Source organism: Schistocerca nitens, chromosome 2 (assembly GCF_023898315.1).
Source record: "Schistocerca nitens isolate TAMUIC-IGC-003100 chromosome 2, iqSchNite1.1, whole genome shotgun sequence".
NCBI lineage: Eukaryota > Metazoa > Arthropoda > Insecta > Orthoptera > Acrididae > Schistocerca > Schistocerca nitens.
In genome coordinates, this window is record NC_064615.1 from 711,467,675 (window position 1) to 711,539,763 (window position 72,089).

A 72,089-nucleotide genomic window follows, 5' to 3' on the forward strand; every position below is an offset into this window, starting at 1 on the left:
CGGATATAGATAGATAGATAGATAGACAACGCTATGCTCCAAACGTAAAACCTCAGAAATTTCTTTCTCAAAGTAAGGTTTATGTTTGATATTGGTAGACTTCTCTTGGTCAGGTATGTCCTTTTTGCTATTGATAGTCTGATTTTTATGTCCTCCTTGCTCTGTCCGTCATGGGTTATTTTGCTGCCTAGGTAGTAGAATTGCTTAACTTCATCTACTGCGTGATCAACAATCAGGATGTTCAGTTTTTCGCTGTTTTCATGTCTGCTACTTCCTATTATTTCATCTTTCTTCGATTTATTATCATTTCGTTTCTGTGTTATTAGACTGTTCATTCCATTGAACAAATCCTCTAATTATTCTTCACTTTCAGTAAGGATAGCAATGTCGTCAGCGAATCTTATCACTGGTATCCTTTCACCTCGAATTTTAATTCCACTCTTGAACATTTCTTATGTCCGTCATTGCTTCTTGGATCAATAGCTTGAATAGTAGGAACGAAAGACTACGTTCCTATCTTACAACCCTTTATAATCTGAGCACTTCGAACTTGGTCGTCCACCCTTATTGTTTCCTCTTGGCTGCTGCATATACTATATGTTACCCGCCTTTCTGTATAGCTTACTCCTACTTATCTAAGAGTTTCGAACATATTGCACCACTTGACGTTATCGAACATTTTTTCCAAGTCGACAAATCGTATGAGCTTGTCTTGATTTTTCTTTATTTTTGCTTCCATGATCAACGGCGTCAGAACTGCCTCTCTAGTGCCTTTACTTTTCCTAAAGTCAAACTGATTCTCATCTAACATATCCTGAATTTTCTTTTCCATTCTTCTGTATATTATTCTTGTCAGTAGCTTAGATCCATGGGCAGTTAAGCTGATGGTGCGATAATTCTCATTTTCCGAAAGTCAGATGGTATATCGCCAGACTCATATATTCTGCACGCCAACGTGAATAGTCGTTTAGTTGCTACCTCCACCAGTGATTTTAGAACTTCATAGAATGTTATTTACCCCTTCTGCCTTATTCGATCTTAAGTTTTCCAAAGCTCTTTTAAACTGTTATTCTACTACTGGGTCCCCTATGTCTTCTTTATCACCTTCTGTTTCTTCTTGCGTCACGTCAACAGACAAGTCTTCCTCTACAGAGAGGTCTTCAACGTACTCTTTCCACCTATCCGCTCTCTCCTCTGCAGTTAACAGAGGAACTCCCATTGCAGTCTTAATGTTACCACTCTCACTTTAAATTTCACCGAAGGTTGTTTTGTCTTTCCTATATGGTGAGTCAGTCCTTCCGACAATAATTTCTTTTTCGATTTCTTCGCATATCATCATGCAGCAGTTTCGCCATAGCTTACCTGCGCTTCTGATTTGTTTCATTTCTAAGTATTTCTGAATTCCTACATTTCTCTAAACATTTTTGTACTCCTTTCTTTCACAGATCATCTGAAATATTTCATCTGTTACCCATGGTTTCTTCGCAGTTACCTTCTTTGTATCTATGTTTTTCTTTCCAACTTCTGTCGACATCTACGTCTACATCAACATCTACGAGGATATCCTGTTAATCACATTTAAGTGCCTGGCAGATGTTTCATCGAACCACCTTCACAATTCTCTATTATTCCAATTTCATACAGCGCGCGGGAAGAATGAACACCTACATCTTTCCATACGAGCTCTGATTTCCCTTATCATCGTGATCGTTTCTCCCTATGTAGGTCGGTTTCAAAAAAATATTTTCGCATTCGAAGGAGAAAGTTGGTGATTGGAATTTCGCGAGAAGATTCCGCCGCAGCCAAAGATGCCTTTGTTTTAATAATTTCCACCCCAAATCCTGTATCATTTCAGTGACACTCTCTCCCCTATTTCATGATAATACAAAACCTGCTACCATTCTTTGAACTTTTTCGATGTACTCCGTCAATCCTATCTGGTAAGGATCCCACACCGCGCAGCAGTATTCTAAAAGAGGACAGACAAGCGTTGTGTAGGCAGTCTCCTTAGTAAATCTGTTACATTTTCTAAGTGCTCTTCCAATAGAACGCATTCTTTGGCTAGCCTTCCCTACAACATTTTCTCTGTGTTCCTTCCATTTTAAATTGTTCGCAGTTTTAATTCCTAGGTATTTAGTTGAATTTACGTCCTTAAGATTTGACTGATTTATCGTGTAACCGAAGATTAACAGATTCCTTTTATCACTCATGTGGATGACCTCTCACTTTTCGTTATTTAGGGTCATTTGCCAATTTTCGCACCATACAGGTGTCTTTACTAAATCGTTTTACAATTTGTTTTGATCTTCTCATGACTACTAGTCGATAAACGTCAGCGTCGTCTGCAAACAACCACAGACGGCTGCTCAGATTGTATCCCAAATCGTTTATATAGATAATGAACGGCAAATGGCCTATAACACCGCCTTGGGAGACACAAGAAATCACTTCCGCTTTACTCGATGACTTTCCGTCAGTTACTACGAACTGTGACCTCTCTGACAGGACATTATGAATCCAGCCACATAACTGAGACGATATTACAGAAGCACGCAATTTCATTACAAGCCACTCGTGTGGTACAGTGTCAAAAGCCTTCCGGAAATCCAGAAATATGGAATCAATTTCAAATCCCTTGTCAATAGCACTCAACACTTCATGCGAGTAAAGAGCTAATTGTGTTTCACAAGAACTATATTTTCTATATCCATGTTGACTGTGTGTCAAAAGACGGTTTTCTTCGACGTAATTGATAATGTTCGAACACAATATATGTCCCAAAATCCTGCTGCATATCGACGTTCATGATATGGGCCTGTAGTTTAGTGGATTTCTCCTACTACCGTTCTTGAACATCGGTGCGATAGGTGCAACTTTCCATTCTTCAGGTACGGATCTTTCGTCGAGCAAACGGTTGTATATGATTGTTAAGTATGGAGCTGTTTCATCAGCATACTCTGGAAGGAACCTGACTGGGATACAGTCTGGACCAGGAGACTTGCTTTTATTAAGTGATTTGAGTTGCTTCACTACTCCCAGGAAGTCTGTGATTGGCCTTTTTAAAGAAATCTGTTCCTCCTCAATTGAACTGGCTACTGAGCTATTCCTTATTGTAGAATCTATAGCCTATGAGAACATCAAGCATATATCTTCATTCCTTAGTACTTCTTTGCGCCATGATTCGTACTGAATAGCCTCCCAAACATCAGCCTACTCTTCATCACTAGTAAACCCTGATCTGAGTCTATATCTGTTCCTCGGTACGCCTTACAATCCAGTATCTGATTTCGGGTTCTCTGCCTGACCATGTCTCCTCTTCTTGTGATTTCTTGAACAGAGTATTCGCTTTTACTAGCTTTCATAACTCAATTAGTATTTCTCCTCACTCATTCCTAGTACCAATCCCGCACTCCCCAGTAATCATTTCTTCTATTCCTTCCATTACAACCGCATTCCAGTTCCCCATGACAAACAGATTTTCGTCTCCCAATGCATACTGAATTGCCCAAAAATAACCTCGTATACCTACTTTATCTCTTCATCTTCAGCTTGCGACGTTGCCGAGAATAACTGAACTATCGTTTTCTCCTATAGAGCCGACTATCTCAGTTCTGAAGAAATTTTAACTAAAACTCATCTGTTTACATCCGTATTTACACACAGTGTTGGCGTTTTCTTTGTTCGGGTATTAAACAACCTAAATATCTTTTTGCTCTCCAATATTCAGTTTCTTGGGTGAGAATACAAGTAGGAAAAGTATTAAGTCCTCAAGTAACCTTTGCAGTGTGTGAGAAAACTAATATACAACAAAATAAATATTAAGAAAACAGAAAAGCCACTAAGTGTAAATCAGCCACACACCGCATGGCGGCTGGATGAATGACGTCAATGACCAATCGACTGTGCCCTGTGTGTAGTTCTAAAATGTTGAGTGTCCTGAAGACTGTGAAGACTATACTCGCGCAGAAACATGGTCCTGTAGCGTCGTCTGCTAAAGCGGGAGGTTAATCTACGCTCGCCCCAATTACAGTGATGAATTTAGCCCTTTTGTGTCTGCTCAGTCCTTATTTTTTTGCTTCCTTCGTTTTCGTGATGTATTAGAAACATTGCGTGTCCCCAAGAAAAGAAACGAAATATCTGAAAGTAAAAGGGTATATATACGAGGATGTGTTGAAAAGTAATACCTCCGGCTTTTTTATGTGAAAACTCTTAAAGATTTTTAAATAAAACAACTTAATTAACATTCTAGCTCTTTATTCACCATTTTTACATATTTATTTTTCAACATTGTGACCCTGGCGACAAACATATTTCTTCCAATAGGAGACCTATTTATTGATAACATCACTGTTGAATGCTTGACTTCGTTGACGAAGCTACAACTTCATCTCTGTTTGCACGACTTCATCACTATCAAAGTGAAGTCCTCGAAGGTGTTCTTTAAGGTTTTGTAATAGATGAAAGTTGGCTGGGGCCAGTTTCGGGACTATAGGAGGATGATCGATGACAGTGAACCCAAGACATCGGATTGCTGCAGATGCAGCGCTCGTGAGTGTAGACTGTCGTTATCATGGTGAAGCAGAGAGTGCTTCATGTGTGGACGAACACTTTGAAGTCGTGCTTTTAGTTTTCTGACAGCCTCGCAGCTATTTCTCACGCACCGACATAGTTACATTACAGACCACCATGTTGCAGGCTACAATTCGGAGCCCTATAGCGGCAAAGGGTTGTAACCTGTGTCAGCGAAGCGTGAGAATCGACAGAGTAATGTGCATGACATGTAATAACTCAACTGACAATGAAAACTGAAAAAAAATTCATAGGTATTACTTTTCAACACTCCATCGTACATTGCACAGTACCTGTATAAAGAAAAAAAACCTACACTATGCATTAGTAAGATCGGAAATAGTTATAAGTTCTTAGTGAAAAGTGTATCAATACTGAAAAAGTCAGATCTATTTCAAAAGAAAAACAAATTTCTATGTTATCTGGCATTTATGTAGAATACAAGATTGAAGATGGCCAAAATAAACTGGTCGGAAAATACCGTATTTGTGAGGCTGACGCGAAATTGACCCAAGTTAATGGACAGGGGAACTGCTGACCACAGAAAACACTTGTAGCCAGGATTTCGATGCATCAGTCGGTTGCTGTGACATGTCTGCGTATGTACATCGTCCGCCTGTTCTGCCTCGAGTACTTCGCTGGGTCATTGTGCTTGAGTAACACAGGAGTGTCGTTTGTAGTGACCAGCTGAAAACAACGCAAAATGGTGCTCACAATAAGAGAGTGAGTTCATTGTCGAGTGTTGCGCGAAGCACAGTACCTGGAAAACGTATGCGGGAATACGTGCACAAGAGTTTTAAGACTGGAAGCGTTTTGGAAAACATGCACGCATGTCTGGAGGACATTGTAAAGTACATTAGAACAACACAGATACTGCAGTTTAGTATGTCGTGCCTAACACAGGGTGACAATTATTGAACTATATGAAATAAAATCGTCCTAATTTCTGAACGGTTTGCGTTAGGACGTTTAGACTGTATGGTTGGCCGCGGGGCATGATGGGAATTAGTATGGTTTGGTTTAGCGACGAAGCCCACTTTCATTCGGATGGGTTCCTCAATAACCAAAACTGGCGTTTTTGGGGGACTGAGAATCCGCATTTCGCGGTGGAAAAGTCTCTTCACCTTCGACGGGTGATTGTGTGGTGTGCAGTGTCCAGTCACGGAAGAATCGGTGCGATATTCCTTGATGGCATGGTGACCAGCGAACAGAGTGTGAAGGTTTTGAAAGATGATCTCATCACAATTATCCAAAGTGACCTGATTTCGACAAGTGGTTCATGCAAATCGGCGCTCGACATTATCGAAGCAGGAGAGTGTTTGATATCCTGGAGGAGCACTTTCGGGATAGCCTCTGGGGTATCCAGAGGCCATTGAGAGGGCCTCGATTGGCCACCATATTCTCCGCATCTGAACACATGACACTCCTTTATGTGGGGCTGTATCAAAGACAAGGTATACAGCAATAACCACAAAATCAATGCTGAACCGCCGGCCGCGGTGGTCTAGCGGTTCTAGGCGCTCAGTCCGGAACCGCGCGACTGCTACGGTCGCAGGTTCGAATCCTGCCTCGGGCATGGATGTGTGTGATGTCCTTAGGTTAGTTAGGTTTAAGTAGTTCTAAGTTCTAGGGGACTGATGACCACAGATGTTAAGTCCCATAGTGCTCAGAGCCATTTGAACCATTTTTTTCAGTAGGTCATCGACAGCATCGATGTTCCGACACTTCAGCGGGCCAAGCAGAACTTCGCTATTCGTCTGCCCCACATCATCGCCAATGATGGAAGGCATATCGAACATGTCATAACATAAATCCGAATATCTGTAGTGACGTTTGCATGTTGAATAAAGTGAGTGTACGCCGTAGTTCGTAACTAATTTACGTCATATGGTTCAAATAATCGTCACCCTATAACTGGGCTTCAACTTTAATCATGCGTCTCTTCCTGTACGGAACTCGCACATCTGTACGAGTATATGATGTAAAAGGAAGCGGAGACATTTGGTAGTGCGGGTCTGTCCAGGGAGTGTGCACGGCTGGCCGAGGCGGTCGAGGCGAACGCTAGCGTCAAGCGGAGGAGCCGAGTCTGAGACGCAGTTTACAAGGAAACAGGAAGGAAGAAGGAAGAAAGATTGGGTTTAACGTCCCGTCCACATCGTAATCATTGAGGACGCAGCATACCTCGGATGTTGTGAAGGATGGGGAAGGAAATCGGTTGTGCCCTTTCAAAGGAACCGCCATGGCATTTGCCTGGAGCAATGTAGGGAAATCACGGAAAACGTAAATCTGGATGAGGGGTCATCCTCCCGAATGCAAGATGGATGTGTTAACCACTGTGCCCCCTCGCTCGGTACCAAGCCCGGCACAAATTTTCATTGTCACTCCGCGGAATGCAGCCAAAGTTTAACCCTATTCGTAAATGCGAATATGGTTCCCATGTTTTGGAAAAACCTCCAGCAAAATCTGCAATGCAAAATTTAATGTCAAAATGGTGCGAATAAACACCGTAACTATTCGAAAAGAGTCTGAATACCAGAACAAATAGTTCAAGCGAAGAAAAGCCTGGAACAACGTCCGACTAAATCTTTTCGCCACTTAAATGCACATGAGAATTAAGAGATCGTTGTGCCGAAATATTATCAAAAAAAGAAAATCTGTATCCTTATACATTGAAGCGTCTAAGAAACTGGTATAGGAAAGTGTATTCAAATGATAGACATATAAACACGCAGAATACAAGTGGCTGGCGCAGTTGTTAGATTGGTTACTACTGCTACAATGACAGGTAATAAAGATTTAAGTGAGTTTTAACGTGGTGTTATAGTCGGCAAAGGACCGATGGAACACAGCGTCTCCGAGGTAGCGATAAAGTGGGGATTTTCCGGTACGACAATTTCACGAGTGTACTGTGAATATCAGGAATCCAGTAAAACATCAAATCTCCGACATCGCTGCGGCCGGAAAAATATCCTGCAAGAACACGGCCAACGACTACTGAAGACAATCGTTACACGTGACAGAAGTACAACGCTTCCGCAAATTGCTGCAGATTTCAATGCTGGGCCATCAACAAGTCAGCGTGCGAGACATTCAACGAAACATCATTGATATGGGCTTTCGGAGCCGAAGACCCACTCGTGTACCCTTGATGACTGTACGACACAAAGCTTTACGCCTCACCTGGGCCCGTCAACAACGACATTGGACTGTTGCTGAGTAGAAACTTGTCGCCTGGTCGGACGACTCTCGTTTCAAATTGTATCGACCGGATGGACGTGTACGGGCACTGTTCAAGCTGGTGGAGGCTTTGTAATGGTGTGGGGCGTGTGCAGTTGGAGTGATATGGGACCCCTGATACGTCTAGATGCGTCTCTGACGGGTGACACGTACGTAAGCATCCTGTCTGATCACCTGCATCCGTTCATGTTCGTTGTGCATTCCGACGGACTTTGGCAATTGTAGCAGGACAATGCGACACCCCACACGTCCAGAATTGCTACAAACTGGCTCCAGGAACGCTCTTCTGAGTTTAAACATTTCCGCTCGCCACCAAACCCCAGACATGAACATTATTGAGCATATATGAGATGCCTTGCAACAAGCTGTTCAGAAGAGATTTCCACCCCCTCGTACTCTTACTAATTTATGGACAGCCCTGCAGGATTCATGGTGTCAATTCCCCCCAGCAGTACTTGGACATTAGTCGAGTCCATCCCACGTCGTGTTGTGGCACTTCTGCGTGTTCACGGGGCCCCTACACGATATTAGGCAGGTGTACCAATCTCTTTGGCTCTTCAGAGTAAAAATACTATCGCGCATAGCTTAAGGATCCAGTCCAAATTTCTTGTGTTGCGTTCTGCTGGTGTTTCTGTCAGCACTTTTGGATACATACTTTGTTCGTTTCTTCAGATGATGCCTGGTTCAGACTGTCAGGGTAGCCTATGTGAACTCATAGGATATGCGTCATTATGCATCAGAAAATCCTTATCTCTATTCTGAATTACCGTTGTATAATCTCAAGATTGATGTTTGGTGTCATGGCCAACAATGCCGCACGATCACTCCATTTTTACTGCTTGGCTTGAGACAGTTAACTGCACTGATCCGATTAAATTCTGACCAAGGACTGACCTAAGGTTCCGGTGCTGCTAATAACAGTCACCATAAATGATCAGCGTGAAGGATAGCACTGCTGTTAAAACTGTCTCTCTGAAGTACAGGGTGAGGGGCGTGCTCCCACTGATGCAAACTCTGGGCGTCCAGTCGGCTGAACGAGTGAAGACGGCAGCTCACAGCGATCTGGTGTCGCCTCTGCCCCACACGAAGATTGAGGTGGTGCATTGGTTAGTACGCTGGACTCACATTCGGGAGGGCGACGATTCAAAGCCGCGTCCGGCCGCCATGATTCAGGTTTCTTGTGATTTCCCTAAATCGCTTCAGGCAAATGGTGGGATGGTTCCTTTGAAAGGGCACGGCCGGCTTCCTTCTCCATTCTTTCCTAATTCCACTTGTACAAAATCATATTTGGAACATAACTTTTCATAAATAATATACAAATAATTGTTTATCTTTTCAGGAAGTCCTTAATCATCATGATAATTATACTACTGGCCATTAAAATTGCTACACCAAGAAGAAATGCAGATGATAAACGGGTATTCATTGGAAAAATATATTATACTAGAACTGACATGTGATTACATTTTCACGCAATTTGGGTGCATATATCCTGAGAAATTAGTACCCAGAACAACCACCTCTGGCCGTAATAACGGCCTTGATATAGCTGGGCATTGAGCCAAATAGAGCTTGGATGGAGTGTGCAGGTACAGCTGCCCATGCAGCTTCAACACGATACCACAGTTCATCAAGAGTAGTGACTGGCGTATTGTGACGAGCCAGTTGCTCGGCCACCATTGACTAGACGTTTTCAATTGGTGAGAGATCTGGAGAATGTGCTGGCCATGGCAGCAATCGGAACATTTTCTGTCTCCAGAAAGGCCCGTACAGGACATGCAACATGCGGTCGTGCATTATCCTGCTGAAATGTAGGGTTTCGCAGGGATCGAATGAAGGGTAGAGCCACGCGTCGTAACACATCTCAAATGCAACGTCCACTGTTCAAGGTGCCGTCAATGCGAAGAAGCGGTGACCGAGGCGTGTAACCAATGGCACCCCATACCATAACGCCGGTTGATACGCCAGTACGGCGATGACGAATACACGCTTCCAATGTGCGTTCACCGCGATGTCGTCAAATACGGATGCGACCATCATGATGCTGTAAACAGAACCTGGATTCATCAGAAAAAATGACGTTTTCCATTCGTGCATCCAGGTTCGTCGTTGAGTACAGCATCAAAGGCGCTCCTGTCTGTGATGCAGCGTCAAGGGTAACCGCAGCCATGGTCTCCGAGCTGATAGACCATCCTGCTGCAAACGTCGTCGAACTGCTCGTGCAGATGGTTGTTGTCTTGCAAACGTCCTCGCCTGTTGACTCAGGGATCAAGACGTGGCTGAACGATCCGTTACAGCCATACGGATAAGATGCCTGTCATCTCGACTGCTAGTGATACGAGGCCATTGGGATCCAGCACGGCGTTCTGTATTACCCTCCTGAACCCACCGATTCCATATTCTGCTAACAGTCATTGGATCTCGACCAACGCGAGCAGCAATGTCACGATGTGATAAACAGGAAACGCGATAGGCTACAATCCGACCTTTATGAAAGTCGGAAACTTGATGGTACGCATTTCTCCTCCTTACACGAGGCATCACAACAACGTTTCACCAGGCAACGCCGTCAACTGCTGTTTGTGTATGAGAAATCGGTTGGAAACTTTCCTCATGTCAGCACGTTGTAGGTGTCGCCACCGGCGCCAACCTTGTGTGAATGCTCTGAGAAGCTAATCAATCATTTGCATATCACAGCATCATCTTCCTGTCGGTTAAATTTCGCGTCTGTAGCACGTCATCTTCGTGGTGTAGCAATTTTAATGGCCAGTAGTGTGCATTAAGTGTTTATAAAAGTGGACCTTCAAACATTTTCGTATAGCTATGTGGTATTGGTTTTGAGTCTTCATTTGGTTAGTAAATCTATCTCATCATAACTAGTTTTATTACAATACCAAGTGCCGTGCCACTTTCTACATACATACTCTGAAACCCATCGCACGGTTCGCGGCGGTGGGTACCGTGTACCACCACTACTCATTTCCCATTTCCTGTCCAGTTCCACTCACAGACAGAGAGAGGGAAGAATGATTTTCTACACGCCTAATTTCTTGTGTCTTGTCTTTGTGGCCCTTACGTGAGACGTATGTTGGTGGCAGTAGCATCATTCTGCAGTCAGCTTGAAATGTCGGTTCTCTAAATTTTGACAATACTGGAAAAGAACGTCGTATTCTCTCTACAAATTTCGATTTGATTACATCTCCATAACACATGAATGTTGCCTGAACTTGCCGGTAATAAATTTAGCAGGCCGCCTCTGATTTGCTTCGATGCCTACTTTAATCTGACCTGGTGGGGATCCCTAACAGTGCGGGAACAGAGACTAGGAAGTCGCTCGTTTGAACGGGTGTTTGCGTTTTGGCACGTGCCGCGCACCCTGGACAAGTCGCGTTTACCAGAACGTCGCTCGTGCAAAGCGGCCATTGGACTCGGCCGAGGTTCCCGCCGCGCAGTCCCGGCGGAAGACGCGGCCAGTCGATGCGCGGCGGCTGTACCTCGCCAGCCCCACGCACCACGCAGCGCGGCTCCACAGCGGCAGCGAAACGCTGAGTCGGTGTTTGCGTAATGTGTGCCTCGCCGTGCTGTGCTGACATTCCAGAGCCGGAGCGGCGCAGTTCGGGGCGGCCCACCTGCCCGCGCGCCAGATGGCCGCGCGTTACATCAGCGGGCGGGAAATGAAACGCTAAAAAAGCTGTGGACGTCCCGGCCGCTGGGCGGCATGGAGGCTCTCGGGCGGCCACTGCACTCGCCGGCAGCCGGCGTCAGCCTGGGGTCACACGGGCGGCCTGTTTGCGGAACGGCAGCTGCGCGGCAAATGGACGCAGCAGTCCACACGCCCGCGACTGCGGAATTCCGCCGCTTGCCAGCCGCACCGGCCGTAGCGGGGCGGAAATCGTGCGGCGGCAGCCGCACTGATATCCGCCACGAGAAAGAATTGCACTATTCATGCAGACTGCGCTGCAGGAGTGCGAGGAGGGGCCAGATGACAACAGGAGCTGGGAGCAGAATGGCCAGTTGATGCACTGCTGGCCATTAAAATTGCTACACCACGAAGATGACGTGCTACAGACGCGAAATTTAGCCGACAGGAAGAAGATGCTTTGATATGCAAATGATTAACCTTTCAGAGCATTCACACAAGGTTGGCGCCGGTGGCGACACCTACAACGTGCTGACATGAGGAAACATTCCAACCGATTTCTTGTACACTAACAGCAGTTGACCGGAGTTGCCTGGTGAAACGTTGTTGTGATGCCTCGTGTAAGGAGGAGAAATGCGTACCAACACGTTTCCCACTTTGATAAAGGTCGGATTGTAAACCTATCGCGAGTGCGGTTTATCGTATCGTCACATTGCTGCTCGCGTTGGTCGAGTTCCAGTGGCTGTTAGCCGAATATGCAATCGGAGGGTTCAGGAGGGTAATACGGAACGCCGTGCTGGATCCCAAGGGCCTCGTATCACTAGCATGGTTGTAACGGATGGTGCAGCCTCGTCTCGATGCCTGAGTCAACAGATGGGGACGTTTGCAAGACAACAACCATCTGCACGAACAGTTCGACGACGTTTGCAGCAGCATGGAATATCAGCTCGAAGACCATGTCTGCGGTTATCATTGACGCTGCATCACAGACACGAGCGCCTGCGATGGTGTACTCAACGACGAATCTGGTTGCACGAATGGAAAAACGTCATTTTTTTGGACGAATCCAGGTTCTGTTTACAGCATCATGATGTTCGCATCCGTGTTTGGCGACATCGCGGTGAACGAACATTGGAAACGTGTATTCGTCATCGCCATACTCACGTATCACCCGGCGTGATGGTATAGGATGCCATTGGTTACACTTCTCGGTCACCTCTTGTTCGCATTGACGGCACTTTGAACAGTGGACGTTACATATCACATGTGTTACGACCCGTGACTCTACCGTTCATTCGAGCCCTGCGAAACACTACATTTCAGCAGGATAATGCACGACCGTATGTTGCAAGTCCTGTACGGGCCTTTGTGCTGAATACAGAAAATGTTCGACTGCTGCCCTGGCCAGCACATTCTCCAGATCTCTTACAAAATGAAAACGTGTGGAGAATGGTAGAAGAGCAACTGGCTCGTCACAATACGGCAGTCACTACTCTTGATGAACTTTGGTATCGTGTTGAAGCTGCATGGGCAGCTGTACCTGTACACGCCATCCAAGCTCTGTTTGACTCAATGCCCAGGCGTATCAAGGCAGAGGTGGTTGTTCTGGGTACCGATTTCTCAGGATCTATGCACCCAAGCTGCGTGAAAATGTAATCACATGTCAGTTCTAGTATAATATATTTGTCCAATGAATACCTGTTTATCATCCTCATTTCTTCTTGGTGTAGCAATTTTAATGGCCAGTAGTGTAGTAGGCAGTGTTGCATTCTCCGTTGTGTTTCTGGCTTCAAAGTGCATTCTTCTGTGTCTCCTCTACTTATACAGAAATTTGGCACAGAGAGTCGGCCTCGGTGGCCGAGCGGTTCTAGGCGCTTCAATCCGGAACCGCTCGACTGCTACGGTCGCAGGTTCGAATCCTGCCTCGGGCATGGATGTGTGCGATGTCCTTAAATTAGTTAGGTTTAAGTACTTCTAGGGCCCTGATGACCCCAGATGTTAAGTGCCATAGTGCTCTCAGTCATTTGAACCATTTTGTTGACACAGAGATTCTAATAACAAATGTAGAGAAGAGGCCTTACAAAAGGTTGGTGCTTAACTTCATAGCGTTTTTGTTTTGCATGTTGGTATTCCGGTTGCTATGGATTTATTTATCCACTATCATTTTTTATTTGTAGCTCACTGATGCTATTTGAGTTTAAGTTTGTCATTTTATCATTTGTAGATAGTGAGAGGAACTGTGGACGCTAGAAAATGGAGTGCCAAGTGCAGAACATTTCCGACTAATTCTCCTGCTTGAGTTCAATAGAAGTGTGACAGCAGCGGAGACAGACAGAAACATTTGCGTCGTGTGTGGGGATAGTGGCACTGGGCGGAGGACGGCAAGAAAATGTTTTTTTCGTTTTGGCATTGGTGACTCTCCACATTCAGGAAGTCCGTTTGCAGATCGTTTGAACGCATTCATCCACAATGATCCACATCAGTGTACTTCAAAACTGGCAAATGTGATGAAGTGTAATCATTCCAACACCGTAAGACATTTGCATGGATTGGGGAAGGTCAAAATTCGGGTGTATGCGTGCCGTGTGCTCTAAGCCAAAATCACAAAAATTAGCGGGTGTCCAAATGTGCATCTCTGCTTCCTCGTCATCAACTGTCTCGTGAACAATACCGACCATTCCAAACCTGTATCGTGAATTGTGACGAGAAATGGTGTCTTTACGCTAACATAAGGAAAAGAATGGAATGGCTGAATCCAAACAAAGCAGCAACTTACCGTACAAAGACCTGTGCGCACCCACAAAAGATAATGTTATGCATTTGGTGGAAGAGCGACGGTGTAGTGTACCACGAATTGCTTCCCCGAGGTGTAACCATCACTGTTACATTCACTGTCAACAACAGAGACGTCTCGCAGACGTAAACTAAGAACAACGAGAGGAAGACTGCGTGGAATGATTCTACTCCATGACGGCGCCCGCCCGCATTCTGCTAGATTGACAACAAACGCTATACACGGAAGCTTCCATTCTTGGGCGTTGTGGTTTACAAAAAGCCGTAAGGTACGCTGGGACAGTGTTCATCAAAAGCCACGCACACTCATCAGTACCTGCATGCTGAGAGTTATCATCCACTGTATCAACGCAGTGGCGTCCTTAGGATCCTGGTACGCAGAGCATATGCCATTTACGAAGGGGACAGTTTCACTCAAGAACTTGTGCATTTGACGGCTGTTTTTAAGGAAAATGGATACTCTGAGAAGCAGGTTGGTCGGCCTATGGTGTTCAGACCATCACCGGAGGTGAATGGAGCATAGATCGCTGGCCTTGACTCCTTATGCTGGGGTATATCGTTTAAGACTGGAAGAATTTTAAGGAGTTTTAACATTAAAGAGAGTGTTCCGTCCACCTTCCAAGATTAGGGCACTACTCGGCTCTGTGGAAGATGATTTGGAGCTTAGGAAGCCTGGTATATACAAAATTCCGTGTCAATGTGAGAAGGCTTACATCTGTAGTGCGATTCGCACAGTTCATGACAGATGCTTGGGACATCATACGAGGCTACAACAGCCGGAAAAATCAGCGGTAGCAGAACACTGCTTAAACGAAAGATACGGTAAGAAATTTGGCGGAACTGTGATAGTTACCAACAGTTGCGGTTTTTAGAACAGTGTTTATAAAGAGGCAATGAAATTATGTTGGTGAATAAGACAGAACGTTCTTTGGTGCGGCCAGTCCAAGTGTTCGAAAATCGTCTCTGAGTGCATATCGTTCAAGGGCGGCGCCACCTGCCAGTCCTGGAGGGCAGCAACTGTGATGGGCGGCGCATGTGCCGTGTACCGCACGGAGGCCTATATAGGACGTCGATTTGCAGCCTTGGCACTGTTGACACGTAATGTAGTTCGTATTTAGTTAATATTTGCCTGCGACCTGAACTTACACCGTCGGAGGATGGTATGAGTCTTCAATTCCCACCGCCACACCTTCAACGTTCACTCCAGTGATGTCTTTGAAATGGCATCGTTGTCGAATGGAACAGTTTTACTATCCACCAAGACAGTAAGACCATGAGTCACCAGTGAAGCGGTATTTCAACCTCCCACAACAAAAAAATTTAAAAAAAGCTCAAAATCGACCATAAATTATGAAAAATATTCGTTGCCCACCAAATGCCAGATGTAAAATCATCATCTAGTAAAAAGATCAGTAAATAATAGTAGGAGCACGTCATATTTAGTAAAAACAGGTTTACTTTGGCATATGTATGTCTTCAAGAATCAACCGGTCGTTTTCGACGACGTGTCAAAAGAACAATTTTCTACGTACACAATCTTGTGGTAGGCACAGCGAAGTCGGAAAGAAATGGGAAATGAAAACTTTACAGTTTTCATGCTTTTCTTCCGTTCTATGGGAACAAATCTCTTCTCCTTCTGGATTCGTGGTCTGGTCATAAAAGTTGTGATTCATTAAAAGCTGTATTTAGAGCTCACCCTGAGAAAGAAGTAGAGACGCTTCAGATTCCACCCGACACGACGAACGTAATTCAACCGTTAGACATAGAACTTTTCCGTCAGTTCAAATTCAAATGGCTCTGAGTACTACGGGACTCAACTGCTGAGGTCATAAGCCCCCTAGAACTTACAACTACTTAAACCTAGCTAACCTAAGGACATCACACACAACCATGCCCGAGGCAGGATTCGAACCTGCGACCGTAGCGGTCGCGCGGTTCCAGACTGTAGCGTCAGAACCGTTCGCCCACCAGCGGCCGGCTTTCCGTCAGTGGAAGGTATTTTACAGAAAACTGAGAAAATTGTTGTATGCAGATCACTACAGTTTCCAGTCTGCTACCGTGACAATAGTCTCAAGTTTCTATCAGTAGTACATTATTAGTTTTCCTCTTCACGGTTTCAGAATTGATTAAATACGGGTGGCTTTCTTTGAAACGACTGATTTTAGGCCTGATTCATTTCTAACACCGGCCCAATTTTGTTCGAGGACAGTAAAGTATGTGACACGCAGGGCTGTCGTATGTCGTCTCTACTTGTACGTTTTTGGTGCATACAAAAATGTATGTTTTCAACATTGCAGAAGTATTTCTCATTTTTGCGGTAGTTACAAAAAATAAAACTAAATTCGCCTTGTTCTAAACCGTTTTTTGATTTGTGTCTGTTCCATAGCAATTTGGAAAGAATGTTGTAGATAACATATCAGTTGTATTTGACAACGAATTTTAAATATTATCTTACGACCGCTTTCACTGGGGGAATCTGCTCTGTCATTGGTGTGGCAAGAGAGAGGTGCGTAGCTAACGCCGCCTAGCCCCTAGATGGCGTCGGCATAAGGTAGCGAGGCAGGTCAGCGCTGTACAATAGGCAGTTACAAACACGGAAACCATGTGAAAAAAATGTCTTACTTCATAAAGTTTTATTACACACTTCCAGCTCACGTCAGCAGCTAAAATACTGCGAACGGACTTTTTTCAACGGTAACTCACATTGGCAGTGTTGTGTTGGCAGAAGAGCCAAATGCATGCGTTTTAGCTCACGATGGCTGGCGTGAGCAGGGAAGAACTATACTGACGTGAGGTCTGGAACATGATAAGGAATTAGAATTCAGAAAGCGGACGTAACTAGTTTCATACTTAACTTAATCCATTAATGATGAACGTCGCTCTTGACGGTACATGATTCACAATATTATCTGTTAGTAACTGTATATGGCGGCTTGCTAGGTCGTAGCAAATGACGTAGCTGAAGGCTTAGCTAAACTGTCGTCTCTGCAAATGAGAGCGTATGTAGACAGTGAACCATCGCCAGCAAAGTCGGCTGTACAACTGGGGCGAGTGCCAGGGAGTCACTCTAGACTAGACCTGCCGTGTGGCGGCGCTCGGTCTGCAATCACTGAGCCGGCTGCGGTGGCCGTGCGGTTCTAGGCACTGCAGTCCGGAATCGCGTGACTGCTACGGTCGCAGGTTAGAATCCTGCCTCGGGCATGGATGTGTGTGATGTCATTAGGTTAGTTAGGTTTAAGTAGTTCTAAGTTCTAGGGGACTGATGACCTCAGATGTTGAGTCCCATAGTGCTCAGAGCCATTTTTTTGCAATCACTGATAGTGGCGATACGCGGGTCCGACGTATATTAACGGACCGCGGCCGATTTAAAGGCTACCACCTAGCAAGTGTGGTGTCTGGCGGTGACGCCACAGGTAGAAAAAGCAGGTCTGTTTTCGACATAATATATCTGACCATTCCCTTGCCAGATGATCCGCTGTCGAAGTCTTACCGTGTTCACACCAACTTTGGGGTTAACGACGTCTCTACTTCCTTAGCTGTAGTGACGAGCAATTGCCTAACCTGGTGCTGACTGAATCCTTCCTAGCGGTCCAGGAGGCGGCGTTCGGGTTTCCTCCTCGCGACACAATGCCACGTAACTTGAGCTGTCGGCATCTTCCGTGTTGACGGCGGTGACTAAGGCACGGCGCTGGCGCCACGGCATCTCCGCCACGGAGCCTTCCGTGACTCACGGCCGGGCGCAGCTGGGCGCCGAGCGGCGCGGCGTGACGTGACGTGTGGGCCCGCCTGCACGTGCTCTGCAGGAAGTTCTGCTTCTCATTTCCGCTAACACCGCGTATCGCAGTCTGCAGCGGGATGTGCGCTGAGCGCAACTTTCGTGGAAGACTAAAACTGCACGGTGCGTGCAGTAGCGGGTTTGCAACGCGACCTTTTGTATTTCACCGCATGCGGTCAACCGTCATCCGTCAACCAAACAAGTCGTGGTCCGATATGGAATTCTTCTACTCTACGTAATCGAGAGTGAAAAAGTACAAAAATCACACATGTTGTTGTACCTGTAATAGGCCGGCCGCTGTGGCCGAGCGGTTCTAGGCGCTTCACTCTGGAACCGCGCGACCGCTACGGTCGCAGGTTCGAATCCTGCCTCGGGCATGGATGTGTGTGATGTCCTTAGGTTAGTTAGGTTTAAGTAATTCTAGGGGACTGATGACCTCAGATGATAAGTCCCGTAGTGCTCAGAGCCATTTGAACCATTTTTTTTTCGACGTGTTCAACAAACAAATTTTCAAAAATAATACAAGTAATTCTTTCCAGTCATTGGCTCTTCTAAAATGACTGGAGCTACCAACGTGTTACTGATCACTCCGCAGTGAACATTGATCAAAAAACGATCTTGCAAATTGGTTTTCGCTATAGCGCGTGGATATTTCTGCCACCGTCGATAAATATTACGTGGTACTGACTCCAGTCCGTGTAAACGTGGCTTCATTAGTGAATGGTATTAATGGAAGCAAATGATGATTATCATTTCACCAGTGACAAAAGTCGAGTCTTATGGAATTGTGACCATTGTCAAGATCGTGGGTGCAAGTTTTGGGGATGTAATGTTAGCCACACACGTGTTTGTGAGATAGTGAGACGTGAGAAACTCGCCTTGTGCTGGCAGTAGGACTAAGCTCTACCTTTCCAACAACGAAATGTGTTCCCAACTGCTGCATAACGGAGTGACGACAATGGACATTTGTGCCGCACCGGGGCTCACACCCAGATTGCCGGCTTATGGCGAGTAGTCGTCTTGCCGCCTGGCTATCCGACCGGAGTACGACTCCACGGCAAGTGCCAAACTTTCATAGGTCGGCAACCACTTGCCTATGAATGTCCGTGCATGTCCGAAGGATCTTTGCATCGTAATTCGGAATGACGCGGGTACTGCAGTATCGTATTTCAACAATGTGTCGCTGCACCTGCACAGCTTGTTGCACTACACATTCAGAAGAAAAGAAGGGATTGGAACAATACCTATTGTTCTGAAAACTCTGGTAAACAGTCGAAAAGAGGCGGCAGTATTCTTCGACAGCAGCAAGAGCACTATTATTGCAGAACCCATGAATATACACAATTTAGGCTTATACTTCGTTATACAGATGTACGGCATTTCAACCAGCGCGTGTACAAACCGATGCTTCTCTCTGATACACAGTCAATCCCTTGCACTGGCTGGCTCTGGGCACTATGGGACTTAACATCTGTCATCAGTCGCCTAGAACTTAGAACTAATTAAACCTAACTAACCTAAGGACATCACACACATCCATGCCCGAGGGAGGATTCGAACTTGCGACCGTAGCGGTCGCTCGGCTCCAGATTGTAGCGCCTAGAACCGCACGAATCCCTTGCACTACTTCACGCACAACACACCATGGACAACTGCGCGTTCATCGAGCTACTTTAATTGCAGAAAGACATCCCGAGCAAAGAAGGTGAAAGCTACGAGGTGTGGTGGGCTAACGTAAAACGTTAGGCAGGGGGAGGGGGTGGGGGGCAAGGTACGTCTCAGATGTGCGCTTCACTAGCCCAAAAACAAATGCACGTTGAATGTGTCCTACTTTATCTTGGAAACCCTTCGGAGCAGTGCGTTTTTGCTTGGAATGAACGTTCCTATCACATCCCTGAATACCGAACACTCCTCCTGGGACACCCTGCACTTACCACAACCGAATATATTGTTGACAGTATTGACTCGTTCAGTAGGAATTGCAACATTCATACGGTAAACAGTAGAAGGAATAAAAAAGTGTGCACTGTTTAGCAGGTTTCAGTTTCAATTGGCTTCCATCAGAACTACAAACTGAACGACAAAATCACACGTTTTCAAATTTAAGTTAAAAAATTCCCCTGTGGCACACTCCTTCTATTACGTACAAAAGTGCATCAGTCTAGTTGAGAACGTCTCTCTGTAGTGTGTTATTTATTTGTATACTCTCTCACAATTTTCTTTCGTCTTTTATTACTTACTTAACACTTTGTATGTAGATCTGCCAATCAGCATTCTGTAAACTATGTAGTTTGGCTCGCATGGTCATAAGGTCATAAATAAATAAATTACAAAAATTTATTAGACACTTGTTGCCTATGAATACACTTGTTGTAGCTAGGATTCACAGTCATAGAAAAACAATTTGAGGGACATCGTCTTTACGCCACTGACTGTTATAAGTTTTTATTACACACTATTGCAATTTCGGCCTTAGGCCATTATCAAGTGCTGATATTACGCCTTTAAGCCACGTCAATGTAATGTAAGCTGACACATTTGTATGTCGTTGACAATCCTGTTAAATACATTCGTAACAACGACACAAATGTATTTAACAGGATTGACAACGATATACAAATGTGTCAGCTTACATTACATTGACATGGCTTAAAGGCGTAATATCAGCACTTGATAATGGCCTAAGGCCGAAATTGCAATAGTGTGTAATAAAAACTTATAACAGTCAGTGGCGTAAAGATGATGTCCCTCAAAATGTTGCCTATGAATTCGACTCTATGGCTCACTCCAAATTCTGTGAATTTAAGGTGGAAGCTTTCTGCAGGCACCTCTGCCAGACTTCTCTGTCACACCCTATCTACTTTCTCTGCACCATAACACAGTTGTCTGTTACTATTGAGCCGGCCGAAGTGGCCGTGCGGTTAAAGGCGCTGCAGTCTGGAACCGCAAGACCGCTACGGTCGCAGGTTCGAATCCTGCCTCGGGCATGGATGTTTGTGATGTCCTTAGGTTAGTTAGGTTTAACTAGTTCTAAGTTCTAGGGGACTAATGACCTCAGCAGTTGAGTCCCATAGTGCTCAGAGCCATTTGAACCATTTTTTTTGTTACTATTGAAGGGGAGCATTAGCTTACTCATAAAGAAAAGGTCCGATTCCAAACGTTTGTCACAATGCGGGATGCATGTTCCTGAATAAAATGATTGGCCATGGACCAAAAGACAATACAGCCAAAGTGGAAAAAACAAGCGCAGACCATAAGAAGAATTCGACCGAATTTCACTGCCAGTTCTCCACTAGCAGTGAGCATCCGCTAGACGCGCACAGTACCAGCTACGTATTTTGTAATGTACTATTACTCACCGCTCCATGAAAGTCCTTCCTCTGCCCACAGACAGAGGATGGAATTTTTTGGATAACTGTAAGAAAATACTTCTGTGATCGTTGGTTTCTGGGCAGCAGTACTTCCATGGAAATTGTATATCCCCTCGACATGTCTTTCTGTCACTGACGTCTTTTCCTGACCACGTACAGCAGAATATTATTCTGGATATGCTGAAGTAATGGGCTCACGTGTTACGAGGAAATGTCAGACCTATGTTCACCGATCTCGATGAGCTTCGGCATACTAGTCGGGCATCACTGGGAAGTAACCTCCTGTGAACCGATTTATTTCCGCTTTCCAAAGAGTCGAGATAAGATGTTATGACACAGGATCTGTTAGGGGCAGGCTACACGAAAATAAGGAAATTTTCTAACATTTATCAGCTTGAAAGGAGTCTACTGGCGTACACTTGTATGTGGCACTCGAATATAATAATAATATTGATGTGAACTAAAATGAAACTATGATACTATAAACGATGTGTGTCTCTGATAGGCTTTATAAAGCGGATCGCTGACATTGCACGACCGCAGAATCAAAGATACTGCTTCTGGTCTGAGATTGTAGTGTTGGAGTAAGAGAGCTCTTGGTGCACAGTGGTGGGTAGCTGTCGGTGAGCGAAAGAGGATGGAGTAGGCAGCTTTTATGATGTGCTCTGGGAAGCCATCAAGTGTTAGATTAATGTACGAATTACGAGAACGTGTAAGCAGGTCTTCTGGCAAGTAAGGTAAAGATGTTAAATATTTATAATTCCAATTTTGCCTGTGCGTCAGTGCAGATGAGTCGACTGGTAATTTGTAATTATTGAGTAATCCCAGAATGTACGTAAACTGATTGGGTGAGAAGGCTAGTTAGATGGTTCAAATGGCTCTGGGCACTATGGGACTTAACTGCTGTGGCCATCAGTCCACTAGAACTTAGAACTACTTAAACCTAACTAACCTAAGGACATCACACACGTCCATGCCCGAGGCAGGATTCGAACCTGCGACCGTAGCGGTCACGCGGTTCCAGACTGTAGCGCCTAGAACCACACGGCCACTCCGGCCGGCGCTAGTTAGATATTTCCCTTTTTGTAATGTTTTTAAGATTTGTTAACACAGGTTTATGTAATCTGATGATTTGTATTTATGCCTTTTTAGTGAAATTAGATAATACTTGCTGTAAAAATCTCATTGTTTATCAGTCAATCAGCAAAAAAGATGTAATTTTTCTACAGTGTAATTTCAATTGTCAGATGTTTTTGAAAAGCCAAACTTAACTTGGAATATAATTTCACAAAAAAATCAATATTAATAATTCACCACAATCAGTACTGTCTCCCTCTCCAGGTCATACGTTTTTCAAAGACGTTGGATTTTTCTTCAAGCTTTTCATTTATCAGCCAAAAGAATTCCATGTACATTCCAAAGTATTACGGTCAGCATTGCACACCGCTGAGCCTATAGCTAGCATATTTTTATTTTTGTATGAGAGACCAGAATATATCGTGTTCCACCGTTGCTGATTTAGAGATAAGACAATGTAATGTAATTGATATGTCGGTAACTCTATTTCTTTATTAGTATCGGGAGTTGCATTGCCCAATTAGTTCGTATTAAGTTTTTGCTAACAGCAACACTGAGTAAGTACACCTCTTGCAGTTACAACACGCTAACGATAACTCCAGTTTTGTATCCATTCCTCAGAACCACACTTCTTCCAAAGTAATACAAAGATTAATTTTTTTAAAAAAAACGTTACAAGGTCTTCAAGTTCAGTTTCAGAAAAATCGAAGAATTGGTGATTTCGATCCGCTACGACAATAATTAAGGAGTAAAGACGTTTCCAGCTAAGATGGTGTCCAAGTGCTTTCATCCTTCGTTCAGTTTACTGCCAACTTCTGTATTTCCTTGGACTTTTTTTTTTAAATTCTTTTGGAAGAGAACGAAAGCTTTCTCGAAATTCACATATTGTTATTGGTTCAAATGGCTCTGAGCACAATGGGACTTAACTGCTGTGGTCATCAGTCCCCAAAACTTAGAACTACTTAAACCTAACAAACCTAAGGACATCACACACATCCATGCCCGAGGCAGGATTCGAAACTGCGACCCTAGTGGTCGCGCGGTTCCAGACTGTAGCGCCTAAAATCGCTCGGCCACTCGGGCCGGCTATTGTTATTGTGATGAAATGAAGTTTATTGTGTAAAAGGGAAACAGAAGTGATAAATTCGTAGTCTTCCGCCGTCGGTGTCAATTTCTTTGATAACCTTTGGGATTTAATGTAGCGTTATCTTGCACAATACTTAAAATACTAAAATAACCAACGTTTCGGGCGTAGTGTAGGGTGTAAACTGAAGCGATAGTGTTCACAATTCATTGAGAACTAATTATTCATGTGACTACCAACTTTACGTTCTCAGAAATTTCTTTCTCAAATTAAGACCGATGTTTGATACCAGTAGACTTCTCTTTGGACGAAATTCCATTTTTTCCAGTACTAGTCTGCTTTTTAGGCCCTAGCTCCGATCGTCATGGGTTATTTTGCTGCTTAGGTAGCAGAAATCCTTCAGTTCATCTCCTTCTTAGTCCTCGTTTCTGATGTTAGGTTTCAATTGATATTCTGCACTTATTAGACTGTTCATTCCGTGCAATAGATCTTGTAATTCTTCTTCACTTTCACTGAGGATAGCAATGTCATCAGCGAATCTTAACACTGATATTCTTTCACCTTGAATTTTTTATTAATATTCTTTCACCTAGAATTTTAATTCCACTCTCGAATCTTCCTTTTATTTCCTCATTGCATATTCGACGCATAGACCGAACAGTAATGGCGAAAGACAACATCCCTGTCTTACACCGTTTTTAATCCGTGCACTTTGTTCTTGGTGTTCCACTCTTATTGTTCCGTCTTGTTTATTGTAAATACTGTATATTACCCGTCTCTCTACATAGCTTAACCTTACTTTTCTCATGTGAGTCCAAGGCGCACAAAGGACTGTCGTGATACTGATGATGATGATGATGATGATGATGATATTACATTGTCAAAAAAAATGGTTCAAATGGCTCTGAGCACTATGGGACTCAACTGCTGTGGTCATAAGTCCCCTAGAACTTAGAACTACTTAAACCTAACTAACCTAAGGACAGCACACAACACCCAGCCATCACGAGGCAGAGAAAATCCCTGACCCCGCCGGGAATCGAACCCGGGAACCCGGGCGTGGGAAGCGAGAACGCTACCGCACGATTTACATTGTCAAACGCTTTCTCCAGGTCGACAAATCCTATGAATGTGTATTGATTTGTCTTCAGTCTAGCTTTCATTACCAATCGCAATGTCAGAATTGCCTCTCTAGTGCCTTTACCTTTACTAAACCCAAACTGATCGTCATTCAACACAACCTCAATTTCTTTTGGATTCTTTTATATACATTATTCTTGTGAGCAACTTGGATTCATGAGCTGCTAAGCTGATTGTGCACTTGTCGGCTCTTGCAGCCTGGGAAATTGTGTGGATGATGTTTTTCCGAATGTCTAGTGGTATGTCGCCAGTCTCATGCATTCTGCACACCAACGTGAATAATCATTTTGTTGCCACTTCCCCCAGTGATTTTAGAAATTCCGATGGAAGGTTATCTATCCCTTCTGCCTTGCCGGCCGCGGTGGTCTAGCGGTTCTAGGCGCTCAGTCCGGAACCGCGCGACTGCTACGGTCGCAGGTTCGAATCCTGCTTCGGGCATGGATGTGTGTGATGTCCTTAGGTTAGTTAGGTTTAAGTAGTTCTAAGTTCTAGGGGACTAATGACCACAAATGTTAGGTCCCATAGTGCTCAGAGCCATTTCCTTTCCTTCTGCCTTATATTAAGTCTTCTAAAGCTCTTTTATATCCTGACTCTAACTCTGGTTCCCTTATCTTTTACCTATTGACTCCTGTTTCTTCTTCTATCTCGTTATCACAAACGTAAGCCCTCTCCCTCGCAGAGGACCTCAACTTACTATATCTACTTATGCGCTCTCTCCTCTGCATTTAGTATTGGAATTTCCATTGCTTTCTTAATGTTACCGCTCTAGATTTTACTTTCACCGAAGAAGTATCGTCCATGGTTGATTTTATGTAAATGCAGAATAACTTATAATTTCCACTTTGTGCACTGAATGGCCGAATTAACACAGAAACTGTTGTAAGTTTTAGCAACAGATCACATCGTTGAAATACACTACTGGACATTAAAATTGCTACACCACGAAGATGACGTGCTACAGACGCGAAATTTAACCGACAGGAAGAAGATGCTGCGATATGCAAACGATAAGTTTTCAGAGCATTCACACAAGGTAGGCGCCGGTGGCGACACTTACAACGTGCTGACATGAGGAAAGTTTCCAGACGATTTCTCATACACAAACAGCAGTTGACCGGCGTTTCCTGGTGAAACGTTGTTGTGATGCCTCGTGTAAGAAGGAGAAATGCGTACCATCACCTTTCCGACTTCGGAAAGGTCGGATTGTAGCTCATCGCGATTGCGATTTATCGTTATGACTGTTAGCAGAATATGGAATCGGTGGGTTCAGGAGGGTAATACGGAACGCCGTGCTGGATCCCAACGGCCTCGTATCACTAACAGTCAAGATGACAGGCATCTTATCCGCAAGGCTGTAACGGATCGTGTAGCCACGTCTCGATCCCTGAGTCAACAGATGGGGACGTTTACAAGACAACAACCATCTGCGCGAACAGTTCGACGACGTTTGCAGCAGCATGGACTATCAGCTCGAAGACCATGGCTGCGGTTACCCTTGACGCTGCATCACAGACAGGGGCGCATGTGATGGTGTACTCAACGACGAACCTGGGTGCACGAATGGCTAAACGTCATTTTTTCGCATGAATCCAGGTTCTGTTTACAGCATCATTATAATCATATCCGTGTTTGGTGACACCGCGGTGAACTCACATTGGAAGCGTGTATTCGTCATCACCATACTGGCGTATCACCCGGCGTGATGGTAGGGGGTGCCATTCGTTACACGTCTCGGTCACCTCTTGTTCGCATGGACGGCACTTTGAACAGTGGACGTTACATTTCAGATGTGTTACGACCCGTGGCTCTACCCTTCATTCGATCCCTGCGAAACCCTACATTTCAGCAGGATAATGCACGACCGCATGTTGCAGGTCCTGTACGGGCCTTTGTGCTGAATACAGAAAATGTTCGACTGCTGCCCTGGCCAGCACATTCTCCAGATCTCTCATCAATTGAAAACGTCTGGTCGATGGTGGCCGAGCAACTGGCTCGTCACAATACGCCAGTCACTACTCTTGATGAACTGTGGTATCGTGTTGAAGCTGCATGGGCAGCTGTACCTGTACACGCCATCCAAGCTCTGTTTGACTCAATGCCCAGGCGTATCAAGGACGTTATTACGGCCAGAGGTGGTTGTTCTGGGTACTGATTTCTCAGGATCTATGCACCTAAATTGCGTGAAAATGTAATCCCATGTCAGTTCTCGTATAATATATTTTTCCAATGAATACCCGTTTATCATCTGCATTTCTTCTTTGTGTAGCAATTTTAATGGTCACTAGTGTTCATACCTCAAGGTTATTATTACGAATCGATAGGGAATGAAACTAACATAACATATCAGTAGTTGATAGGAAAAAGGAAAACTTAAATTTGACTGGAGGATTTCGATAAATTATAGAGCAGTTGTTAAAAGAACCGCATACGTCATTCTAGTCCACCGTATTCTAGACTGCTGCTCATTGTTTGAAGGCCTTATCAAGGAGACTTGACAAGAGACGCGTTGCTGGAATTGTAGTGGGTCTGCGTAGTGCGTGGGCCGGTAGAGCCCATACGAAACTGAAACGAGGTTTTTCAGGGAATTTAAATTGAAACCATTGGACGAATGGTGACGTAATGGACGAATGGTAACTACGTTGGGTGTATTTAGAGAGCCGGTATTCAACGTCACGTTAGGTGAGCGCTGCTGGAGAGTTTATATTAAGAGACACCGTCACGAATGGCGAGGCGTCGCTAGTGGTTAGCGGCGAACCACTGGCATTGCTCACGGCCCGTTCCCTCTCAGCTTAGTCGCGTCTGCTTCTAATACAGCGCGGAAGCCTTGTTTCCTGTCATCGCGAGGTCTCACTTCGAAAGTGGGGCTGAAAAAGGAGATGAGTGGAAGCTGCTTGAAATGTAGGGTTTCGCAGGGATCGAATGAAGGGTAGAGCCACGGGTCGTAACACATCTGAAATGTAACGTCCACTGTTCAAAGTGCCGTCCATGCTAACAAGAGGTGACCGAGACGTGTAACGAATGGCACCCCCTACCATCACGCCGGGTGATACGCTAGTATGGTGATGACGAATACACGCTTCCAATGTGAGTTCACCGCGGTGTCACCAAACACGGATATGATTATAATGATGCTGTAAACAGAACCTGGATTCATGCGAAAAAATGACGTTTAGCCATTCGTGCACCCAGGTTCGTCGTTGAGTACACCATCACATGCGCCCCTGTCTGTGATGCAGCGTCAAGGGTAACCGCAGCCATGGTCTTCGAGCTGATAGTCCATGCTGCTGCAAACGTCGTCGAACTGTTCGCGCAGATGGTTGTTGTCTTGTAAACGTCCCCATCTGTTGACTCAGGGATCGAGACGTGGCTACACGATCCGTTACAGCCTTGCGGATAAGATGCCTGTCATCTTGACTGCTAGTGATACGAGGCCGTTGGGATCCAGCACGGCGTTCCGTATTACCCTCCTGAACCCACCGATTCCATATTCTGCTAACAGTCATAACGATAAATCGCAATCGCGATGAGCTACAATCCGACCTTTTCGAAGTCGGAAAGGTGATGGTACGCATTTCTCCTTCTTACACGAGGCATCACAACAACGTTTCACTAGGCAACGCCGGTCAACTGCTGTTTGTGTATGAGAAATCGGTTGGAAACTTTCCTCATGTCAGCACGTTGTAGGTGTCGCCACCGGTGCCAACCTTGTGTGAATTCTCTTACAAGCTAATCATTTGCATATCGCAGCATCTTCTTCCTGTCGGTTAAATTTCGCGACTGTAGCACGTCATCTTCGCGGTGTAGCAATTTTAATGGCCACTAGTGTATAATCAAGTGTCAACAATCCGACAATCTGCTCTCGAATTGGAACCGTTTGTTGTTAGCGAGTTTTGAAGTGGCAGCGGATTCACGTCTGTGGTTTGATACAGTACCGGCGCTGGTACAGTTTGTCAGTAGTTGACACGACCAGGGCGCAACGCATGGAGCGCTATAAGCTGTACAAAATTGACTGACTGTGTGGGAACTTGACTTTTCTCCACCAATTGGTTTTCTAGCAGTCTGTAGCGCCCGTTCCTAACTGTACTCAGCGGCTACTCCGAAAAGTATCAAGCGAACGGGAGATTCGGCAACAGGCTGATACATGGAGCAGTCATATTATCATCATCAACATCATCATCATCAGTGGTACGACAGTCCTTTGTGAGCCTTGGGCTTCTGTATAAGATTATTTCATTCTTTGTTTGCAGAACTCCTCCTATTCTGAATTCCAGTTTTCCTTACGTCTTCTCTAACACATTCCTCCGACTTTAACTTCGGTCTTCATACTCTCCTGGTTCCTTCGGGCACAGCGTTGAATCGTTCTGTCATTCTCATTAAATACTCCGTCCACTTCAGTCTTTTAATCTTAAAGCATCTTAAAGCAACAGGAAAGGCTGGTTCATTATACAGTTGAATCTCCTCCAGCAGGAGTGAATGAGGAGGTGCTGGTCTGCATCCATTTGTTTCCCTTTCGCCAGCAGAGTTTATATTTTCGTATGGCGCAACGAACTGATGCAGGTGTTTCAACTCAACGCCACATCGGCGACTTGCGTCTCACTGAATAAATGGAGTATACTGCCGGTCACCCATCCTAGTTGTAACCAGGCGCGACGTTGCTTAACTTCGGTGACCGTGAGAGAATCGGTTTATCTTTTCTTTTTTTTCCGATTTGTCTTTTCGTCGTTTGTTGTCAGTGGTTATACGCGAAGCATGTTAACTTTGAAATTCCATCGATGAGAACTTCATTCCGGTTTTTCTCTTTTTTTCTTCTTCTTCTTCTTCTTCTTCTTCTTCTTCTTCTGAGGGTGACCAGTCCCAGACCTAAAACGCTTAAACTCCTGCGACCGCGTGCATTCAGCGCAGCAAGGCCGTTGGTGGCACATTAAGTACAGGGACTTGTAACGATCGTGACTTATTGACTTATAGTATTCAGCTGAAATGAAAAAGAGAAAGCAACACATCTGCACGAATCGCGGAAAAAGTAACTTACGGAAAAATAACAACGCTCTACAACAAATATGACGCCTGATTAACTTATTCAGTTCGCTTAATTTATTACCCACTTTCGTCAGTGACTGACCCAAGTGTCCTACCAGTTATGCTATGTCTCAAAAAAAAGTTTTTTTGACCTAAACATGTTTTCAGTGTATGAAACATTTCTCTGTCACGTCAAACCCATACTCAGGAAGTGAGCGATAAATGGAGTTGCGGGAAACCCGTACTGCCGTCATGGGGAAGGTTTCAATGCCGGTGGTGGCCTTCCTCGAGCCCATTGCGAAATAAGTGTGTATCTGTGTCGTGTGGATGACTGCGATGAGTAATTGTATGGTGTATTGTTGTGGTGAGGGAAGGGATAGGGAGAAAGCCGGTGTCGGGACATGGCCTGCTCCTCTCGAATAACACCAAGGGGGCCTCCGGGCTTGACGTTCCCAACACACGGATTGCTGTGAACAGTGTCACTTGCCCTCGTACCACGAGACACAGCGGACAGCTGGTGCAAAGTTTATGACGAGGAACAATACGCTACCACCTCTACTCCCCTGCGGCTCTAAGGACTAGCGATGAAAATTTTTCAACCATCGGCTATATCCGAATCGTGCAAGGTGTGTTGACGACCTCGGCTGTTGAGGTGGATCCTCTATCATTATCCAAACTTATTAATGTACCTACTCGAGTGAAATATAATTTTTTACCTACTTCTAGCATGCTCTTTTAATTTCGTCTCGGTGTTACATCTTTTGAAAGCGATAATTTCTTTTTTGCGTATGTTGAATGCTGCTTCACCTCGTTGCTGGAGTTTTTTACTATTTCTGTCAGAATCTTTGGATTCACTTTTGTCGGGCCTTGAGAAATTAATACTGGCGTTAGCTGCTTCTTGGGAAATGTTATGCTCTTATGTCTGAACTGCACTTCCTCCATCATCTCTTCCATTTACCTTGTTACTTTTACACCTTCAGCCTCATGTCTGTCTCCCTCCTGTTCGTGTTATATGACGTGGTTCTTCTGCTACGAACTGTCATTTCCTGCCTGACAACTGTTTGATATATTCAAGCTGCGTTTCTTCCCGTTTGTCTTTAGTTTTGGTTCAAATGGCTCTGAGCACTATGGGACTTAACATCTGAGGTCATCAGTCCCCTAGAACTTAGAACTACTTAAACCTAACTAACTTAAGGACATCACAGACATCCATGCCCGAGGCAGGATTCGAACCTGAGACCGTAGCAGTCAAGTGGTTCCGGACTGAAGCGCCTAGAACCGCTCGGCCACCGCGGCCGGCCCTCTTTAGTTTTGTTTGTTCTTGTTTGGCTGTAATATTCTTTATTGTATCTTGTACTTCCGCTATGCTTTCCTTCTCCTTGCTTCATCACACATCCTCTGCTTGGGGTTTCCCTTACTCTGCACTGCTGTTCTTTTCTCGTTGCTCCTCAGCCGTTCAAACTTTTTCTTCTTCTGTCTTCATTCCATTATCTTTATTCACTTCTATTTTTTCTTCTCCTGAAACAGTCATCTTCTCTCCTTCCTCAAGATTTGGTCTTCAGGTAAATTTTGAAATTTATTGTAACCCAGCGTATGGCCTGCAGCCAACAATGCTTTAAATGAATTGTACATGGTCCACAGAAACTAGCCACAAACTGATTTCAGGTTACTTAATTCAAAAAGTACAGTTACTGTTTCGAATTTACACAATTCATCACCCGACGGTTTCCAAAATAGGCCATATCCTTTTATCATTGTATCGCAGCATCTTTGGCACTCATGTAATTTATAAACTTTATAAATGTTTTAAAGTGTTGTGAATCAAAACATGTGGTGCACACTAGAAATACGTTTTGTGACCAAACTAAAGTGTTTTATTATGCACACCAACCTATGTGATGGTGAAAATACGAACATATTTGCGAATATATTTCGTTGGAACAAAACTGTAAAAAGAAGTGCGCCAGATTTCACATAAGTTGCATTAAACACAAATCTGTAGTACAAACATTTTGACCACACGTTCGTAATTGTGAAATACTGTTTGTCGCAGGGCATCTCACCAGTAAACCAATATATCATTTATTTTGGCGAAAGCGTGAAAGCCGTCTGATGATGAATTGTATCAATTCGAAACCGGTAACGGTATTTTCTAAATAAAATAACCTAAAACCAGTTTGTGGATGACTGCTGTACTCAATCAACAGTTTATTTCGTATAACAGCCAAGGACTCCAGCGACGTCTCTATTTCACTAAACTGCGCAACCACGCTTTACAAGGATCTCCAACTATCTCAAAACAGGCAACACATCGAGCACGGGGCACTCGAGAAAGAACTAAGATTGGCTTGCAGGTGGTCACGACCACTCGCTGAAAGATCAATAGCAAAGCTATTTTTCTTGAAGTAAGGGAATAAAAAAACGCTTGACGGTTGCTTTTGGGCTGTCTGCTCAAGTAAACACTTGTGATATATAGGTAAGTCTACGAAACTGTACTTGTTTACCTGTTGGGGTAAAAGTTAGTCCCGCGACTGGCGAAACGCTGCACACAGAAAGTGTGCAACTTTCGTTTATTCTCTGCGTCATCAGAATAATTTCCTGCCCGGTTACTCGTCACGTGACTCTGACAGTGGTCATAAGTTATACATAAACCAGATGCGACTCTCACAGAATTTAAAAGCTCAGCGTGAAACATTAATTAATACGATATTTTTGTTAAAATGGAAGTGTTGCTCTGTGATGCTTTATTCAGGAGAATTACTTGATTTCATATGTTCCCAGCACTCTTCGCACACATCAAAGTGAAGTTATTTTTTCTTCTTTTATTCACATATGCCATATTGTTGGTTTTCACTCTTCTATAAAAGAAACAGAGTATTGTCCCATGCATAATGAAATACTGCAGATGATTATAATTACAAAAGTGATTTATGTCAATCCATAGTACTTAATAAAGCAATTAAGTGGAGTTCGGCTTTATTGCGAATATATTGTGAGTTCTGGGGTGCTTTAGGATCTGGACAGCAGAAAGTTAACACTTAATGTATGGTTTCACGACCTGAAGAAATGTTGAGTATGTAGCGTCTGTTATGATACACGGGAACAAGGCCATACAAGAATGTTTTGTGTCTAACTGAACTAACATTAGACAGGAAAGCATTTTCTGCAAAATTGATACGGGAAACCGACAGAGAAGAGAGGATCAGAACTAAAAGATTTCAGCAGATACAAATGGGACTGAAAGATACGATAGTTGACATGCGTGATTGACTTGAACGGTTTATACTAGTCACATATCATTTACTAGTGTTTCAAGAAATTTTCTACCTACGTTGGAAATTCAACAGTCAGAGTCAACATTCGAAATTAAAAACAAAAGCAATAAAACAGGAATAATAAATCAACGTTTGTTACAAAGATACCACAATGCTTATCACGTAACACAAACCCTGCGAAACTCAGCTCGCTCTGTTCCTCCATGAGATCCACAGCGCACTGGACAACGGCGCTCAGGTTGATGCTGTGTTCCTTGATTTCAGTAAGGCACTTGACACCGTCCCGCACTGCCGTTTAATGAAAAAAAATACAAACTTACGGAGTATCGGAGCAGACTTGCGATTGGATTCAAGACTTTCTTGCAGACAGAACTCAACGTGTTGCTCTTAACAGAACAAAATCGACAGATGTAAAGAAATATACGGAGTACCACAGGAAAATGTGATAGGATAGTTGCTGTTTACAGAATTTATAAATGATCTAGCAGAAAGCGTCGGATGCTCTTTAAGGCTATTCGCAGATGATGCAGTAGTCTATACCAAAGTAGCAACGCCAGAAGATAGTACGAATTTGCAGAACGACCTGCAGAGAATTGATGATTGGTGCGGTCTCTGTCAGTTGACCCAGAACGTAAATAAATGTAACATATTGCGCATACATAGGAAAATAAATTCACTATTGTACAGCTACACTCTTGATGACAAACAGCTGGAGACAGCGTCTGCCCGAAAATATCTAGGCGTAACTATCCAGAGCGACCTTAAATGGAATGACCATATAAAACTATAGTGGGAAAAGCAGACACTAGACTCAGGAGAAGAACTCGGAAGAATCTTAAGGAAATGTAACTCATCCAAGAAAGAAGTGGCTTATAAGGCGCTTATTCACCCGATTCCTGAGTATTGTTCGTCTATCTGGGATCCCCTCCCCATGAACCATGGACCTTGCCGTTGGTGGGGAGGCTTGCGTGCCTCAGCGATACAGATGGCCGCACCGTAGGTGCAACCACAACGGAGGGGTATCTGTTGAGAGGCCAGACAAACATGTGGTTCCTGAAGAGGGGCAGCAGCCTTTTCAGTAGTTGCAGGGGCAACAGTCTGGATGATTGACTGATCTGGCCTTGTAACATTAACTAAAACGGCCTTGCTGTGCTGGTACTGCGAACGGCTAAAAGCAAGGGGAAACTACAGCCGTAATTTTTTCCCGAGGGCAAGCAGCTTTACTGTATGGATAAATGATGATGACGTCCTCTTGGGTAAAATATTCCGGAGGTAAAATAGTCCCCCATTCGGATCTCCGGGTGGGGACTACTCAAAAGGACGTCGTTATCAGGAAAAAGAAAACTGGCGTTCTACGGACCGGAGCGTGGAATATTGGATCCCTTAATCTTGTACGTAGGTTAGAAAATTTAAAAAGGGAAATGGATAGGTTAAAGTTAGATATAGTGGGAATTAGTGCAGTTCGGTGGCAGGAGGAGCAAGACTTTTGGTCGGGTGAATATAGGGTTATAAACACAAAATCAAATAGGGGTAATGCAGGAGTAGATTTAATAATGAATAAAAATATACGAGTGTGGGTAAGCTACTACAAACAGCATAGTGAACGCATTATTGTGGCCAAGATAGACACGAAGCCCATGCCTACTACAGTAGTACAAGTTTATATACCAACTAGCTCTGCAGATGATGAAGAAATTGAAGAAATGTATGATGAGATAAATGAAATTATTCAGGTAGTGAATGGAGACGAAAATTTAATAGTCATGGGTGACTGGAATTCTAAAGTAGGAAAAGGGAGAGAAGGAAACGTAGTAGGTGAATATGGATTGAGGGAAAGAAATGAAACAGGAAGCCGCCTGGTAGAGTTTTGCACAGAGCATAACTTAATCATAGCTAACACTTGGTTCAAGAATCATAAAAGAAGGTTGTATACCTGGAAGAATCCTGGAGATACTAATAGGTATCAGATATATTATATAATGGTAAGACAGAGATTTATGAACCAGGTTTTAAACTGTAAGACATTTCCAGGGGCAGATGTGGACTCTGACCACAATCTACTGCTCATGATCTGTAGATTAAAACTGAAGAAACTGCAAAAAGGTGGGAATTTAAGGAGATGGGACCTGGATAAACTGACTAAACCAGAGGTTGTACAGAGTTTCAGGGAGAGCATAAGGGAACAATTGAGAGGAATGGGGGAAAGAAACAGTAGAAGAAGACTGGGTAGCTCTGAGGGATGAAGTAGTGAAGGCAGCAGAAAATCAAGTAGGTACAAAGACGAGGGCTAGTAGAAACCCTTGGGTAACAGAAGAAATATTGAATTTAACTGATGAAAGGAGAAAAAATAAAAACGCAGTAAATGAAGCAGGCAAAAAGGAATACAAACGTCTCAAAAATGTAATCGACAGGAAGTGCAAAATGGCTAAGCAGGGATGGCTAGAGGACAAATGTAAGGATGTAGAGGCTTATCTCACTAGGGGTAAGACAGATACTGCCTACAGGAAAATTAAAGAGACCTTTGGAGAAAAGAGAGCCACTTGTATGAATATCAAGAGCGTTGATGGAAACCCAGTTCTAAGCAAAGAAGGGAAAGCAGAAAGGTGGAAGGAGTATATAGAGGTTCTATACAAGGGCGATGTACTTGAGGACAATATTATGGAAATGGAAGAGGATGTAGATGAAGATCAAATGGGAGATACGATACTGCGTGAAGAGTTTGACAGAGCACTGAAAGACCTGAGTCGAAACAAGGCCCCGGGAGTAGACAACATTCCATTGGAAATACTGACGGCCTTGGGAGAGCCAGTCCTGACAAAACTCTACCATCTGGTGAGCAAGATGTATGAGACAGGCGAAATACCCTCACACTTCAAGAAGAATATAATAATTCCAATCCCAAAGAAAGCAGGTGTTGACAGATGTGAAGATTACCGAACTATCAGTTTAAGTCACAGCTGCAAAATACTAACGCGAATTCTTTACAGACGAATGGAAAAACTGGTAGATGCCGACCTCGGGAAAGATCAGTTTGGATTCCGTAGAAGTATTGGAACACGTGAGGCAATACTGACCTTACGACTTATCTTAGAAGAAAGATTAAGGAAAGGCAAACCTACGTTTCTAGCGTTTGTAGACTTAGAGAAAGCTTTTGACAATGTTGACTGGAAAACTCTCTTTCAAATTCTAATGGTGGCAGGGGTAAAATACAGGGAGCGAAAGGCTATTTACAATTTGTACAGAAAGCAGATGACAGTTATAAGAGTCGAGGGGCCTGAAAGGGAAGCGGTGGTTGGGAAGGGAGTGAGACGGGATTGTAGCCTCTCCCCGATGTTATTCAATCTGTATATTGAGCAAGCAGTAAAGGAAACAAAAGAAAAATTCGGAGTAGGTATTAAAATCCATGGAGAAGAAATAAAAACTTTGAGGTTCGCCGATGACATTGTAATTCTATCAGAGACAGCAAAGGACTTGGAAGAGCAGTTGAACGGAATGAACAGTGTCTTGAAAGGAGGATATGAGATGAACATCAACAAAAGCAAAACGAGGATGATGGAATGTAGTCGATTTAAGTCGGGTGATGCTGAGGGAATTAGATTAGGAAATGAGACACTTAAAGTAGTAAAGGAGTTTTGCTATTTGTGGAGCAAAATAACTGATGATGGTCGAAGTAGAGAAGATATAAAATGTAGACTGGCAATGGCAAGGAAATCGTTTCTGAAGAAGAGAAATTTGTTAACATCGAGTATAGATTTAAGTGTCAGGAAGTCGTTTCTGAAAGTATTTGTATGGAGTGTAGCCATGTATGGAAATGAAACATGGACGATAAATAGTTTGGACAAGAAGAGAATAGAAACTTTCGAAATGTGGTGCTACAGAAGAATGCTAAAGATTAGATGGGTAGATCACATAACTAATGATGAAGTATTGAATAGAATTGGGGAGAAGAGGAGTATGTGGCACAACTTGACAAAAAGAAGGAACCGGTTAGTAGGACATGTTCTGAGGCATCAAGGGATCACAAATTTAGCATTGGATGGCAGCGTGGAGGGTAAAAATCGTAGAGGGAGACCAAGAGATGAATACACTAAGCAGATTCAGAAGGATGTGGGTTGCAGTAAGTACTGGGAGATTAAGAAGCTTGCACAAGATAGAGTAGCATGGAGAGCTGCATCAAACTAGTCTCAGGACTGAAGACCACAACAACAACAACATCTGGGATCCCTATCAGGTAGGATTGATAGAGATAGAGAAGATCCAATAAGGAGCGGCGCGTTTCGTCACGGGATCGTTTGTCTGGCGAGAGAGCGTTACGGAGATGCCAAACAAACTTCTCTGGCAGACGCTACAAAAGAGGCGTTGAGCATCACGGAGAAAGTTACTATTGAAATTTCGGGACAGCACTTTTCAGGAGGAGTCGGACACCATATTACTTCCACTTCCCCCCCCCCCCCCCCCACACACACACACACACATACATACATCTCACGTATTGACCACGAGGAGAAAATTCGAGAATTTAGATCCGATACAGAGGCCTACCGACAATCATTCTTTCCACGCACTATTCGCGAGTACAACAGAGTTGGAGGGATCAGACAGTGGTACCGAAAGTACCCTCTGCCACACACCATTAGGTTGCTTGCGGAGTATGATGTAGATGTACAATACCAGCAAATAATTCCCACGCGCATGTTATAGCCATGTCGATGTTGCTGGGAACAAAACAATATGTTTCATGATAACAGATAGCAGCCGGCCAGAGTGGCCGAGCGGTTCTAGGCGCTACAGTCTGGAACCGCACGACCGCTACGGTGTGGAACAGTTATAATAAGCTTATTATCTAATGGTGAGATAAATAATAACTGGTTGCTATTTCTCTCTTGCTCAGACTTTGAGCTTCTGGTAAAGAAATAAGCAGATGACCTGGATTTCAGTTCTAGCAGAACAGATTACATGCTGTCCATGACCGTAATTTAGCGTCAGCTAACATTTTGTAGTGTCTCCATAACTTATTCACTGGATAATAAATTCTTCTTCTTCTGCCTTTGTCGACATTGTTAAACGCGTTGTTGTGGCATTGCTCTTCCTGATAACACTCTTAATGAGTTTCAAAATTTTTAGTGTATGTCGTTGGTCTCTCGAATATCTGCAACCGTTATATTTTTGACAATTTCGGGACTTGTGACAAGTACAGTCAATGTGTTGCGTATTGCGTCCACTGCTATGGTGCAACAATCCCCGAAAGTACATGCCTTAATTAAACCAAATTGATTCTCATGAAGAAAGCCAGGAGGGTAAAGTTTGGGAATCGAAATGGGAGAATCTAGATCATCTAACGTTCTCATATACTGTATACCATTTCGTCTCTGTGAAAATTTATCGCCGGCCGGGGCGGCCAAGCAGTTCTAGGCGCTACAGTCTGGAACCGCGCGACCGCTACGGTCGCTGGTTCGAATCCTGCCTCGGGCATGGATGTGTGTGATGTCCTTAGGTTAGTTAGGTTTAAGTAAAGTTCTAGGGGACTGATGACCTCAGATGTTAAGTCCTATAGTGCTCAGAGCGATTTGAACCATTTGAAAATTTATCACCTGGAACGTATTTACTGATATTTGGTCAAGAAGGGGGGTCTGCCATGACAAATTATAATTTAGGAATATTTTTAATGACAAGTCGACCATTTCGTGGTCAAATGAAGGTCTCACTTATTTCGTTTAGCTTGTCTGAGATGTTTTATCGCGTAAAGGTAACAGCTAGATCGCTTATCTACTGCTTAGTGGTAAACTAAAGCAGATATTACGGCTAAAATACGTCCATTAGTCTTTGAGAATTTATCTGAAGCTCCGAAATACATTGGAATGAAGCGAGAGAATGAAGTATTGCGACTGAAGTCGTCGCATTATTAACAAACGAATTCCTAAGCTATCATCCAGAAGCTGTTAAACATTAATTCCTCAGTATTAAGTAAGCTACGTGCTGTGACATATATGCTCTAGTTTGGTTCTGTTCCTAACATTTCGTCAAATAAGAGGATTAACGTAACGACAGATACGGCATTTGTGCCACCTGACACTACAGGGAAAATTGCCCTTATTGCAAAAAAGCCAATAAACCAAAGTAACTGTTCACCTTCTTCTGCTGGATATTATTCTGTTGCATTTCTTCCAAAATTTCTGCTTCGTATTTGTATAGCTTTTTAAACCGTTCTTTTGAAATGAATAGTTCCCGATTAGATCGTCGGATAGACTTGGAGCGGCTAGAGCGACTACTGACAGACGCCTCATGTATCACTTCTATTACCACAGTTTGTGTGGGTGAACCACCTGCTACAGCACGACAAAATTTGTTTAATTATTTCCTTCAACGCTTCAGCAATGCTCTGTAGGCAGGTATTTGTTAAATTCTATTCTCTGTCTGTTATTCTCCACAACCAGATCAGACGCTTTTATTACTAGATGCGAAGTTTCTCTTTACGTTTTTATTTATTTTTTTTCACACTTACCTTAGATTAACGATTTTCATGTTACGTAACACACACAAAATTTATATGTGGAAAATTTTGTAGATGTATTTTATATGTAGGTCGAGCGGCGCCATACGCACAGGTATTAACAACGATGTGAAATCAGAGGAACAAGGAGATGGCGGTTGAAGGAGAGGGGAGTCGGCAGAGGAGGAGTATCGTTTTGAAGTCGTTGGTGACAGACGAGCGAGAGGCAAGAAAATTTACAGTAGAAGGTCCTAAAAATTAATTATCGATGTGGAAGGTGTTCTAAAGTAAGTACATACTGTCGAATGGTGATGTTCAAAAGAAACTTGATGTGTATGTATGACGTACTACACGTAATCATGGAGAGAATGTTACGATCTGGAATGCCTTTTATATAAATAGTGCTGTGGAAGGAAGATTATATGACGTTGTAGCATTGTGAGAGCGTAGAGCGTCGCATTCCTTGTGGTTAATAATTAATAAGCAATTACCCATATGCTAAAATATATCTGAGGGTGCGTCCTCACACAACGATTCCAGGAGTAAGACGACTGTGCGTTTCCGAAACATTGCAAGAATGGGAGCTCTCCACCGTCGCCGCCATAGTAACCGACGATGGTCATGCCGGGTAGTGCAGAACGGCGGTTAATCGCCAAATACAGTGAACACCATTCATCAACAGTCATTGCTTTTCAGTCACGGCGTCACTCCTGACGCGTCGTTTATATTCCGGTGATAACAGCAGTTTACGAATGGGACGGTAATTTCGTAGTCCGGATGTTGCTAGCCTCCGACCAATGGTGCAGGACGACACAATTTGCAAGGAGTCACGCGTTACGGCTATCCCTCCTTGTTGTGATCAGATGTGGTCGACTGGAACATTGACGAGGCGTATGCCTGGCTTCAGATTCCCACGCAGTCCAACATCGCGCCACTGTCTGACGATGTTCACGTCCCTTAAACAGCGTGTCAGGAGTAACGGTATAGATATTTCATTGGTGACTGAGCAGAGTACACTGAACAACATAACATCAATATTTACTTCATCTGCAGAGTAATAATAATAGCTATTAGGAGAAATATGTTTTTAGGTAAGTAATTATCTACAAGTATATGTGGTAAGAGCAAGCCATTAACGTCTATATTCCAATGGACAGCAGGTCAGGTGCGTGGACACAAAAACTGGGTGTTGTGTGCTGTCCTTAGGTTAGTTAGGTTTAAGTAGTTCTAAGTTCTAGGGGACTGATGACCATAGATGTTAAGTCCCATAGTGCTCAGAGCCATTTCGTGGACACAAAACGGCTAGTCTATACTGATAGGCGTAGTGCACTTAGTGGTCCAGTTATAGCTGTACAGAAACCACCAGTTAGTAACTTATGTGCAATGTTTGCCGAAAGACTGCTACACACAGAGAAGAAACAAACAACACAATGAAGTAGGTACACATTAAGGTACCAATGATCGCAGTACCTGTGCTTATATGTTATATCCCTAATACCCTGTATACCCTACCAGGCCTGGCGGCAGATGAAAGATGAACCACACTAATGCAATCTGGTGGCCGTCCTATCAGGCAACTGGAATGTAAGCATTTAGATACACACCAATGGTGTGTACCTATACGAAGTTACATTGACATGTACTGGCTGCTTCATACTTTTTTGTCATGCAGTGTGTACTTGCCTCTCTAGATTACGAAATTTCCAAAATGTCATTCCGTATTACAACTCCCTAAGTCACATCCACGAGGACGTCGGTTTAATTCCGACTCCGGTCAACCAGGTTTTGAGTTTCCGTGGTTACTTTAAATCGTTGTAGGCAAAAGCCAAGATGTTTCCTTTGAAAAGGACACGGCTGATTTCGTTCCGCATCATTCTCCAGCTGGGTCCTGTGTTGCCTGTAATGACTAGATCGCTCACGAGTCGTCATCCCCTGAGGTCCTTTTCAAACTGTTAGTCCAAACTGGGCCTATTGTTTTAGCAGACGCTCAAGGAGATTTGGTGATAAGGACAGTTTATCGCTCCTTTTGAACCTCGAACCAAGGGAGGCAGTAACTCGATAGAGCGTTGCTGGCAGATGGCAGCTTTCCTGTTCAAGAACCAGTATGGTACGAGGCTCTAGCTGCAGTCATGGACTATGCGGCTGATCCCGGCGGAGGTTCGAGTCCTCCCTCGGGCATGGGTGTGTGTGTTTGTCCTTAGGATAATTTATGTCACATAGTGTGTAAGCTTAGGGACTGATGACCTTAGCAGTTAAGTCCCATTAGGTTTCACACACATTTGAACATTTGAACGAGGCTCTAATCCGTCAGAAAGTTTCAGTAAAAAGCGTTTTCATCAGGAAGTTGACGCCTCATAGTTTTTTTCTGTAGCCATAAGAAGTGTAATAATCTGGCGCATATTTGCCAGAGCCATGAAAAGGTGTCAACATTCATTAACATTTACGTAGGATGTATTCATTTATGTACTAATTAAGAGAACTGGAAATATTAAATTATGCAGAATGTCCTAATTTTTGTGCTGATAATGAAAAATCGAAATATGAAATGATCTGAGTTTCATCTGTTTATGTAGATCGATATCCGTGAAGTTTATCCAGAATCAAATAAATATAACAAGAGATAATATGGGTTTTATTTTTGTAATCCCTGATTCTAATAGATGAACAGAATGAGGTGGCTCTACGTTTGTATTTCTACGTTTGTATTTCCCCTAATCACACGTCACTTCATCTATTCCTACACTGTGAAGGTGATTAGGCAAGTCTTTTGTAGGTCGGAATAGATCGGTCACCTTGACTGAAAAATGCTGTTCCTATACCATTCTTACGAAGGATTCTGCCGATCCGTTAGATTACTCCAGTAATAGACGGCAAACTTACTTAATATGAGAAAGTTACTCGGTCTTTTTTGCATTTTTATTCCTATAGTTTCATTCAAAGGTGCTTCTTATGGAAAGGTCATCACAGCAGTTGGACATCAATGTCTCCCTGAATAAATTCAGATCCAATTGCAAGCTTCTACTGTCCTTGATGTGAAATGTACGCGAAACGGAGTGTTCAGAACAGCTTGCTTCTGGACTGGGTGGTGGTGTGAAGCGTCGTCTAAATACCTCTTTGTTTTGGTAGGCTTCCTATAAACTCTTTCCCTTACACTGTGCCGGCCGCTGTGGCCGAACGGTTCTAGGCGCTCCAGTCCGGAACCGCACGGCTGATACGGTCGCAGGTTCGGATTCTGCCTCGGGCATGGATGTGTGTCATGTCCTTAGGTTAGTTAGGCTTAAGTAGTTCTAAGTTCTAGGGACTGATGACCTCAGACGTTAAGTCCCATAGTGCTCAGAGCCATTTGAACCTTACACTGTTATAAGATCAACATATCTAAGAACGGAAGACCGACCTCACTCTTCATGGCGAAGCTGATTTTCGGATTAGTGTTGTTCAGCAAATCGTCGAATTTATGTAGCTCTTCTCTGTTGTGTGGCCACGCAACAAGCGTGTCATCCATATAACGGTGCCAGCAAGATGGTTTTAGTTCCACGTTACTTAACGTCTTTCGTCCGAAATGCTCCGTCGGTATAGCTCGTCCCCGTGTACTGATATTCAATCGGCGGCTATTTCCTTATGAACATTGCTTTCTTGCTAGCGGTATAAAAAGTCTCAAGCAGAGTAGGACGGAAAACGAGAGAGGGAGAGGAGAAAAGGTACTGGAAGAGCAGCCGTTAGATTTTACGGCTACCCTGGCTCTGTCGTTACAGACAATGACGGAAGCGCCGTAAACTTTACAGTCTCCCAGCAAGCGGCCGACCAGCAATTCACCACGCACCTCCAATGACAGTGGACAAGCACTGTACGCGTTAGATTTCGAGGAGAAAGATTTCAAACAAACAACATAAGTCTTTTTTGTGAAAAAAGTCAGGGTGAGACAAACATTCATTCCGCAAGATAATTCACGTTTCCTTCCCTATTTATTGGGTCTCCCAAAAAGAATGGTAGATTTCAAAAACCCCGTTTTTTTATTTGTTGTTGTTGGCAATATTGTTTTCGGATTCTTTATTATCAATGATCATTGAGATTATATTTTGATACTGTTTTGTTGTTTTCCAGGTCAGTATTTCTGGAGTATCAGCATGGAACAGCACGGAACAGCAAATGTTGATGGTGAAAACTCACTACAGTTTCGGGGAAACTGCACGGAAACTCCGTACTATTCATGGACACAACAACACACCAAATAAACTCTCTGTTCTTAGGCTGATCAAGAAATTAAAACAAAAAAAGGTTCAGCAGTAGACATCCATACCCCAAACTCCCCGATGTGGCCGAAGTGAGGGAAATGTAGTTGCTCTACGTGATTCTGTTACTGTGGGTCCGGAAATCATGTCGCCGTCGTCCTCAAGAAATGCGCATGTGTCCAGTAACAATGTACAGAATCTTAACAAAATATTTCCACTTCCTCCTGTACAGAGTTCGGTTAACAAAGGAATTTTAAAAAACAGTGGATCATGAAAAACGACGGCAGTTTGTGCAATGGATCCTGGAAAAGGAATGAGAGTTTCGTGGCTCCACAAAGCGCATCATTTTATCAGATTTAGCTCAGTTCCATTTAAACGGTTTTATGAACAAGCAGAATTGACGAATATGGTGTTCAGAGAACACAAGAACAATTCACGAAAAAGACGTACATTATCAGCGAGTTACGGTTTGGGCTCCTTACTTTTTGAAGACGAATAAGGAAGGGCAGTCGAGGTAAATGGAGTTCATAATCAACATCCCGGATAACAATGCCATACGATCATTCCATTTCATTTTCATAATCGAGAGATGCCCAATGCTTTCCTTTGGCGTAGTTTCGATCAAATGAATGTCGAGAATTTATGATTACAACAAAATGGCGCAGCTTGCCACACTTCAAAAGATACAATCGTTCTGTTGCGTGAAAAGTTCAGGACAGACTAATCTTGTTACGAGGAGACCTAACATATCCTCCTCGATCTTGTGACCTGGGACTTCGTAACTTTCTCCTGTGGTGGTACGCTAAGTAACGGATTAGCGATAACAAATCCCGAAATCTGTTGGAACTTAAACAACATATTAGATGACTCTTCGTGGAAGTTGGTGGGGAAATGGGCAGGGTGATAGCATTAGGGCTAGTAGGCGGGGGGGGGGGGGGGGGGTTTATATACCCGATATTGTGTTTCACGTTTAATGCTCAACATCTCCTGCCCCCGTCGGAGTTTAGAGTCCTCCCTTGGGCTTGGGTGTGTGTGTTGTCCTTAGCGTAAGTTAGTTTAACTTACGCTAAGGACAACACACACACAAGCCCAAGGGAGGACTCGAAACTCCGACGGGGGCAGGATATGTTGAGGATTAAATTTAGCTTAAGTAGTGCGTAAGCTTAGGGACCGATGACCTCAGCAGTTTGGTCCCATAATACCTTACCACAAATTTCCAACACCTCCTGCAGACAATGGTGTGTTTTGTTTGCTTCTTTCAAATAAATAAATCCGATTTATAGTAGCTTCAAACCCGATGTCCTTTTTGAGAATCCCTTTACTTAGTTCGTCATCAGACCCTCAACTACTTCCAGGACATTGTGAGTGATACATGCAACTTGAAATCACGATGTTTTTTGCAGGGTGTGCCAGCTAAGTTCTGGCCAAGACATCGTGACATAGTATGCGTATCATTTAGGTAAGGAATACTCAGTCCTTTGCTACTGAATGTTTATTTTTCTTCTAATCAAACATGTTTCGCCTATTCAGTTTCGGCATCATCAGTACTCTATAACATAAAGTAAATTATTTACTTATACTTTTTTTGTTACCAGATCTGTAGTGACTTTTTTATGTGCCAGTGGATCCAGCTGACCTTTAGTTTAAGACACAGTCATACTAAATGTCAACTGAATCCAGTGACACATTGTTTTATTTTAAAGTTTTTACGACAAAGCCTTATCTTCAATTATGTATTTTAATTTTTTATATTTGTAGTTGACATGCAGTGTACAACACAAGAGAATTTGGGCCCCATCATCCGTTTTTGTCTATATGTCATTCTACAACGAGTCCATTTTTCTTCTGAAGAACACAGATTTATGTTTCAGATAATTCTCATTTAGTGTTCCGTCTCAGTTGAACATTTTTAATTACAAGTTTCAATCCTAATTAAAAGCGTGCAACTAGACAGAAAAATAAACGATAATTATCTCAAACAGCAATACAGGTGCTGAATCTCTCAGGACGATTATACCAGCTATAGTGAAAATTTACGTTTGTCGAAATCATGGTACAGGTTTTTTTTTTTTTTTTTTTTTTTTTTTTTTTTTTTTTTTTTTTTTTTTTTTTTGGTTCACCAGTCTTCTAACTGGCTTGATGCGGCCCCCTACGAATTCCTCTCTAATTCTGCAAGTTTTCCCATCCCATCAAGTTGCCTCCAAGTGTTTGTTTCAATACAAAGAAGCTTTGAAGCTTACAGTCGTTCCCCGTAGCGAGTGTGGCGGCTGTAGACATCGCGATACCGCCATCTCCTCTAACAAGTAAGCAGTGCGCCAGCTGTGCTGGGTGGATGCGGCGGCCGCAGTCAGCAGAACCTGCTGCATCTGCAGCTTGCAACTTCCAACATGGCTGCTAATGACAAGTGCAAGGACAAGAACGCTCGGTCGTCGGACAGTTCATATGCCTCTGGGCCATATGACATGAGTACTGAGGTGAGATACAATAAGCTTTGCAACTACCTGGGCAAGGAATTTGTTGTCGGGCAGAAGATAACGGCAGTTAAAATGATGGCGCTTAAGGGGGGATGTATGTAAAATTAGTCAAAAATGCTGATATTTTTTTTTCACCAGGTACTTCTGTAGCATGTTATATACACTACTGGCCATTAAAATTGCTACACCAAGAAGAAATGCAAATGATAAACGGGTATTCATTAGACAAATATATTATACTAGAACTGACATGTGATTACATTTTCACGCAATTTGGGTGTATAGATCCTGAGAAATCAGTACCCAAAACAACCACTTCTGGCCGTAATAACGGCCTTGATACGCCTGGGCATTGAGTCAAACAGACCTTGGATGGCGTGTACAGGTACAGCTGCCCATGCAGCTTCTATACCACAGTTCACCAAGAATAGTGACTGCGTATTGTGACGAGCCAGTTGCTCGGTCACCATTGACGAGACATTTTCAGTTGGTGAGAGATCTGGAGAATGTGCTGGCCAGGGCAGCAGTCGAGCATTTTCTGTATCCAGAAAGGCCCGTACAGGACCTGCAACATGCGGTCGTCCATTATCTTGCTGAAATGAAGGGTTTCGCAGGGATCGAATGAAGGGTAGAGCCACGGGTCGTAACACATCTGAAATGTAACGTCCACTGTTCAAAGTGTCGCCAATGCGAAAAAGAGGTGACCGAGACGTGTAACCAATGGCACCCCATACCATCACGCCGGGTGACACGCCAGTATGGCGATGACGAATACACGCTTCCAATGTGCGTTCATCGCGATGTCGCCAAACACGGATGCGACCATCATGATGCTGGAAACAGAACCTGGATTCATGCGAAAAAATGACGTTTAGCCATTCGTGCAACCAGGTTTGTAGTGTTAGCAGTTAGCCAACACTACGCACACTACTTGGTTGAGGAGGCCGAATGCACGCGTTAAACTCACGCAGGCTAGAGATAGGTCTGAAACAGGATACGTAATGAATGCTATAAAGAAAAGTACGTAGCTGCTGGAATACTTAACTTTAATCCATCATTGTTGTACATCGCTCTTGACGATACAAGTGAGACTCTGTAGATCATGCAATGTAATACTAATGGCGCCTTGCTAGGTCGTAGCCATTGACTTAGCTGAAGGCTATTCTAACTATCTGCTCTGCAAATGAGCGAGGCTTCGTCTGTGTGCATCGCTAGCTAAGTCGTCCGTACAACTGGGGCGAGTGCTAGTCCGTCTCTCGAGACCTGCCGTGTGGTGGCGCTCGGTCTGCGATCACTGACAGTGGCGACACGCGGGTCCGACATGTACTAATGGACCGCGGCCGATTTAAAGCTACCACTTAGCAAGTGTGGTGTCTGGCGGTGACACCATCGCAGGTACTCCTGTCTCTGATCCAGCGTCAAGGGTAACCGCAGCCATGGTCTCAGAGCTGATAGTCCATGCTGCTGCAAACGTCGTCGAACTGTTCGTGCAGATGGTTGTTGTCTTGCAGACGTCCCCATCTGTTGACTCAGGGATCGAGACGTGGCTGCACGATCCGTTACAGCCATGCGGATAAGATGCCTGTCATCTCGACTGCTAGTGATACGAGGCCGTTGGGGTCCAGCACGGCGTCCCGTATTATCCTCCTCAACCCACCGATTCCATATTCTGCTAACAGTCATTGGATCTCGACCAACGCGAGCAGCGATGTCGCGATACGATAAACCGCAATCGCGATAGGCTACAATCCGACCTTTATCAAAGTCGGAAACGTGATGGCACGCATTTCTCCTCCTTACCGAGGCATCACAACAACGTTTCACCGGGCAACGCCGGTCAACTGTTCTTTGTGTATCAGAAATCGGTTGGAAACTTTCCTCAGGTCAGCACGTTGTTGGTGTCACCACCGGTGCCAACCTTGTGTGAATCTTCTGAAAAGCTAATCATTTGCATATCACAGCATCTTCTTCCTGTTGGTTAAATTTCGCGTCTGTAGCACGTCATCTTCGTGGTGTAGCAATTTTAATGGCCAGTAGTGTCTTCAATTTTCAGTTTCGTTCGTGCTCGTACATATGATGTAAAAGCCATCTTGTTTCAATATATTATCTCCAAATTATGAACATGATCTATTAGTAGGAAATTTTGTATTTAAATTTTGTAATGAGATGCGTTTTCGCCAGAGGCCATGGTTTTCGAATTATTCAAGCAAAACGTACAAACAGACCTTCAAATGCGTTTTTGTCGAATGACTTGAAAACTGTGGCCTCTTGCGTAAACGTATCGCAGTACAAAATTTAACATCAAATTTTCTACGAAAAGGTCCAATTCATTTTTTCTGTAGGACTAATAATTTGCATGTAGCAAGGGAGAGAATATGAAAATTGCACATGGTATTTGGAGGCACTGAGGTGTGCGTAAAACGCAGCGGTACGGACACCTAAATCATCCTGTATATACCTATCTCTTGGATTGCGTCGTTTTTGAGTCTTCATTTATGGTGAGAAGCATTGAAAAAAATATTTTCTCCATTAGAATGAAATTGCGAAACGAACCTCGATCTTGAAACGTATGTAATCAAGTACATTACTTCAGAGAAATATTAGTCAATACAACATCGAGAATATGGATATTATGCAAGGGAAATTGACATTAGACAATATAATTTAACTATATTCCATTTAAAACCGAAAATGAGATGGAGATTCAATCAAGTTAACGAATAACTTCCACTAGTCTCAGACAGCTGTACTGCATATGTAGTCAGAATGGTTCAAATGGCTCTGAGCGCTATGGGACTTAACGTCTGAGGTCATCAGTCCCCTAGAACTTAGAACTCCCCTTTACGGGGAGGATATGTCAGCATCGGTTCGACGATTTGAAGGAATGCGCAAGAAGAAAGCACAACAACTGTGTACCCTCACCTTCCTGTTACGCTGCAGGGACACTTCGACGGTTCCGAAATTTCTGAAGGTGAAGAGGATGTTTCGCTCGGCCCAGGCACATCGGATTTACAACCGTATGGAGTATGCAATGCTACGTGAGAGGATTCATCAGACGCGGCGAGCACTGGCGGTAACCAGCAGTCAACTTTTTCATCTCCACTTGTTTCTTAGTAATATTATGCAGTGTGGTGATTGGAATAAGATTGACGGTCTAACATTGAAAACTATGGAAGTTAGTGCAGAAATATCAGCAAACAGGCAGAAGAAGAAAATGGCTCAAATGGCTCTGAGCACTATGGGACTCAACTGCTGAGGTCATTAGTCCCCTAGAACTTAGAACTAGTTAAACCTAACTAACCTAAGGACATCACAAACATCCATGCCCGAGGCAGGATTCGAACCTGCGACCGTAGCGGTCTTGCGGTTCCAGACTGCAGCGCCTTTAACCGCACGGCCACTTCGGCCGGCAGAAGAAGAAGTTCAATAACTTACAGAACAACAATTCTGGGGGTTCAGTTGAGGACAATTCTCGAACTGTTATTAACCTGTCTGATAAAGATTTGTCAAAAGTTGAAATTTCTGTACTAGCGAAAGGAGGCAATCTTGCTGTGACGCCCCAAAACGTACCCACAGAGGATATTGTAGCAAATATTGAGGCCGGTATCCGTCAGCTTCCACAGCAGTCCGCTGACGTAATTAGGATGGAAACGGCTAGGATTTTACGTACATGTAAGCCACCTAAAAGTAATTTGTCGCAGGCTCAAAGGAAGGCGCTGAGGGATATAAATGGAGATAAAAACATTATTGTTCTTAATGCAGATAAGGGTAATGCCACCGTCACACTGAACAGTGAGGACTATCATGGAAAAATCAATGATATTTTCGTTCCCTCCAATTACAAAAAGCTCCAGAAAGATCCGACTAAGAAGATTTTAAGAATGACAAATCGACTGGTGAAAGCGTCTTCATTTGGCTCCGACGATAAGAAGCTGCTTTGTAAAACAGAAGCGTACCCACCTAGACTTTATGGCTTACCCAAAGTTCATAAACCTGGGATTCCGTTGAGGCCAATTGTCAGCGCTATAGGCGGACCAACACACGAGTTAGCTAGACACCTTGCCTCAATGCTGCAGCCTTATGTTGGTAGGACGGACAGTCATATTACAAATTCAGCTCATTTCATTGACAAGTTAAAGGAAACGAGCGTGGGCCCGGATGATATCCTCGTCAGTTTTGACGTTGTGTCGTTATTTACCATGATTTCGGTAAACGAAGCTATCTTATGTATAGCGGATATTTTTCCCACCGATATTGTGGCATTATTCCGACACTGCCTCACCACAACCTACTTTCAATACAATAGTGACTTCTATGAACAGATTGACGGGGTGGCTATGGGCAGTCCTCTCAGTCCTGCTGTGGCTAACTTATTTATGGAGACTTTTGAACAACGGGCGTTGCAGTCTGTCAGTAAGAGACCAGCCAGATGGTATCGCTATGTCGATGACACGTTCGTAGTATGAACACACGGAGCAGAGGAGTTGGATGCCTTCCTGACACGTTTAAACAGCATTGGTCCGAAAATCCAATTCACTATGGAGACAGAAAGGAATGGGCAATTGAACTTCCTGGATGTGTCTGTGATTAAACGACCGGACGGAACGTTGGGCCATAAGGTGTATAGAAAGCCCACACATACTGATCGTTATCTACACAAAGATTCAAACCACCACCCTAGACAAAAAAGAGGTGTAATGAAAACTTTGGTAGACAGGGCGCACAAACTTTGCGAACCTGTTTATTTAAAAGATGAGATTGAACATCTACGGTCAACTTTCGTGAAGAATGGCTATTCTAGCAAGGATACAGATCGAGCACTTCGCTCTAGGCAGAGAATCAGGAGTAACGACGAACAACAGTCGTCCATGGGCAAAGTTTTTCTTCCGTTCATTAGCAAGGTCACAGATCGCATTGGGAAAGTTTTATGCAAGTATGGGGTGGAAACTATTTTCAGAACTACTAGGAAAATAAAAGAATTGTTAAGGTCGGCAAAAGATGCACGGCACCCTTTGGCTACACCGGGGGTATATAAAATTCCTTGTAGTTGTGGACAGGTTTACATCGGTACCACAAAGAGAAGTGTGAACACCCGTCTTGTCGAACATAAGATGAATTGCCACCTGGGTCACACGGATAAATCGGCCGTAGCGGAACATGTTTACCAGGAAGGTGATCATGAAATAAAATTCAGCGAGACGAGCGTCATATCAAAAACCTCGCATTATTATGCACGCTTGTATAGAGAGGCTATCGAGATTAATAAACATCGTAATAATTTTAACAGGAAAGACGAAGGTGTTAAACTGGATAAAATTTGGAGGTCAACGTTGCACCGCAAGCGTGACGATCGATTACTTTCAACCGAGAATGTTGGCATTACCAGAGACAATCTCATAGCCGACGCCACGTGATCGACAGTGGCGCCCTCTGTACTGCCTATATAATCAGCGCTTCCTCGAGTTCTCTTCGCAGTTCGCCGCTTTACCTTTCGCCGCTTTACCTCCGAGGATGTCTCCCGCAGTCGGAGACGAAACGTCAGGAGACAGTTTTATACTTCGACCACGGCCTATCAGCCCGGAAGTTTTAAGTGAGAGTAAAAATAAAACTTTCTCTCACTAGATTCTCAAGACCAAGTGCTGGAGAAGCTCATAAAGTACAGAGACATATTTCCACTGCACTACTCTGAGTGTTGATGCAAATCATAATGTGGTATTTCTGTTAAAACAATATTATTTTTCGTATATGTGCTGCGATATTGGCTACATAACTGCTTTGACTGTAAATTTGCTTCTTAGACAAGGGAATGACGAGGGGAAAAAATCTCTAAGACAAATGCAGCGTATTATTTTCCCTTGAATAAAGTTGTGTCTTCTTAAAAAAAACTAAAAAAATTTAAAAAATAAAAAAACGTCAATAGAATTCTCGCCAGCAAAAAGCAAAGGTCCCGAATTCGAGTCTTGGCCTGGCACACAAAAAAATGTTCAAATGTGTGTGAAATCTTATGGGACTTAACTGCTAAGGTCATCAGTCCCTAAGCTTACACACTACTTAACCTAAATTATCATAAGGACAAACACACACACCCATGCCCGAGGGAGGACTCGAACCTCCGCCAGGACCAGCCGCACAGTCCATGACTGCAGCGACCTAAGACCGCTCGACTAATCCCGCGCGGCGCCTGGCACACAGTTTTAATCTTCCTTGAAGCTTCAACACATGTACCTTCCCTCTACCAGCAATTCGCTGTTGAAACCATCGACGAGTCCAGAGTCTTCTTCTCAATATTCTCCGCTATTCTGTTACGATCGCTAACACAGTTAACGCAGCTTTTTTAGGCACGTAAACAAATTGTTTGTGACCTGCTCACCAGATGCAGCCGATAACTGCCGCTGGAGAATGCTGTAGTCGCAAACCACGATGAGGAGTACGTTGGGTTCCCTGAGATGCAGCAGGTTGTTTCAGAGCGTGCAGCAACCACGGCGGAAACGACGCCTGGAGTTCTTCGCGAAGAGATAACATGTACAGCGTGATCACGGAAACTGATACATGTAGCGACAGGAAATCTATCGACTCTCTTGGGCCATTACAGCCAGGGGACATCGGCTGGTACGTACTTTTCAATGTCAATAAACTTTACCAACAGCCGTACACTTTAAGATATTTTATTTTATTTTATTCTGAAAGCAGCCAGTTTCGGCAATTCATTTTGCTATCTTCAGGCCCCTACGCTTTTTTCAAACCAACGAAATTATAGTATAGCTCCATAAAACTGGATATCGTGAATTCCAGTCGTTGTGCGGCTGCTTCATACGAAAGCAGCTGTCACCCTTTCGTTGGTTTGAAAAAAGCGTAGTGGCCTGTAAGACAGCAAAATGAATTGCCGAAACTGGCTGCTTTCAGAATAAAATAAAATATCTTAAAGTGTATGGCTGTTGGTAAAGTTTATTGACATTGAAAAGGAAATCTATGCAGTCTGTAACGTAGTAAATTGTTACGAGTTGTCACTTTGCATTGAAAACATAGCTCGCCGTGGGGCCGGGAGGAGAAGAGATGTCGGTTGTCACGCTGTTGGGCCGAGCGAGCCGTTGTACTCGCTTAACACTGCGTGCAGTACGTTACTCACACACACTCTCTATGAATCTGAAGGAGTACTATTAAGTATTAATAGATCTTTTTCATGCTTGGTGTACCAAATTATGTGGATAATAGAAGCATACTGCTAACCTTTCAAATGAAGAACTTCACTATTTTCAGAGATATAAAATTTTACCTAAAACACAAAATAACCGTTCTGGCAGTTAGGTACTCTAACGTATTCATCAACGGTATCAATTGAAACTACAACTACGAGGATAGGTTCATATAATCTCATTTCCTTTAGTTTCATTGCTGCAGGACTCCTGACGCAATTAATAATACAATGGAAAATTATTATTTCATTGTGTTTTGGTTGCGTGAGTGTTTTGGAGAGACTGAAAGAGTGAACAGAGGACACAGGTAGAGTGAGAATGTGATATTTTATTAAAACTATGTAAATGTAAACGTGAGAAAGTTGTGTAATAGGGGAATTTGTGACGTGTATGCGAGTGAGATTGATTTTTCAAAAGGCAGCCAAAAGGACCGTTGGGTATTAAATTTATTAGTAATTTATTTCGTGGAAAGGTATTATTTTAGCTTCATTAAATTTTATTTAGTTTGAGAATCGAGAAATTTCTAGTCTAAATTGCTTTTGGTAATCTGATAGGCTGCCATTAGAAATAGCGCGAGTATATAAGTGCTTGAGATGATCTGTTTGGCTGTTTAACGTAATAGCCAATAGGGGTTCAGCATTTCCCGTGCGTTTCAGTAGGGCTTTGTGCCTCAGATCTATAAGTCGAGATAGTAGTTCGGGAGCCGTCTTCTAGTAAACACCTGTGTTAAATCGCGGTGATCAGATTTGTATCAAATGAAGAAATTCTCGCGTCTGATAGTATAGTTGATGGAAATCGAATACAGTCTTGAGTATTTTGAGAAAGTGTGAGCTTTGTGAGTGAATTATTTTAGGAGATTTCGCGTGTGAGCATTTTAAGTCGTACATATGCCCCGCTGGCGTGTTTCGCGCAAATTACGAGGCATTATGGCGAGATTTTCTGTACCAGAAGACTACTGAACGACTGACTGTGTTAACTCCCGAGTAGTCGTAGGTCAGTGACTTTTTAGCACGTTTAAAATATCGGATCGGCCTAAATATTTCCTGACTGCTTTTGGGTGTGAACTTGTTACAGACAGTCAGTAACATTGCATAATTAGTGTTGGGATATTAAATAAGGACTTCAAAGCCATTTTCTGGGTATTAAAGACAATAAACCTGCTTGCAGCATATTTTTGACGTTTCTCGAAAGAGTCATGCAAGAATCCCGAACGCCCGGTAGTTTAACTAACTTTCAGATGATGGTTCAAATGGCTCTGAGCCCTAAGGGACTTAACTTCTGAGGTCATCAGTCCCCTAGAACTTAGAACTACTTAAACCTAACTAACCTAAAGACATCACACAAATCCGTGCCCGAGGCAGGATTCGAACCTGCGACCGTAGCGGTCGCGCGGTTCCAGACTTTAGCGCCTAGAACCGCTCGGCCATCCCGGCCGGCTCAGATGATGGCCATGGACTGGAGTTATGTGGCTTTGCGTGGCAGATATTTAGCTGACTTTTCGTCGAAGCTGCTTTTATCGGCTAAACAAGTATCTGCTACAGCAGAGAGAAGGGGCAGACGGCCTGAAACCAATCCAGATAGGTGAACTGATTGTTTAAATTTTAGTGAGGGAGAAACCTGCCCCGACACAAGCCACAAGTTGAAATAAAATAAATCTGAAAAATTATGGTAAATAGCGGACCGCAAACGGCATGCTGAAGGCTGGGAAAGAGAACGAGGTGGGAAAGAGAGCGAGGTTTGATAGCAACGAAGATGTTCAGAGCACAGATGTTCGGTACAGAGACAATAGGTGGCCAATACAGAAATCATGTGTCACTGATGTTGACGAAGTTTGTTTTATGTTGTAAACCATTCGAAGTACGCGTAATCTACGCTAACGTTCCGGCTCAAATTACCATTCACCACCCGGAGACACGGAGTAGAGCAACGCATTCCTGTCTACTGGTATGGTTGAGCACCGACTGTAAATGACGCCAAGGCGCGCTGCGCCGAGCCGCTGAACGCCCGTCGCGTCGTGCCGAGGCGGGACGGGTCCGTGGCTGTTGACGCAGGGGCACGGCACGGCTGCCCCGCCGGCGCGCACGCTGTCATTACGTCGGCACACTGCGGGCGGACCTTGGCCCCGTTTCACGACGGCCAGCCTAATGACGCCGAACAGTTACCTGCGACGCCCGCACCGCACCAGAGGGCAAACCGTGACGCACCGCCGCCATCACAAGTTGTCTGTAGACCAGTCAGTCAGTCCCATAGACCACATGTCATATTCACGGTAAATGCTGTGACGTGGAACGTCTTCGCCTCAAATTAGTTTTGACCCACTAAAAACATTTATAATCATTTTTTTATCGAATCGGGACACACTTATTAGTGGCGTATCCGCGATCCGTATTTATCCAAAATAATTTTATCTGTCAAACTATGTTCTTATTTCAAAATTATCAGTTTCGGGCAATGTCGTCCAATTTCAGATCATATCTCGTATTTACCATGCAAACAGTGTTAACGGAACAATTAGTTAAGTAGGAGAGTAATACTGGTAGTTCCGTTAAAGCTATATACTGTAAAACTGCGAGATGTGATCTAACGCATACGGAACAGGTTTCCAGATATGTGGTTCGAAGACATCTTAGCTAATAGAATCCATTAGGTAGTCTTTGCCGGCCGGGGTGGCCGAGCGGTTCTAGGCGCTACAGTCCGGAACCGCGCCACCGCCACGGTCGCAGGTTCGAATCCTGCCTCGGGCATGGCTGTGTGTGACGTCCTTACGTTAGTTAAGTTTAAGTAGTTCTTAGTGTCACCAGGAATGTCGCAGTGAGGTGTGACTGGGGGGCTCTTGTTCTCTGCACAGGTCAGGAAAGCTTGTAAGATTGCTGCTGGGTAGATTGCGGTGAAAAACAGTTAAGAAAAAAATTCTATGCGTTGCGCACTTTACAACTTAAGTGTCATTGACATTAGCGAATCAGGCCGTAGCGCAAGCAAAATCAAGCACAAAAAAATCAATAACACCGTCCGAACATGCCTAGAAGGTAAAGCGGTACCGATCGTCCGCCGTGTCATCCTCACTCCTCAGCTCTTTGGCGTCACCGGATGCAGATACGGAGGGGCATGCTGTCAGCACACCGCTCTCCAAAGAGAATCTGGCCGCATCTGAAGTACACTAGCGGCAAGACACAATCAATGCCTTCTCTGCACGGTAGTAATGGGGATACTTTTAAGACGAGGTAAATATTTCAGAACTCCAATCAAGAACAGCCACCAATCAAGAACAGCTGCTAGCATGAGTAACGTAAAAGTAGATCGCCTCGGAGTAGTGAATCAACTTAAATCACTTAACAAAAGCAATTCTTCCGGTTCAGATTGTATACCGGTTAAGTTCTTTTCAGAGTACGCTGATACAATAGCTCCATACTTAACAATCATATACAACCGTTCCCTCGACGAAAGATCCGTACCCAAAGATTGGAAAATTGCACAGGTCACACCAGTATTCAAGAAAGTCATTAACGTCGATATGCAGCAGGATTTTGGAACACGTATTGGGTTCGAACATTTTGAATTGCCTCGAAGAAAACAGTCTATTGGACACACAGTCAACACAGATTTAGAAAACATCGTTCTTGTGAAACACAACTAGCTCTTTACTTGCACGAAGAGCTGAGTTCTATTGACAAGGGATTGCACATTTATTCCGTATTTCTGGATTTCCGGAAGGCTTTTGAAACTGTACCCCACAAGTCGCTAGTAGTGAAATTGTGTGCTTGTGGAATATCGTCTCAATTATGTGACTAGATTAATGATTTCCTGTCAGTAGTTGACGGAAAGTCATCGAGTAAAAAGAAGTGATTTCTGGCGTTCACCAAGGTAGTGTTATTGGCCCTTTGCTGTTCCTCATTACATAAACGATTTGGCAGACAGTCCGATCAGCCGTCTTAGATTGTTTGCAGATGCTGTCGTTTATCGACTAGTAAAATCATCAGAAGATAAAAACAAATTGCAAAACGACTTAGAAAAATATCTGTATGGTGCGAAAATTGTCAATTGACCCTAAATAACGAAAAGTGTGACATTATCCACATGAGTGCTAAAAGGAATCCGTTAAACTTCAGTTATACTATAAATCAGTGAAATCTAAAGGCATTAAATTCAACTAAATATCTAGGAATTACAATTACAAACAACTTCATTTTGGAGGAACAGTTAGATAAGGTTGTGGGGAAGGCTGATCAAAGACTGCGTTTTACTGGCAGGACATTTAGAAAATGTAATAGATTTACTAAAGAGACGCTTGTTCGTCTCTTTCAGAATACTGTTGCGGAGTGTGGGACCCTTACCAGATAGGATTGATGAACTACATCGAAAACGTTCAAAGAAGGGCAGCGCGTTTTGTATTATCGCGAAATAGTGGAGAGAGTGTCACTGAAATGATACAGGTTTTGGGGAGCACATCATTAAAAGAAAGGCTTTTTTCGTTGCGGCGGAATCTTCTCACGAATTTTCAATGACCAACTTTCTCCCCCGAATGCGAAAATATTTTGTTGACACCGACCTACACAGGGAGAAACGATCACCATGATAAAATAAGGTAAATCAGAGCTCGTACGGAAATACACTCCTGGAAATTGAAATAAGAACACCGTGAATTCATTGTCCCAGGAAGGGGAAACTTTATTGACACATTCCTGGGGTCAGATACATCACATGATCACACCGACAGAACCACAGGCACATAGACACATGCAACAGAGCATGCACAATGTCGGCACTAGTACAGTGTATATCCACCTTTCGCAGCAATGCAGGCTGCTATTCTCCCATGGAGACGATCGTAGAGATGCTGGATGTAGTCCTGTGGAACGGCTTGCCATGCCATTTCCACCTGGCGCCTCAGTTGGACCAGCGTTCGTGCTGGACGTGCAGACCGCGTGAGACGACGCTTCATCCAGTCCCAAACATGCTCAATGGGGGACAGATCCGGAGATCTTGCTGGCCAGGGTAGTTGACTTACACCTTCTAGAGCACGTTGGGTGGCACGGGATACATGCGGACGTGCATTGTCCTGTTGGAACAGCAAGTTCCCTTGCCGGTCTAGGAATGGTAGAACGATGGGTTCGATGACGGTTTGGATGTACCGTGCACTATTCAGTGTCCCCTCGACGATCACCAGTGGTGTACGGCCAGTGTAGGAGATCGCTCCCCACACCATGATGCCGGGTGTTGGCCCTGTGTGCCTCGGTCGTATGCAGTCCTGATTGTGGCGCTCACCTGCACGGCGCCAAACACGCATACGACCATCATTGGCACCAAGGCAAAAGCGACTCTCATCGCTGAAGACGACACGTCTCCATTCGTCCCTCCATTCACGCCTGTCGCGACACCACTGGAGGCGGGCTGCACGATCTTGGGGCGTGAGCGGAAGACGGCCTAACGGTGTGCGGGACCGTAGCCCAGCTTCATGGAGACGGTTGCGAATGGTCCTCGCCGATACCCCAGGAGCAACAGTGTCCCTAATTTGCTGGGAAGTGGCGGTGCGGTCCCCTACGGCACTGCGTAGGATCCTACGGTCTTGGCGTGCATCCGTGTGTCGCTGCGGTCCGGTCCCAGGTCGACGGGCACGTGCACCTTCCGCCGACCACTGGCGACAACATCGATGTACTGTGGAGACCTCACGCCCCACGTGTTGAGCAATTCGGCGGTACGTCCACCCGGCCTCCCGCATGCCCACTATACGCCCTCGCTCAAAGTCCGTCAACTGCACATACGGTTCACGTCCACGCTGTCGCGGCATGCTACCAGTGTTAAAGACCGCGATGGAGCTCCGTATGCCACGGCAAACTGGCTGACACTGACGGCGGCGGTGCACAAATGCTGCGCAGCTAGCGCCATTCGACGGCCAACACCGCGGTTCCTGGTGTGTCCGCTGTGCCGTGCGTGTGATCATTGCTTGTACAGCCCTCTCGCAGTGTCCGGAGCAAGTATGGTGGGTCTGACACACCGGTGTCAATGTGTTCTTTTTTCCATTTCCAGGAGTGTATATAGGTCTTCAATCTTTCCGCGCGCTATACAAGATTGGAATAATAGAGAATTGTGAAGGTGATTCGATGAACCCTCTGCCAGGAACTTAAATGTGATTTGCATAGCATCCATGTAGATGATCTAGATGTCCTGGCCCTTGTCAGTTTTCGTGACCGGTGCCGCTACTCTTCAATGAAATAGCTTCTCAATTGGCCTCACAAGGGTGAGTGCATCCCGCTTGCCAACAGCACTCGGCAGACGTGGATGGTGACCTATCGAAGTGGTAGCCAAGCCCGACAGCGCTTAAATTCGGTGATCTGACGGGAACAGGTGTTACGACTGCAGCAAGGCCGTTGGCCAATGTGCACTAGCACGTGCTAAAGTGCGGTAATGCACAGACACCTGAGGGTCTGGGAGTTACCACTTGTTGAAATGGTCATTACCAGTTAAAATGTGCCTTTTTAGGAAGTCATACATGTAAGTTAGGTAAGCCAAAGGTTCGATTATTCGCTTTAAGGAATCCACACGAAGGGCATGTAGGGCGACACTGTCTCTGGCAGGCTGCTTGAATTTGCGCACGCAGCGACCTGATTGGCTAACTTCAAAGCTAATTAAACTGGAAACGGTACGACGTTTCGATTTTTTTCTTAACAATTACTTCTCACTACAGCCTACCCTGCAATACCTTTACAACGTTTTCGGACTGTTTCTGAGACCACCCTCTATACGTAAATGATATGACGGCTGCGGTGAGCGGCAATCTGTTTGCTGATGACGCTGTAGTATAAGGGAAAGTATTGTCCTTGAGAGACTGTAGAGGGGCACAGGACCAATTGTACAGGATATATATTTGATGTGATGTATGGCAGTTTGCAATAAATGTAGAAAAACGCATGTTAATGGAGATGAATAGGAAAAACATCCTGTAGTGCTGATTATCTGGGCGTAACGTTGCAGCGATGTGAAATGGAACAAGCGAGTAAGGTCAGTAGTAGGGAAGGCGAATAGTAAACTTCGGTTTATTGGAAGAATTTCAGGAAAATGTAGTTCACCTATGAAAAAGACTGCGTATAGAACACTAGTGGGACCCATTCAGGAGTAATGCTCGAGTACCAATTTAAAGAAAGACGTCGAAGCAATTCAGACTTGTTTTGCCAGGGTTGTTACCGGCAGGCTCCAGCAACAAGCGAATGTTACGGAGATGCTTCGTGAGTTGAAACTGACATTTGACGTAGAGGAGGAGAGAGAGGAAGGCTTCGAGTAATTACCCCAGAGGCCGGACGTACCTCTGTGAAAGGGGCCACTTGCTCTCACTCAGGGAGACCTGAAAATACAGACTTTAATCCAGGAAGTAGGTGCACAGTCCGGCTCATTAGTGACTTCAAACTAGGAGCCATCAGTCTTTGTTTCGCTGCAGATTCCTGTGTTGTGTCGACCTCTTCAACTCATAGCAGCAGTTACACTCAATTATTTGCTGGATGTATTCCAGTCTCTGTCAACCCCTACTGTTTTATGTTTAACAACTGTCCTACCAACATTCCATAGTCCCAAAAATACCACAAGAATAGAACAGATCGCTTAAGGCTCAAGTACCTACTGAAGCTGCACAGTGGTTGCGACACTGGACTCGCATGCGGCAGGATGGAGATTCAAATCCCTGTCTGGCTGTTCCGATTTGTGTTTTGCGTGGTTTAGCTACATCGTTTCAGACTAACGCCAGAATGGCTCCTTTGAGAAGAATACAGGCGACTTCTTCCTCATCCTACCTCGATTCACGCTTATGCTCCTTCCTCTTAAGATATCTGAATCGACGGAACGTTTAGATACTGTTTTTCCAGCTACCTTCCTGGCTCAAGAACCATGATACTAGCTTGCGTTAGCGACCTGACTGCGGAGGTGAATCTGTGTTTGTATTCACAACTACCCACAGATATAATGAATTATATTTATGTCGATGCACAAGACACCGACAGGAATCTCCTGATATTTTTTTAGCATCTGTGGAATACATCTGTAACAGCAGATAGAAATAAGGCGGGGGTGGACAGCAAGTATACTAAAAGAGAAATCACTGGATACCAGGACTTCGCAACGCTCCCGGAGCGATTATCGATCAAAGACACATGTTCGTCAGAGAATAATTTATTTCAGGATGTAAATGGGCGCTTGCTAAGAGTGGGAAGCATGAGGAATGGCGCACGCCCGCTGTAGCTTTCGCCGAGAACCTGTTTCGCAGTTGCCGCTTACTGTCTGTAAACATCGCTTATACGCTAATTAACACTAAGAATACGAAAAAACAGCTCGCGTTAGAGCGGGGCTGTGTACCCTGTTCTTTCTTCTTTTGTGGCCAGTGCTTCGCAGCTAACACGTCAGAGGCCCCAAGTAAACAACATTGGTCGACTGCTTCAAGTCACTAACAGAACGTAAGACTCCACCGTACGTACGAGACAAAAAAAAAATGGCTCTGAGCACTATGGGACTTCACAGCTATTATCATCAGTCCCCTAGAACTTAAAACTACTTAAACCTGACTAAGCTAAGGACATCACACAACACATAGTCATCACGATGCAGAGAAAATCCCTGACCCCGCCGGGAATCGAACCCGGGAACCCGGGCGCGGGAAGCGAGAACGCTACCGCACGACCACGAGCTGCGGACCGTACGAGACATCTACACGTTATAGCTACTAACCGAACTTCTGTCTTAATTATCGTTCCGTATGAGGTCGTTACGTAAGCAATGTATTGATGTTCTTCTCCTATATCAAAAATTTATTAAGTTACTGATGTATTTCACAGAAGCCTCATACAGCAGCTTAGAGAAGTCATATTAACGAAGACAAAGCCTTTGCATATTGCATGCACAATTTCCCTGGTAAAAGTAACACCTTTTTAAAAAAAATTAATCCATTCATTCTGAACTAGGGTTCTGTATTTATGAAAACCCGAAATGTTTTAGACTGTGAGCATACAAAAAAATCCCTAAATGCAAATATGATTACAATATTTTGCTATTCGAATTAAAAAAGTGTAAGCAACTAACGGTATCATAAATTCGCGCGGGAGGCGCTGGTTAAAACAGATAAATTACGAAGGTCATAATTTTACAACCTATAAATATCAAACGCTTTTTTCCCTCTGGGTCCCAACTGAGAAAAAGTGAGCTTGGCGATATAGAGGGTTGGTTATATGACTTCAGGAATCTCCGTTTCAAGTTGCCCAGGCCTGTAGAAACAAACAAGGAAATAAAGAAGTTAGTGACTGTTATTAGGGACCCAAGCAAAGGACACGGAAAGATGCGCTTCTCCCCTCACACTCGTTTACTTCCAGAACTAAATTACTATCTAATGTTAAGTCCTTTTAGTCTAGTACAGTTCTACACCCGATAGAAAGATCTGATGTTCAGCGATTTCTCAGTTCAACTCGGTTGCAGTTACAATTCTTTTCTGCTTGTACTGAGAAAAGTGTGAATCCATTTTCTCAAACTAATTTGCATCAACACACACGTAATTTAGTCCGAGAATGCTCTTGAGCACCACCTACATAAATGTATAATTTATTCAGATCAGCGTCATATGATTTCCACGCACGGACGATTCCAATAGACCTTATAGAAGAAGAATTAACAACTACTGTCATTATATAAATATGGACTAATTTCTCTACGTTCCATAAAAGTTATCTGGTCATGGTGCAGCATAGTAGTGCAAAATGTCACTGAACAAAACCGACGTTTCGGCTTCGGTTACAGTCTCCTCCTTTTGGGTCTAACACAGCCCTCCCCACTTCCTTTCCTACTCCAGCCATTCCCATGGAATTTAACCCACCATCTAGCCCGAAACGTCGGTTTTATCCAGTGATAGGCTACTCATTTCTCAATATGGTACGGCAGAATACCAAGAAAACTTTTATTTTGACTAACTTTGTCCGCGGAAGTCGAAGACTTACATTAGGATTTTATGTGTCTCTGACGCTGATGTCACTAGACGCTATGCACCAATTCAGATAATTCTGGATGATGGAATCGGTGACGACCATGATGGCTTATCGACCGCTTTTATATATGCTCGCCAAATAATTGTTAAAATTCGTGGTGAAACCTTCAGCAGCCATTTATTTTGCTCAGTTCGCTACTAATTTCAGTCAATGACCATGATCAAGCTTATCTGGCATAAAGGGCAGGAAAGTTATAGAATAATTTGAACTTTCCTGCCATTTATGCCAGCTAAGCTTGATAATGGTCATTGACCGAAACTAGTAGCGAATTGTGCAAAATAAATGGCAGATGAAGTTTGTACCATTAACAGTTATCCACCGCACTATTGATCCGAAATAATGTAAGGAAATCACTAAAACCTTAGTTCAGTATTTTTTTTAAATTTTTATCCCTTTACTGCTATTTCACTCCCTTGTGTATGGATTTACAGTGACTCACCATTCCGCTTTTCGGTCGCACAATTTTAAAACAGAAAAACTGTTTTTTTTAAATGGATGGATAGTAAAAAGTGTTTTAAAGTGATATAAATACATTTATAATGTTAAAACTATGCATGGTGCTATAAATTTCAAAATAATCACTGCATTTCACTTTACAGGAATGACTAGTAACAGAAAAAGAAAAAGTTAAGAAAGCGTAAAATATGTTTGTCCTGTGGTCGCATGAGACTGGATCGAAAGGGCTGGGACGTATGACCTGGTGTCATGCATTAGGGTTTGTGTTAGGACACAGAAGTTAGAAATTAAAGGGGAAAAAGTATTATTGGAACACAGTATCCGGGATGTATAGTGTAGAAAAACGTGTTGATGTGGACAAGGAGCAAGGGAAAATTCATGAGCTGGTAAAGGATTCGATAGAAGCATCTGGCGACAGATGGAGTAAGGTGGGAATGCACGGCACTCGAGGACTCGGAGGAAGTGATGGATGGAGATGAAATTCAGCCTATACTGACGTACAAGGCAATAAATCGCATCACGGGTTTGTAAGTTTAAAGCAAAACCTACGTCTGTTGGTTAGCAGTTGTAGTTCGCGGTTGTCTGCTGCAGAACGATTAGTAGGCTGGGTTTCCGAGATAATTTACGAACCGCAGTTACTGCTTAGTATTTAAGTGTGATACTTGGAATTGATGTTCTGAATGGTGAGGTAGTGGCCTTGGTACAGAAAGCTGCGGGTGGTTTTCAAATTATTACCTGAGTATTGAGAGAGTTCATCTTGAGTAGACACTGGTAGCAGCAGGAGATAACGAGGTGGAGAGATCGCTGAGGGTGTATAAAAGCATAGTGTGCCAGTGTAGGAAAGCAGTAGCATCAGAATTCAGGAGGAGTAGAAAGTAGGAGGTTACTGAGGAATAACAGAAATGTAAATGATGTACAGGATTGGAGGAAGGACGGATCTTGTGTCAAGCAGCACATCATCAATACTGCATCCTAACATTACTAGATTGCTTTTACTAATCATCTGTATTAATTTACATTTTCCATATTTAGAGCCATACATCACACTAAGTAGAAATCTTGCCTCTGTCATCCTGTATCGTCCTAAAGTCTCTCAACGACATTTTCCCGCACACTACAGCGCCATCAACAAACAGTCAGACATTGTTGCTCTCCCTATTCGTCAGATCGTTTATTTATACAAAGAGGAAGAGCGATCCCACCACACTCCCCTGTAGCACCCTGACGGTACCCTTCATTCTGATGAGTAGTCGCCGTCAAGAGCAACGTCTTGGTTTCTATTACTTAAGAATATGCTCCACTCTTTGTCTAATGTGATATGTCCGCGAAACTAGCGGCTTATTCCTCCATATCGCTTGTACACATTCTAGGATCTTCTTTAACAGTCTGCAGCGAGCCACTGTGCCAAACGCTCTCAGGGAATCTACGAGGTCGTGTTGAAAAATAATGCCTCCGAATATTTTATCCCATTCTTAATATTGCTTGAGGTATTACACACTGAAGTGCCAAAGAAACTGGTACACCTGCCTAACATCGCGTTGGGTCATCGTGAGCACGCGGAAGTGCCGCAACACGACATGGCATGGACTCGACTAATGTCTGAATTAGTACTGGAGGGAATTAACACCATGAATCCACAGGGCTTTCCATAAATCTGTAAGAGTACGAGGGGGTAGAGATCTCTTCTGAACAGCACGTTGCAAGGAATCCCAGGTATGTGCTCAATAACGTTCATGTCTCGGGAGTTTGGTGGCCAGCGGAAGTGTTTAAACTCAGAAGAGTGTTCCTGGAGCCACTCCGTAACAATTCCAGACGTGTGCGGTGTCGCGTTGTCCTGCTGGAATCGCTCAAGTCCGTCGGAACGCACAACGGACATGAATGGATGCAGGTGATTAGACAGGACGCTTACGAACGTGTCACCTGTCAGTCGTGTCTAGACGTATCAGGGATCTCATGCCGCTCCAACTGCACACCCCCACACCCTTACAGAGCCTCCAGAAGCTTTAACAGTCCTCTGCTGACATGCAAGGTCCATGGATTCATGAGGTTGCCTCTATACCCACACACGTCCATCCGCTCGTTACAATGTGAAACGAGACCCCTCCGACCAGGCAACATGTTTCCATTCATCAACAGTTCAATGTCGGTGTTGATGGGCCCAGGCGAGGTGTAAAGCTTTGTGTCGTGCAGTCATCAAGGATACATGGATGGGCCTTCGACTCCGAAAGTCATATCGATAATGTTTCGTTGCATGGTTCGCACGCTGACACTTGTGATGGCCCAGCATTGAAATCTGCAGCAATGTGCATAAGGGTTGCACTTTTGTCTGTTGACCATCCTCTCCAGTCGTCATTGGTCCCGTTCTTGCAGGATCTTTTTCCAGCCGCAACGATGTCGGGCATTTGATATTTTACCGGATTCATTATATTGACCGTACACTCGTGAAATGGTCATACGCGAAAGTCCCCACCTCATCGCTACCTCGGAGATGCTGCGTCCCATGGCTCGCGTGCCGATTGTTACACCAGGTTCAAACTCAATTAAATCTTGATAAAATGCCATTGTAGCAGCAGTAACCGACCTAACAACTGTGTCAGATACTTGTTGTCGTATATAGGCGTTGCCGACCGCAGCGTCGAATTCTGCCTGCTTACATATCTCTGTACTTGAATACGCATGCCTATACCAGTTTCTTTGGCGCTTCAGTGTATGTCATGCGTGTTACTCGCTCCACTTCCCCGCTTCTCTGTCCAAGTTGCAACCCTCTGTCGCTAGAGGGCTCGGAATGTCGTCGTGTAACATGGCGGTGTGTGACGTAGCTAAGTCAGTGAGTGAGAAACCCTCAGGAAACTGAGAGCACGAATTCAAAGAGTTCTTCCACACGTGGATCACCTTCTCCTTGAGCATGACGATGCCAAACCCACACATGAGCGCTGCGATATCTGCAGCAATCCGACACCTTGTGTTCACGGGAATCGATCAACCTACCTACGTACAGTCCCGACTTGGCATCATCCGATTTCCATCTGTTTCCAAAACATAAAGAACACTTTGATAGTGATAAAGCGGTACAAGCAGAAGTGAAGTTGTGGCTCCGTCAACGAAGTCACCATTCTACAGTGACGTTATCTACAAATTTGTCTCTCGGTGGAAGAATTGTGTTCATCTCCCGGATGAATATGTTGTGAAATAAATATGTAAACACGAAAAATAAAGATGTAGAATGTTAGTAAAGTGTGTTTTGTTTAAAAAGCTTAAAGATTTTTCATATAATTCCGAGGTATTACTTTTCAGCACGGCCTTCTAGGAATATGGAACTGCCTTCTACCCTTCGTCCATGGTTCGTTGGATATAGTCGACAAAAGGGCAAGCTGAGTTTCATACGAGTGATGCTTTCTAAATCCGTGCTGATTTGTGAACAAAAGCCTCTCTGAATCAACGAAATTTATTATGTTCGAACTAAGAACATTTCAAGAATTCTGCAGTAAACCGATGTTAACAATGGTTTGTAATTTTGTGAGTCCGTTCTTTAACCTTCCACATATAGGAGTCACCTGCCCTTTTTTCCAGTCATTTGAGGCTTTGAACTGGGCGAGAAATTCGCGATAAATGCAAACTAAGTAAGGGGCCAATGTCCCATTGTACTCTCTGTGCAACTGAATTGGTATCCCATTCGGACATAGCGACTTATTTGTTTAAACTATTTCAGTTGCTTCACAACGCTACACATGCCAATTTCTTGTCCAGATTAGCGGTTTCTGTGTGACCGTGAAACGACTGTATGCTCGTACAATCCTATGCGTAAATGATTTTTAAAACACGAAATTCAAAACTTTAGCTTCCCTTTTACTGTCTTCTGTACCACACCAGACTTGTGGACGAATGACTGAATAGAAGCCTACGACCGGTTTAGTAATTTTTACGTAGAACCAGAATTTACTCGCGTTTTCGGCAAGAACTTTCGGTAACGTATGAAGATGGAAGTTACATGCTTCGCGCGTAGATCTATTTCCAGACGCACGTGTTTCTACTAGCTTTTGCCTGTCGACATTTCCGTACTGTTTCTTGAACCCGTGCCGTATGTAGCAATACATCAATTAGACCTTCCGTGTTGCCACGATTGCTTGTAGCTTACCGCTGGCGAGAATTGTTTCTCTCCCTGGACAGACAGTATTTATCTGCGTGAGCACGGTGTGCTTAGGGGACAATGGCGACCAGCGTAGCCACGAAGAAGCTGTGCTCGGCGGCATGTCCGTTGACTGGAAAGCGGGTTTGTTGTTAAACTTAACCGTCACGGAGATATTGTGGACCTGTCAGACATTGATTGGAGCCTCGAGGAAAGCCGGCCGAAGTGGCCGTGCGGTTAAAGGCGCTGCAGTCTGGAACCGCAAGACCGCTGCGGTCGCAGGTTCGAATCCTGCCTCGGGCATGGATGTTTGTGATGTCCTTAGGTTAGTTAGGTTTAACTAGTTCTAAGTTCTAGGGGACTAATGACCTCAGCAGTTGAGTCCCATAGTGCTCAGAGCCATTTGAACCATTTGAACCTCGAGGAAGGTGGTTCTGCTCAGCGGCTGGCTCGCAAGATGACAGCGCATTATTTACGGGGCAGCTCGCATCCAAGGATTTGTTGTGAATCTGCTGCGGTGAGTCGTTTGGAGGTACGGTAACCCAAGGCTGACGAGTGTGCTGACGGCGTGGCTATCTTCTGCTCACGTCCTATACACGGAATTGTATTGTCGGTGAACAGATAATCTCTTAGATACGATACTGCAAGTTAAGAACTATCCATTGAGCCGATTTAGTGATTAATAATTAATGTATTCACTGCCCCCAAACATCTATGTGTGTCATATAATCTAATGCACCTTGTGTGAATGTATTTTTTATGCGGACAGCTGTCTTGCTACATACTGTATCTCACAACTATGACGATAAATGATGTGTTAGTCTTCGGTTATGTTCACACAGTATATTATGTTTATTCTGTAACCTTACGGAGCTTGTATGGGTTAATGGGTTCAGTGAAAGTCGGATCATTAGATTTTCTACATTAAGAGTAATCCATACGTGTGCAGGGTGGCTGCTCCAGCGGTAACTTGTTGTTTATACACTGAAGAGCCAAAAGAACTGGTACACCTGCTGCCTACCCGCCTAATATCGCGCAGAGCCCCTGCGAACACGCAAGAGCACCGCAACATACGACGCGGCATGGACTCGACTAATGTCTGAAGGGAATTGACACCATGAACCCTCTAGGGCTGTTCATAAATCCGTAAGACAACTATGGGGTGGAGATCTCTTCTGAACAGCACGTTGCAAGGCATTCCAGATATGCTCAATAATGTTCATGTCTGAGGAGTTTTGTGGCCAGCGGAAGTCTCCTGGGTTGGGTTGTTTAGGGGAAGGAGACCAGACAGCGAGGTCATCGGTCTCATCGGATTAGGGAAGGACGGGGAAGGAAGTCGGCCGTGCCCTTTGAAAGAAACCATCCCGGCATTTGCCTGGAGCGATTTAGGGAAATCACGGAAAACCTAAATCAGGATGGCTGGACGCGGGATTGAACCGTCGTCCTCCCGAATGCGAGTCCAGTGTTTAACCACTGCGCCACCTCGCTCGGTGGAAGTCTCCTGTTGACATGCAAGCTCCATGGATTCGTGAGGTTATCTCCATACCCGTACACGTCCATCCGCTAAATAGAATTTGAAACGACACTCGTTTCAAACACCATGTTTCCAAGCAAAATGTTTCCAGTCATCAACAGTCCAATGACGGTGTTGACGGGCCCAGGCGAGGCGTAAAGCTTTGTTCTGTGCAGTCATCAAGGGTACATAACTTGGCCTTCGACTCTAAAAACCCACATCGATGATTCCAGAATGAGATTTTCACTCTGCAGCGGAGTGTGCGCTGATATGGTAGAGCACTTGCCCGCGAAAGGCAAAGGTCCCGAGTTCGAGTCTCGGTCCGGCACACAGTTTTAATTTGCCAGGAAGTTTCATATCAGCGCAGACTCCACTGCAGAGTGAAAATCTCATTCTGGAAACATCCCAGAGGCTGTGGCTAAGCCATGTCTCCGCAGTATCCTTTCTTTCAGGGGTGCTAGTTCTGCAAGGTTCGCAGGAGAGCTTCTGCAAAGTTTGGAAGGTAGGAGACGAGGTACTGGCAGAAGTAAAGCTGTGAGGACGGGGCGTGAGTCGTGCTTGGGTAGCTCAGTTGGTAGAGCACTTGCCCGCGAAGGGCAAAGGTCCCAAGTTCGAGTCTCGGTCCGGCATACAGCTTTAATCTGCAAGGAAGTTTCACATCGATGATGTTTCGTTGAATTGTTCACACGCTGACACTTGTTAATGACCCAGCATTGAGATCTGCAACAATTTGCGGAAGAGTTGCACTTCTGTCACGTTAAACGATTCTCTTCAGTCGTCGTTGGTCCGTTGATCGTTTATCGATCGCAGCGGATTCGGAGATTTGGTGTTTTACTGGGTTCCTGATATTGACGGTACACTTATGAAATGGTCGTACGGGAAAATCCCCTCTTCATCGCTATCTCGGAGATGCTGTGTCCCATCAGTCGTGCGCCGACTATAACACAACGTTCAAACTACCTTAAATCTTGATAACCTGCCACTGCAACTGCAGTAACCGATCTAACAACTGCGGCAGATACTTGTCTTATATAGACGTTGCCGACAGCAGCGCCGTATTCTGCATCTGTATTCGAATACGCATGCCTATACCAGTTTCTTTTGTGCTTCAGTGTAGAAGGTACGGTTGTTTCCATTGCGAACACAAAGCTGTTTCATTTTCACTATTGTGGTATTTCTTGTGTCTTGTACAGGGTGTTTCAAAAATGACCGGTATATTTGAAACGACAATAAAAACTAAACGAGCAGCGATAGAAATACACCGTTTGTTGCAATATGCTTGGGACAACAGTACATTTTCAGGCGGACAAACTTTCGAAATTACAGTAGTTACAATTTTCAACAACAGATGGCGCTGCAAGTGATGTGAAAGATATAGAAGACAACGCAGTCTGTGGGTGCGCCATTCTGTACGTCGTCTTTCTGCTGTAAGCGTGTGCTGTTCACAACGTGCAAGTGTGCTGTGGACAACATGGTTTATTCCTTAGAACAGAGGATTTTTCTGGTGTTGGAATTCCACCGCCTAGAACACAGTGTTGTTGCAACAAGACGAAGTTTTCAACGGAGGTTTAATGTAACCAAAGGACCGGAAAGCGATACAATAAAGGATCTGTTTGAAAAATTTCAACGGACTGGGAACGTGACGGATGAACGTGCTGGAAAGGTAGGGCGACCGCGTACGGCAACCACAGAGGGCAACGCGCAGCTAGTGCAGCAGGTGATCCAACAGCGGCCTCGGGTTTCCGTTCGCCGTGTTGCAGCTGCGGTCCAAATGACGCCAACGTCCACGTATCGTCTCATGCGCCAGAGTTTACACCTCTATCCATACAAAATTCAAACGCGGCAACCCCTCAGCGCCGCTACCATTGCTGCACGAGAGACATTCGCTAACGATATAGTGCACAGGATTGATGACGGCGATATGCATGTGGGCAGCATTTGGTTTACTGACGAAGCTTATTTTTACCTGGACGGCTTCGTCAATAAACAGAACTGGCGCATATGGGGAACCGAAAAGCCCCATGTTGCAGTACCATCGTCCCTGCATCCTCAAAAAGTACTGGTCTGGGCCGCCATTTCTTCCAAAGGAATCATTGGCCCATTTTTCAGATCCGAAACGATTACTGCATCACGCTATCTGGACATTCTTCGTGAATTTGTGGCGGTACAAACTGCCTTAGACGACACTGCGAACACCTCGTGGTTTATGCAAGATGGTGCCCGGCCACATCGCACGGCCGACGTCTTTAATTTCCTGTATGAATATTTCGATGATCGTGTGATTGCTTTGGGCTATCCGAAACATACAGGAGGCGGCGTGGATTGGCCTCCCTATTCACCAGACATGAACCCCTGTGACTTCTTTCTGTGGGGACACTTGAAAGACCAGGTGTACCGCCAGAATCCAGTAACAATTGAACAGTTGAATTAGTACATCTCATCTGCATGTGAAGCCATTCCGCCAGACACGTTGTCAAAGGTTTCGGGTAATTTCATTCAGAGACTACGCCATATTATTGCTATGCATGGTGGATATGTGGAAAATATCGTACTATAGAGTTTCCCAGACCGCAGCGTCATCTGTTGTTGACAATTTAACTACTGTAATTTCGAAAGTTTGT